This window comes from Propithecus coquereli, unplaced genomic scaffold (assembly GCF_000956105.1).
Source record: "Propithecus coquereli isolate 6110/MARCELLA unplaced genomic scaffold, Pcoq_1.0 Scaffold171, whole genome shotgun sequence".
Lineage (NCBI taxonomy): Eukaryota > Metazoa > Chordata > Mammalia > Primates > Indriidae > Propithecus > Propithecus coquereli.
The window spans coordinates 4,530,368-4,602,145 of NW_012141747.1; the positions used below are offsets into that span (position 1 = coordinate 4,530,368).

The window sequence follows — 71,778 nt, forward strand, 5'->3', positions numbered from 1 at the left end:
TGTAAAGTCAACGTGAGTATGGAGGCCGATGTCAGCTTTGCTACCTTGGGCAAGTTAATAAACTGCCTAATATACGTTCTCGTCTCCAAAAGGGGAATACTCAAAGTTCTTGGGGATTAAACGAGATAATTCAGGTAATATGCTGCGCGCTTGATGAGTCATGTGCAGCTGTTGTGGTTAACTGCAAATTCAAGCAGTGGAATGCTCTTGCACTTCTGTTTGCTACCTCAGTGGCAGCCCTAGGAGACAGTACCCAGGGTGATAATTGGTGACTCTTAACCAGCGCTCACCATTTTCACACTCCCTCTTGCTGCTTATATTTCCCTTCCCCACTGCTTCTCCCTGGAATGCTCTGGTGGCTGCCCCCTCTCCATCAGTGTCCTTCAGCAAAAGATACCTGGGGATCAGGAGGTCACTGACTGACTCTAACATAGTGGGGGTGTTTGAGGGGTGACCTTTTGGAACACCCGGGGCTTTGGATTGGGCCACCAGCCTAGAACCAGTATGATCATTCTGCTGTTTAACAGCATTGTCTGTTACTTTGACAGTGAACAGAGATAATGGAAGCAATGATGTTCTTTGAAGCCTAAAACAGTGGTAAAGGATTTGAAAAATATTATTTCTGTCCAACCCTCATTTTATATATAATGATAGCATGATCATGAGTCAAATTTGGTGAGGTTCCAATGAAGAATTTTTGGCAGAGCTGACATTTTTATAAAGCCAAATTGTACGAAAATTGAAAACCGAAGCTAGGGAAGGTTTTTTTTTCAGCTTTTAAGGAATTGGCTGGTAGGGAAGATGGACATTTTGGCATTGACATTAAAAAAGACCTAAATTGTAGAACCAACTCTGGCACAGACCCGCGACTCCTTTCCTCTGTTAAGGATTTTCTTTGTGTTTCTCCCGTCATTTCCTATTATGTGCTGTGTACAAGTGGTAAATACGAATTGGGTAATTAAATATTTGAGCCTTCATTTTTAAGTGCGAGGATCATAGTAACTACCAGTAAGAAATAGCTTTCTAAATAAATAGTGTGTTGGTCCACGTAGGTAGAGTGCACTGTTTAACAGTCAGCTGTAGAAGGCAGAGACATATTCAGCTCAATATTCTGTAGCTGGAATATTGACCAATAGTTATTTATTCGATTTCCATGAAGAGTCAGAGATTTTTTTATTTAGGAAGAAGCCAAATCCAAATGGTTGAAATGATAATAGCGTCTGAGATGATTTGCTTGGAAATAACCTAGTAGGAGTGGGGAAAAAGACGAAGCAAGATTAGCCATATGTTAAGTGCATTTCATGTTCTCTGCACTTTTGTATCTATTTGAAATTTTCATTAAGTTGAAAAAAGAAACTCAATGTAAATATATGATGGTGCAGCTATATATCAGAATATTATGTAGCCATTAAAACAACACTTAGGAAGAATTTTAATGATGTGGTATGAGTAAGAAAATCAGGAAGCCAAGCTGCCTAATACAATATACGTGTTCATGTACACAAAATATTTGCAAAGAAAAAATACTGGAAGGAGATGAAAACATGACCTGTGGTTAACCTGAGATGATGGGGTTATGAGTAGTTTTCATTTTCTGTATTTTCCACACTTTCTATAGTAAACAAGAGAAAAACGTAATTCCCCATAATTTGAGAAAAACTTTTTTTGAAAGAAGGGAACCTCATCTGCATGGTGTAAATTAGTGAAGCATTTGTTCCAGGGATCTGTTCTCCATTAAATTGCTCCAGTCAGTGATTAAATGACCGTGCGGTTACTAACTTGTGTCTGTGGATGTGTGTTTGGCCTGTACTGTCCTGTACTCTGCCCGGGACTCTTCACTGGGGTGTGTGCAAGATGAGGTCACGCCGAAAGCCGTTGTCACCACCACTTAACTCATTGGTAACTTCTGCTCAGCGTGTTTTTAAAACATGAATTTACATCTAATTTCAGTGAGCTGGACATGATTTCCACGAGGGTGATGGACATTAAGCTTCGGGAGGCCGCAGAAGGCCTTGGAGAGGACAGCACAGGTAAGGCCCTGACTCCCCTGGCTCTGGGAAGAGCCTGTGTTTGGTTGTGGGGTAGAGGGAGAAGGGCTGATGGAGCCAGGTCTTTGGGGTTCTCTGTGTGGAGCACGGGGGTTTGGGTCCCAGTGTGCTCAGAAACCCCCAGGGCCCTCACACTGCGACTGACAGCACATCCAAATTATTTAGGGCCACAGGAGGGCAGTGCTTCTTTGCTTCTCTGTCAATCATGGGGACTTTTAACCTCATTTTCCTCATTCCTGGAGGTAACTGTGTCCCCGTGTTTGGTTGACTTGAAAGCAAAGGGAGAAGGACTAAATGGATTCATTTATCATCTAAAAATACTAAACGTATCAGTAGGAGGTTGGGCAAAGTACAGGACGGCCTGATTATCCATAAAAATAATTACATCAAAAGCAAGACTTTGATCCCTCTGTTTTATGACTTTTATTCTCTTTCAGGAGACCTTTGTCATATTCTCTACTGAGCTAAATTTCAGGCCCATGAATCATCATCTCATAATACATTGCTAGAGTTATCCAATTATGTGATTGGTTTACTGTTACCTGAACATAGTGCTATTTACGTCTTGATAGAGTTGTAAAATTGACGTTAAAAAAATTGATCTTACCACAAGGTACTTTTGCCCTAGATTAGCCATTTATATTCCCCTTATTTTGGTAACAAAGGTCTTTAGCTCTCTTGTTTAAAGTCAAATGTCAGTAGTTATTTTCTTTGATATAATTCAGGAGGAACAGCTTCCAATAGTATTAAATCCTAGCTGCTAGCCACTATCTTCAGATACTAATTTCAGCAAAGACTCTATTTCATATATTATAGATAGATTTTTCTTATTATTCTATGTTAGAACCACTTTTCCTCTGTCATATTTCAATGCATACTAAATAAACCCAAATATAAGGTAAGGGTTTTTAGGTTAGCCCAGAGAAAAAATGTACTTTCAAATTTTCTCGTATTATGGGACACTGAATTATTACTTATTTTAAACAAGAAAATACTCTTTGAATAAATATTTCATTAGCCTGAAACAACTTCAATAAATGCTAGTTCTGAATATTTACAAAGGTCAACCTGAAGAATCAGTGTTAGAAAAGAGACACTAAGTATTCTTTTCTCAAATAGTGAGCTTAAGTTATTCAGACCAACCCTCTCCTACTTAAAATTTAAAATTCTAGATAAGAATATTCTTTAAAAGATTTTTAAAAGTAGAAATAATGAGGCCAAAATTGAAAGAAAAACGGTAACCCAGAGAGATAAGTTGAGCATAAAATCTACTTTTGCCCTTAAATCATTTACCAGTCTTGGAAATTCTGCATTTCATTCTTATGTCTTCAGAGGTGGAAAGTAAGAGAGAGGATCAGATATAAAAGTATAGGACCTGTACAGGTAGACTGTCTAATAGAAGATGCTCCCTATGATTAGGTGGGAGCCCAAGGAGCTGCAAAATCTGAGTAAGTGTGAACCAAGAGTAAACCAACCCTTGTGTAGATTTGTAGCTTGAATTTGCATCACTTGGGTAATTCAGAGAACCTCAACCCTTGAACTTGGTTAATAGTGCTATTAGACTGGAAGGAACCCCAGAAACAAGCAATGTTCTATAAAGGAAGGTGCCTTCTATATAGATTTCAAATTATTAGAGAAAATATTTTCAGTACTATGATAAGCGTATAGGCAGTGATAACCAGACATATAAAGCAGCAGGACACCATGAATGAGAACCAACATGCTGTGGGTTGAATTATGTCACCCCAAATTCATATGTTGAAGTCCGCAGCATCTCATGTGACTTTATTTGGAAATTGGATCATTGCAGATGTAATTTGTTAAGATGAGCTCATACTGGGTGGGCTCCTAATCCAATATGACTGGAATCCTTATAGGAAGGGGAAACTTGGACACAGACATGCATACAAGGAGAACACTAAACCACCAGAAGTTAGGGGATAGACACGGAACAGATTTCTCCATCACAGCCCTCAGAAGGAACCAACCATGCCGACAACACCTTAACTTCAGCCTCTTACCCTTGAACTGCGAGACAATACATTTCTGTTGTGTAAGCCACCCAGTGTGTGGTACTTTGTTACAGCAACACTAGTAAACTAATACGCAGCAGAAACCAGAGAAACAGACACACGAGGCATCATATATCAGAATTATCAAATACATGCTATAAAACAACTATGCATACTATGTTTGAAGATAATAAAAAAGTTTCAGAATTTGGAGCATTTCAGATTTGGGATGCTTGACCTGTATTAATAGCAGTCAAGATAAAATTTAAGGCAAAAAATATAACTAGAAAAGGGCCATTTCATAAAAGTTTCAATTCCCCAGCAAGATAATAATTTTACATTTCTATGCATTAACATAATGTCAAAAGTTGTAAAGTAGAAATGACAACTAAATTAAGATAAGTAAGCAAATCTATAGAGTGGGTTATTTTTAACATATCTCTGAGTAATTGGTAGAACAAACATATTAAAAAATCAGTAAAGATATAAAGTATTTGGGCAACACAATGAAGGTCTTATCCTAATTGTAATATATACAACACTGAAGAAAATGCATTATTTTCAGACATACCAGGAACAGTTACAAAAATTGTAATTCATTTGGTAAGCCATAAAGTAAGTCTCAACATTTGAATTGATCCAGATCAGAGTACATTATCTGACCACAATGCAATTAAGCTAGAAGTTAATAACAGGAAGATAGTTAGAGAATCCCCCAACTCCTTAGAAATGAAGACATTCTCTCCTAAATAACCCATAGGTCTAAGAAGGTATTATAATGGAAATCAGAAAATATTTTCAGCCGAACCGTAATGGAAATACTATATTTCACAACATGTAGATGCAGCTAAAACAGATTTAGAGGGAAATGTATTGCTTTAAATATACATATTATAAAAACAGAAAGTCTAAAAATTAATAGCTAAGTGTTCCTCACAAGAAGTTTTTTAAAAAATAGCAAAGTAAATCTGAGGAAAGTAGGAAGGAGGAAAGAATAAAGATAAGAACAGAAATTAAGACAATGTAAAGTAAACATTCAATAGAGAGAATTAACAAAGCCAAACTTTTTAAAGGCAAAGAAAAAAGAGGAGGCACAAATAATTAACATAAGGAATGAGAAAGGAGGTATCACTACAGATGTTACAAATGCTAGAACAATAAAAGGATATTATTAATAACTGCCAGTAAATTTGAAGATTTAGAAAAAGAAAAGTTTCTAGAAAAAATGTTCTGCAGTAAAATAGATTCAAGAAATAGAAAACTGACTACTCCCATAATCATTAAAGAAATTGAACTGCAAAGCCTCCCAGGAAAAGAAATGTAACAGGAACAATGGATGGCTGACTAACCCTTGCCAATGGAACAAACGGCACGATGATTATGCTCTGGGTCTTTGTAGCCACACTTTTACCCGCACAATTAATGCTGTAAGCGGCATCTTTGACTGTCAAGATACTGAGGCTGTATATTTATTCAGGCCTTCAGGGATGCGTGCCGATTTGTTTCCTGGGTAAAAGCCAGATGGTGTCCTGACCAAGTACAGAAAACTCTCAAGAGTCTTTGAAAATAGTAAATACCCCCATAATATCCTGAAATTTAAAAAAAAAGAAAATAAATAAATTTAAAAAAATAGTAAATACTCATTGAGAACCATCTGTTAACATAAACATTTTGTGATTATAAAAGGAAGAAAACTTCCACTAGAAGTTAAGAAATCTTTGCTGTAGAACTAATTTCCCTTTGGAGAGGGGTTCGTTCCACCTAAAATGATGTAGGAATTCCTACTAGAGTAATCCTAAGTAATTCTCCATATGAGGTCACCATCATGCAAACTTTGCAAGGGGGCATTAATGTAAACATAATAGAAAGATCTTATTTTTTCCTAAAGAAATTCAGTTTTTTACATTATTTACTTATCAAACTAATAATTAAAAATTTCTTTAACAAATTTTCAGGGTGTATTAGACAGCATCCTGAATCTAGGCTTCCTTTTACTGTCAGTTCTCATAAATATTCTGAAGGAAAGGAATGAAGTTTGCTGAACTGCTAATGTGAAATCAGGGGATCCTGGGTATGATAGAATTTGTGGGTAAAGATGACATCAGAGAAGCAACGACAAACTGTTAAAAAGTGTTGTAAATTCTAACGGTCAATCTACGAAGCATAGTAGAGTTAGGCTCAGCCTGGCCACACCCTCCCACCCCGGGGATGCCCACTGCTGGCTAACTTTTCTCAACAAGAGGTGTTAGCTTGTCATGCATTAGTGTCCCAGTGAGCCACCTCTTGCCCACGAGGACAATCCTCTGATGTCCGTGGTAGGTGAAGTATTTGAGAATTATTTTTTAAAATAATTTGGGTAGTCACACAGCCTTTGCCCCATCAGGACTTGTATTTTTCACTATGTATGTTTTAGACATTAAAACTTGATTTCACGTGAGAGGAAAGTTGCTTGTTTTGATTCTATGATCATGCTCCAAAGTGTTCAAGGCTCATATATTTAAATATCCTAGATAAACAGAAATCAAGATTTGTTTTCAAGCATGCAAAACTGGTATACCATGTACTTTTGTATAGAAAATGGAGTTTTCAGAAGCAAATGACTGATGCATGGGTAGAACTCTTGCATTCTTTCCTTTATGTGCACATTTCACACATGCACATAAACACGTGCTCTTGCTTATTTATGTGGTGTTTTTAAAAATCTGTACAGGAAAGAAAAAATCGAAATTCAAAACCTTTAAGAAGTTCTTTGGGAAGAAGAAGAGAAAGGAATCTCCTTCGTCCACAGGAAGTAGCACCTGGAAACAAAGTCAGGCGAGGACTGAGGTCATTGCCATCGAGTCAGGGCCGGTGGGCTATGACTCCGAGGATGAGCTGGAGTAAGTTGCCTTTTACATCCCTCGGGCTCGTGTGCTCCAACAGGAAGGGGGCGATGTCTGGGCACAGGAGAACCCGAATACTCCACTTCATTATCACGGTCACTTGCTGGCTTCTGAGCCTCCTTTCCTCCTGGGCAATTCTGTTAAAAGTCCTTCCATACAAGTTGTGTTTTCTGTCTTTTCAAACATAGGGATGTAGAAAGTTGGGGGGGAACATGAGTAGGTACCTGCTGTGTGCTGGGCGCTGTATGTATTTTAAGTCCACAATAATTGTGGGAGAGGAAGTACTATGTGCAAAATAAGCAAAATGAGCAAAATAAGCTTTAGAGAAAATTTGGAACTTGCCCAACTTCCTACAGCTGAAAGTGACAGGCAGGATTAGGATGTAGGCCCTGGTTTAATTTGACTTAAAACTCTTTTGAGGACCTGGATACTGTACTAGAAAAATACATTTCTCTAAACTTGAACGTTGAGCAATCTAATAAGATTTTCACTAGACAGAGAAAGAGGAGGCAAAAAAGGCTTCTTGCTCTTCAGTCTTAGAAAAATCACCCAAAAATATCATTAGGAAGAACAGACCCAATAGGTATGAAAATTTGGGGAGATCTAGTGAAGAAATCCTTATTTTTGTAACTTGCATGTCATCAAAATATAGTTACAATACATATGCTCCAGCTATTGCAGCAGTTATTTCTGTGCCGTTGCTATGCCAGCTTCTACGTTTTCTTTTAAACAACATTGGCCCTTTAATTTGAGGACAAAACTCTTCAGAAAGCATAATATCCTTCGGGTTTGGGGAGCAGACCGGGCTGAGATGGGGTCCCACGCCTTAGCTCCCAATAATGGTGTCCTGTCCCCTTCCCAGCCTGCTCGCCAGTTTTTAAAGGAGTAGCAATTATACTGGCCACTTGGTGGCACCAAATGACTGAAGAGGAGATTGGATTTTTTTTTTCCAGTTTTTTTGTTGCGTTTTGGGTTTTGTATGTGTGTGTGTGTGCGTGTGTGTGTGTGTGTGTGTGTGTGAGTGTGTGCGTGCGTGCGTGCGTGCATACGCATGTGCGTGCTAGCAGGGAGCCTGATAGACTCGCATTGTACCTTGTGAAGCGTGGAAGGGATGTAGACCATGCATGCATTTTCTAGGCAATGCACTCTGAACCCTTGGGGAGCGAGATGTTATTGTAATAATATTACTAATTATTAAATGCCATCACTTAATAAATGCCCCATGGAAGATATAGCACCCACCCCACCCACCCCGTCTCTTGACTACAGCACACAGTTCTGGTGTTGGGGAGACAGGCCTGGGAGTGGCCCCTCCAACCACGGGCAGGAGCCCAGCTGGAGGGACGAACCAGGGTTAAGTGACCTGTTCACTTCTCCATGTCTTCTCTTCATAGGAGCCCACAGAAACAGGGGGACAGTGTCCTGTTTATCTTTGCGTTCCTAGCACCTAGCAGGGAGCTGGCCCTCAGTGACTAGGAGCAGTCTGCTGGGATTGATGCTAGGCAGGCAAGATTGGGGGTGGGGTATGATGAGGCCTGGGAAGTGCAAAGACATTTTTAGAGGGTAGTCCAGAGGAAGAAGTGAGATGGTTAAGGGTACTCTTGGCCCCTGCATAAGTCTGTGGCAACTTCTCATCCATCAAAACAGCTCTAGTCGCTAAAGCGTGTTAGTGCTGCCAAACCACATGGGACCCTGTGTGTTGAAAAGGTGATGCTCATTTATCCTGTCTGTGTCCATGTGACTGTGCTTCTTAAGTCCCTTAAACTATAAGCTTCCCTCCAGCCTCCTCCCTTTGTTTCATGTCATTAATCTGATGGAGGAGCAGGGCTGGTTGCCCTGCAGAATGTCCCACATTCTGAATTTGCTTACTCTTGGTTTGCTAACCCTTTCCTGTATTCCCTCGAGTCCTCGTAAACCGTGAGATGGAGCTAGAGGTTGGATTAGGTGCAGGTTCAGGGTGGTGCTGGTGTTGTCACATCGCGTCACGCTTTCCAGCAGCGGGTTCAGGGTGTCATTGCTATCCCTGCCCCAACCTTCATCAACTGCTTGGTTACTCTGAGATGCAATCTGTGCAGGAAAGTCAGGGTAATGCTTGGTTCTCCTTTTATTGATCCACCCTCAGAGTAATGACCTGGTACCCTAGCAACTTCCGGTAGTGACCAATGAGTTTTGTTTTTTCTTTTCTTTTCCCCCCTTCAGGTATCATTGTGAATACACTGATTTTTATATATTTGATTTGCTTTAATCCATGATAGTCTATATTCACTTTAATGTTCAAATTTCACTTGACCGGCCTTTAAAAAAAATGTTCAAATTGTTCCATTTTAGGCTATTGAGAGTCATTTCAGATTAGCTCCTGGGTTCTTTTGATGTGACCCCATTCATCTTTGAGAGCTTCCTTGCTTTCTTGCACAATGGGAAATCTCAGGTTTATTTTGCACATTTCCTGCCCCAGACCTGGAATCAGCGCTTTCTTCACGGGGCCCTGGTTCCTTCCTTGTCGTGTGAAATGGTTTTTAGAGACCACAGTCTGGTTGCTAGGTGATGATTGCTAGTTGCCTGCCATTGGTCTATATCCTAGACCTTTCCAGAATATAGCTAGGAAATACGTTTTATTTCCCAAGAAAAAAACAAATCATTAATTCATTAATTCCCTGATATTTCAATTAAATTTTAATAAGGCAACACTTTTACTTCTTTGATTCTTTGTGTTTTCTTCTTTCTTACAGGGAAACCTTGGCCCCTTATGATGATAACAAAATTACTTATTTATCCTATCATATATTTATGATAATTTCACTATCCCCTTTCCTACACAGAAGTTATACACTATAAACATTGTTTTGCACTGTCTTTTAATCAGTGTTACTACTAAGGAGACTACACAGTGTAATTTGATATCTTTGCTATTTTTATCACTGTTACTACTAATGTTACGACTGGTACTACTGAGTGCAATTTGATATCTTTGGAGTTTTTGTTGTTGTTCTTAGAATTTATGCTATTCTGGAAGTAGAGTCAAAGTCACTTGAAATCATTCTTTGCTCTGTGTGATCATGCCTACAATCTCATATAGAATTAGGTTTGTTTGTTTCTGTTTTCTAGTTTTAGAGATTGCTTCATTTCCCATTGAGTTTGATTTTATCTTTTAATTATGTAAAACATTTACAGAGTTTCAAAGATAAAATTTTAAATGTAGGTACCTTTGCACCCTGTATCCATATCTAGTTTTTTCTGTCCCCCAAAGGAAACTAATTTTATTCATTTGTTATTTATCCTTCTATTTTTATTCTTAGAAATATAAGCAAACACACGTGTATATTCGTACTCCTTTTTCCCCACACAGAGCAAACACACCATGAACGTTGTTCTGCACCATTTGTTATTTTTTTCCTTAGTGTAATCTGGCAATGCCTGTGTACAGTGTATCTATATCTTCCTCACCCATTCGGTCAGCTGCAGAGTCCTGCATTATATGACATTCCATGTTTTATTCAGTTAGACACCAACTGTGGGACATTTGGGTTGGTTTCCATCTTTTGCTTTTATAAATGTTGCTGTATCGAATGGCCTTGTGCCTGTGGCATTTTGTATTCTTCCCAGTGTATTTTTCTGGAGGCCTCTTCGTGCTCTGCTCCTAGCGACACCCAGAATGAGGTGTGTAGGCAGTAGTTGTGTTTTCTAGAGGGTGTGGCCGAAAGTGTCCACTGTAGGAGGGGACTCCAGGTGCATGTGTGACCTTGGGGTTAAGAGCTACCCTTGGCAGGGAGGGCCTGGCTCTTTCACTTGGCTCGATTCCCTCCCAGAAATGCAAGGACACACCCTTCTGGGAGCCATGCCTTACTGTCGCAGCCTTGGAAGGAGTTTAGGGACGAGGGAGCATCATTAACCGACACAATTTGATCTGCAGTGGGGCAGGGCCACACCTCTGAAACCCAGTGCCCCACAGCGGACAGGATGCCTGGGGAAGGCCGGAGGACGGGGGTGGGGTTGGTGTGCACAAGATGCCGTCTGCGCAGAGGCAGGCTTTCCTTCCCTCGTCATCCAGGCCTCAATCATCTCCTTCCACCTATTGTTCAGGCAGCCACCGCTGCTAGGAAAATCTGATGGCTAATTCCCACATCCTCTCGGGACATTTTGTGAATGTCCTGTGGGTTCAGTTCCAAATCAGATCCTTGAGCTCAGAGCTGGGGAAGGGGCTGGGGTGGTGATGACAGAAGGGCCTGCCACCTCTGCTCCAGGACCTAGGCACAGAGGTAGGGTTGCACGGATGGTGCCGGGTAATAAACAGAGGCCATGGCTTTGCAGATCTGTAGCTCTCATTTCAAACCAGCCATGGATGTGTGTTTTGGACCGTCTTGTGAGGCAGGCAGGCCCTCAGCCTGCTGTGCAAACACAGCCTCCAGCCCACCGAGGAGCTGCGCGTTTGCCCACAAGGCATGGTCTCCCCCTCCCTGGGCATCCGCCACAGGCTTCCTCAGATCCGGGCTCTGCCAGCCCTCCCTCTCTGCAGGCCTGCTGTCTTGGACCTCACACCTTGCCAGACCTTGGTTTTTCCATTAATAAAAAGACCTAAAGAATTCACACAACCTTTAGGTCTCTTAGGAAAATTCCTACCTCTACAATGCTCCTGATATTTGACTGTGGCATTGGACAGTGTGGGGCTAAACTGAAGTCAGGGGCAACCAACAAGCAAACGCAGCAGAGGGTGTGTTGTATGATGTGCTGTTAACCCACCTCCCCCTTTCTCATTCCGAGTCCCCTCGGGGCCAGGAAGAGGCGGAGGTGGGCAGAATCTCACAGCAGCTCTTTCATCCTAGGGAGTCGAGGGGCACGCTGGGTAGCCGGGCCCTCTCACATGACAGTATTTTCATTCCTGAGTCCGGACAGGACCCTGCTCGGCCTGTGCGAGTGTTTTCCCAAGAAAATGTGTGTGATCGGATTAAAGCTCTGCAGGTAAACCTCTCCTCCGCTGTGTCACTTGGTATGTCTGTCAAATATCAATTGAGAAGTGTTTGAATGATTCCTGCTCAGTTTATTTGATATACTGTGAAGTAGAATCACACACACGCGATAACCCTCCCAAGACACACCAAATGAGTTACAACCGGGTCTTGACTCATTCTTCGATGAATGAGCAAGAGATGGCAGCCAGGGAGCTGGTGCGGGCGTGCGTTCAGTTCAGTTCTCTGTGCCATGCAAGGGTGTCCAAGACATTTCCTGAATGAATGAGTTGGATCAAGAGGATTTGTTGATAAATGATAAATGTCGTTGATAAAAATAGGAGCAAATGTTCTTTATTCCAATCTAGTTAAAAATACAGTGTAATGTGAAAATGGGGCCGCCGCCTCCTCCAGGGGTGCTTCCTGCCAAGCGGGGAGAAGATGCTGGCATGAGCTCTGAGGACGACGGGCTGCCCAGGAGCCCCCCGGAGATGTCCCTGCTGCACGACGTGGGTCCTGGCACGACCATAAAGGCAAGTGCAGCCTATCCCACTGCAGGTCACACCCGCCTCTGCCACGGAGGGCGCCAGAGCTCAGGGGACCCTTGTATGTCTCCCTGAGATCTCCATGGGTGGGTGAGGCCGTGCACCCTGTGGCAGGCCAGGTCACTGGCACCTATGGTCAACTCCTGTGCTGTATTTATTTTTCATTCTTGGGGCAGACATTCAGGTCTGGTTAGGAGATGTGGTTTTGGTAACATTTTTTGTGATGGTGACAGGTCTGATACAATCGACTCCATACCTAGTCTTTCCTGTCTGAGCAGATGGCCAGACCCACAGCCCATTTCACAGAAGGGAGAAGGGAAACACCTTTGTGTCTGTCTTCCGTTGTCATGACGATTGGCCGCAGGGAGAAGGGAGTAGCAGACATATAACACTTAATCTGGGCCCTCAAGTCTGAGTCTTATGACCGTGAGAACGAGGTGGTTTAGGGGTAGTAATGTGAGGTATGTTGCTGGCAAACAGGGCAGCAGGGAGGGGTTGACAAGCAGGAGAGGAGTTTATGACCTCAGCGGGGTGGGGTGGAGGAACATACCACCTTGGTAGAATCCAGAGGAGGAGGCTGAGGAATAGAGCTCTGTTTCACGCATTAACAACATAGCTCATGGTGCTGCCGACTTTTAAAATTTTATTTTATTGTGGCAAGAATACTTAGCACCCATACAAGGTAATGGTACATAAATGATAAAAATAGATTATTATTTTTCCCATGTGGACAAGTCTTGCTGTGGGGGTGGATAGAGTTGGAGTTATCTGAGTTATGCTGACACTTGAAAAACAAATAAAGGCCAGAGTTTATTTTTTATAGCCACATACCTGCCCCGTGCATCTTTGGAACACTGTCACCTCTGGCCCGGGCGAGGGGTGTTCGCAGTGAAGTGGGGGGTTCATTGTGAGCCACCGCCTTGCGGATCCTGTGCTGCCCTGAATTATATTCAACAGCCACTTCAACTGGGATGCCTAGAAGCCTCAGCAGATCTAACTTTTGTGCGTAGGTGTGCGTTCCAGAGAGTCACTGATGAACAGGCAGAAGGAGGACTGTGGTCTGGCTAACTTTAAGTAGGACCCAGGCTTGGGGGGCTCACACGAAGCTGGCTAGAGAATTATTCCCTCCAAAATTCTGTTGCAGGTTGAACCTGTCCTTCCTCACTGCAGGAGCCGGGTCTGAAGACAGTGGGCTACCCATGCCTGCTGTCCAGCCTCGAGGAGAAGGGAGGGAGATTGGGAAGGACAGTGTAGTCTGTTTCCTAAACTCCACCGAGCTGACCCTGTACCCCTTAACACCTTGAAATACTCAGGTGTGCCGTTTCAGCATCCCCTTCTTGGGAGCAGATGTGACTTCTGTATTTCTGGGCCACATGGTAGGGAGATGTCTGTTGGGAGCTGCCTTGTTACTCAATGTTGACTGACTCTGCCTCCTCCCATCCCACAGATCCCTGCTTCTCACAGCATCCTGTTCTCTGCCTTTAGCCAGAACAGGCAGGAAGAAGAACAGATAGTTTCTAAACCTGTTCATCGTTAAAGAGCAAGCCCAGCTCCCAACCCGCACAGCACCGGGATGCACAAATTCCGCTCACGTTGGGCCAGGGCTGACCTTGTCTTTCGTGGCTTCCCTCCTGTGGTTACTTTATTTTTTAAAAAATGTTCTGAGATTTTATCAATTATTGGATAATGTGAAAAATCCACTAGCTTCATAGGAAACCAAACTGTGGGTCTTTGAGACTTAAAAAAAAAGGTAATCTTTATCATTGTGGTTTTGAAGAAACAGTGATCACATTTTGAAGCCTCAAAGTTTTTTGTGCACAGTTGGCTGTTTGAGAGGGAAAAACAATAGACCCTTTAAGATGTGCTTATATAACACATGGCATTTGATATAAGGGCAACTTAAATCCCAAAAGGTTGGGATTATGGGCTGTTTAATTTTTTTTTATGTGACGCCTTACACAGGCCTACATACTTGACAGAGAAACTTCAGGTTATTGTGAAAAAAAGTCTTTAGTAGCAAGTATTTGATGATACAGCCAAGGTGACATTTCCTGGCAAAATAAGGTTTTCAGGAAATATGTGGAATTTTTTTTCAAACTTCATTACCACATGAGATAACTACTGACGAAACTTTACCTGGTGATTTTCAAGGTAAAATTACATCTCTCCAGTCATATTCTAGGTTTCCTGCTTAATAGGAAATACTGGGTAGAAGGTGATAAACAAGTCTGTCTTGCTCCTGGGATGAGGGTAGGGAAGGTGGTAGAGAGACCCAGCTCTGGTGACAAAGGGACAAATACACACCCCACCACTATGGAGCAAGGCCCTGGGCAGGTTTGTCACCTCTTGGAATCTGTGTCCTCAGAGGGTTTGGGGGAGGATAAATGAGATCAGGTAGATCAGTCCCTGCCCTTCCAGCAGGGCCAGTGGGCTTCTCAGCACTACCCACGAAAGCTCTGCCCCTGCTTCTTGTCTGATGGCCCTGCCTATCTGTGCCTCCCTCGGCTCCTCCTTGGTGACCAAGCCCCTCTTTTTGAGGACAAACACTGTAAAGCAGCTGTCAACCAGAATCACCCCAGAAACAGCTTCTGAACCCCAGGCCATTTCCTTAGGTCCATTGAGCCACATTCCCCCAACAAAAAGCCACACATTAGACCTAAATCCTCTGCTTCTAGAATCATCCAGAAGCACAGATTGCAGGAAAAATTGGGTGACTAGGAGCAAGCGAAGCAGCTGTGAATGCTCTCTGAATGCTGCCAGCCGGCTCATGAAGACATAAGCCAGCTTCCCGGCCCTGCCCTCCTCCCCAGACCCCACCCCACCCCACGTAATCACATCACTGAGCAAAGACAGAACTGGTGATTCTCTTTGGTCTTGAAGGCATGAGCCCTTCTAGGCCCCCAGAGCTCTCAGAGGAACAGTAGAGACCGAGGTGAGGGTTCTGAGGACAGAGGAGCTGAGTTCCCTTGGGGCGGGGATTGGGAGGTGATCAGCCAAGACAGCTAGCACAGGGTTTGCACATGGGACAGAGGTCACAGAAGTTAAGCTCCATGCCCAGGGCCCCCAGCCTAGGAGCCAGAGTGGGCCTGAGCCCAAGACCCTATGCCCAGGCAGTACAAACGTGGGCGACCCACGCAGAGGAGGAGCAGGGGCTGTTTTTCCTTTGTTGCCTTCAGGGTACTGGATTTATAAAGGGGACCGAAAGCCCACGTTGTCACAAATGATGTAATCATTCTCATCTGTAAAGTCACTGCATTTGTGAAGTGCCTCATCTTGTCTGTTCTCGCAGGTCCTAGGCAGTGAGAAAAAAATTTTTCCAAGTGTTTTGACATTGTTCCCCTAGACTAGGGCAACTGCGTGATTTTTGAAATATACACATTCTGTTTGTGACCTTTAAGGAAGATTGTCTGGGAAAGGTATTGATCTCCCAATCTAAAGCGACTTCCTGCGTCATCAGCTGTAACAGTGGAAGTCAAAGCCACAGGCATAGACGTAGTTGCGGCCAGGAGTCGTGTGGTTTATTTTTAACATAATTTTTCTTGCTTTATTCCTGTAAGTATCTGAGTAGCTAGAAGAGAGCTAAAATAGATTATGTCTACTTCTTACTCATTCTCCCTCTTTTTAGTGATTGTATCCTATCAGTTTAGGGATAAACATATACTTTCATTAGAAAATATGAGGGACCTTTATGTGAACAGGGAAAATAAGTTCTTCTCTGAGGTTGTTCGTTTGCAGGGACAGTACAGTCGCTGTGTTGGAACTCGACTCTCCACTAGTGTCATCTTTCTGGCTCCCCGTCCAGTTTAGCAGAGGCTACTGGGCACCTGTGTGTGAGGTTCCCGGCTGGTAGAAAAGAAACAGCTGTCGGGGACAGCACGTGTGAGGAGACTGTTTTCACGAGGGCTTACTGAACCAGCAGGTGATAAACAAAATTATGTTCTTCAATTGAAATCTAAACTTAATGCTAATATTGAGTGCCAGGCGCAAATAGAAAGCTTTGTTTGTTGTTTGTGTGTTCAGAGATCGCAGAGTTGTACCAAAAGCCCAGCACCTCTCGGTTCTCCCTCTGCACCTTGGCCCTCATCTGGGCTGAACGTGCTCATGGGGGCTGCAGGCTCTATCCTGATGTGTGTCTTTGTAGGAGAGCCCACTTAGACCTCACTCGCTGAAGCTCGCCAAGTTCGGTGGGCAGGTATCTTAGGGTGTGGCCCTCATTCTTCCATGTGACTGCCAGCATCACCTTTCTCCCTTCCCCCCCGGCGACATGATTGCTCTTTGCTGATGGTCACTTCTTCCCTGCTGGGGTATAAACTAGTAAAATAACTATAACTTAACAGATGGTAACTTAAAGCCAGAGTTCTCCAAGAGGTCACATGAGGATACAAAGACCTTCAGCAAGGGACCAGCGCAGCTCCAGAGATGGAATGTGGGGTGGTGGGCTTGGTACATCCTGGGCCCCAGCCCCTAAAATGACACCTCCGGGCCTCCCTCTGTGCTTCCAGAGGCATGACCAGGTGACTCTGCCCTTGGACAGGTCAGATTGGTCTGTTTCATCAGAGAAGGTTCTTCTGGCTGAAGCGCCTGTGCTGGCTGCTGCAGGAGGACGAAGGCAGAGCCATCCTGCCGTGGGAGCCTGAGATGCAGGTTCTCTGCATGGCCTTGGAAAGGAGTGGCAGGCGCCCAGGGCTTGGCCCAGCACTTAAAACTCCCAGCCATTTACCCTCCTCAAGGAGTGTCCTACGTGGACCCCGGTGAGAGGCAAATTGGAAGTGTTTCCGCACACGTAAAGCCCAGGGACAGCGAGGAAAGACAGAGCATGGTGAAAGGAGAGAGCAGTTATGTTGGCTGTACCTGTTTCACATCGTGAAGTTAATGCCTGGTGTGTTCGTTTCTTGTCCCATGAAGGTCTCTTTAGTGTCCTCATCCCGGCCACTGTCTCCAGACCACGCAAGCGACTCCACTGCATCCCTGCGGAACTCAGATGGCAGCCTGGCGCCTGTGGCTGACTTCAGTCATCCTGCGGGATCCTCCTCCTGCCTGGACAACTCCGCAGCGAAGCACAAGCTCCTGGTGAAGCCCCGCAACCAGCGGTCGAGTAAACTGAGGCGGCTGTCGTCGGTAATTGAGTTTTGTTCTCCATGCAGAGGCGGGCCGGGCAGGCTCAGCACCCCCCACCCCTATCCTCCTCTGTCCCCCACAGGGTCTCATGACCCCTCTGAGTACCCCCAGTTGAGGGGACCACGCTGCTGGAGTTGGAGTTGCTCATCTTTTTCAACATGAATCAGATGTATCTCTCCTTTGCAGAAACACTCCATTTATTCATTTATTCCTTCCTTCCTTCCTCACGCACTTTCCAAGAACCTACTATGCATTGTATGCCCGTGACCTTCCCATTGCACTCGGCGTACAGTCCGCACCCCAGGCCTGGCACAGTCAGGCCCTGTCTACCTCTTGGACTTCTCTTACCCTCTTTCTTAATCAGCACTTTGGCCTCCTTTCTGCTTCTGGAGCTCCCCAGGCTGTGTCTGGCCTTGGGCCTTGGGACTGCTGTATCCCTTGCCCCGATGCTCTTCTCCTGGCTGGCTGCTTCTCTGCCTTGGGGTCTCAGCCCAGAGTTCCTCTCCCCAGAGGGGCTCAGCCTGACCACTCGCTTCCTTCAGAGCACTTGCCACACACCGAAGTGACCTTTGTAAACGTATGTGCCCACCGGTTGTTGTCAGTCTCCTTTGAGACTGGCCCAGTTATACTTCCAGCCCCTAGAACAATGCTAGTCACAGAGTTGTTGAATGGATGAATGAACGAACGAATGAGTGAATTAATGAATGAGTGAATGACAGAAGAAGAAGCTGAACCACTGGAGTGAACACCTGCCTTGAGCAAGGACCTACTTAGTAGCATGGGGATCCTGCCTCTGTAAGGACAAACGCCTCTTTGGGTACACTGCCTGGGGACATCACCACCTCACAGTCCTGGAAGCTGAGAAACTGGCTCATGGAAAATTTGGCTTTGTGGTACCAGTGGTTTCAGGGTCCACATAGGGTTGTTACCGTCTCCCCTGCCTGGCCGAGCCCACGGCACCTCAGCCCAGGAGACAGCGAGGAGCAGGTTATGGGGCCAGCCTGGCCAAGGTGAAAAAGATGTTCACAGGCTAATGTCCTCTGTCCTTCCCTCATGACACAAATTGTGGGGTGTTAATGAAGTAGCCAGGACAAAATAGGTGCTTCAGCTGGAGGCAGTGGGCTGGTGGAGGCTGGTGGAGGCAGTGGGCTGCCTCTCAGGATTTCAGGGGCTCCCTGGCCCCCTCTTAGGAACCAAGGTGCTTTCAGATGTTCCCTAACTGCCCCAAGGGTGGGAAAGAGTGGCCATGCTGCACCCTCTGCTGCCTTCTGTGGGTTCTGTGACTGACAGTTTTAAGACATGACCCACATCCTAAAAATGTTTCCACATCAACAGTTTCCTGTAGCAGCAAACGATCAGTGACACGCAATGTTAAGAACCCACAGCTTTTGAAAATTCTTCTGCTGTAGATTTGCACATCTTCCTCTTTTTAAATCCAAAAGAATAAGGTTGTGCTTTTTGGCAATAGTTAGCTTAGGTATTCTCACAAACATCCCAGTCATCTTGTGCTCTCTTAGCAAGCAGATACCAGCTGAAAAATGTTAAAATAACAACAAACAACAACAAAAAACCCTATTGCAAATACACCCCTGAGTGTCACACTTTCTACTTTAGAAAAAGGGAAGGAGAGAGGAACAGCCGGGGTGACTCTTGGGGTCTAATGACATGAAACAAAAATCAACTTCGACACCCTCAACCTTTTGGTCATTTTCACATATTACTTTTGACTGGTTCGTGACTACCTTGATTTCCTTCCCTTCCTGAGAGAGCAGGAACTGACTTTGTGACAAGAAGGAGGAAGCTGGACTAGAATCTGAATTCTAGGATCTTTCAGAAGAAAAATGCCACAAGGTAGTGTATGGTTGTCAAGCCAGTGGGGCTTTAGGAGGCCAGACAAGGGAGACGGTGGCTGCAGGGGGCAGGCGAGACTTCCTATATAGCAGGCAGAGTTTGAAACAGGCCTTGGTGCTGGTGGAGCACCCCAGAGGTGTTGGGGAGAACCCAACAATCACTCAGACCAAACATCTGGCACAGCGTTGGGGCCTTGATTTGACCTGAGTAGGTAGTGGAAAGAACAACTGAAGACCAGAGAGTATAGGACTTTAAATTTAGCTGAAATTTTGGGGTTTTATCGTATAAGCCGTGGTTAGCTATTGACTGTGTTTGACATGATCAGAATCATCTTTTAGGAAGACCAATCTGGCTTTGCTATGAGAGCACATCCCTGAAGAGTGTTGATTGGGGAGACTGGCTCGGAGGAACTCGGGGTCATAGGGCAAGTGTCAGTTGTTTAGCTGGGCCACCTACCTGTTGGCTCAACCTTGACCAAGGTATCAACCTCTCTGAGCTGCTGGTTTGCAGGTGCAAAAATGGAATGACAAACCCTTCCTCACTGGGATGAACCAAGAATTAAATGAAATAAGTGCAGAGCACAAAGTGTGGCAGACACCCAGCTGCCTTCAGTCCCCTTCCCTTTGCTTCGCTTTCTAGTCTGCTGGTTTTGAGGCTCCGCCAGATGGGCTGTAGGCCACATTTATTTTGAGGGCATAGCTGCCACTGTTCTGCTGAACTTGGGAGCCAGGATTCCAAGTAGACCAGTAGGGAAGGATTGAGAAGAATAACCTGCATGGGTATGTCTACTTAAGTGCAGCTTTCTAAACCATATTAAACCTTGAAGAAGACAGAGAGGTCATAGCTTCCTCATATTTGCTGTAGTGACAATTTCTTCTATCTTTATTGCTCTCAGCGTGCACAGTCTGAATGCCTGAGTGATCTGACGTGGACCCTAGAGGAGGAAGAATTCGAGGAGAAGCCATTATCCCAAGCCCTCAAGAAAGAAAGTCCCAGCTCTGTGCAGCAGGACGTGGTGCTGGACAGAGGCCCTAGGCCTGGGCCACGGGCCACCTTGCTGCAGCCTGGAGGGGCCCGAGCCAGACGCACCCGCCTGCAGCACTCCCCGGCACTCAGTGCCAGCATGGAGGAGGGGAGCTCCCCTAGGCATGAGCCCTCCAGCCGCCCGGCCACCACAGAGGTCACTGAGCCCATGTCAGTCCCCACCTCCAGTGTGGAGTCCCCTTCTCTGCCAGAAGGCTCACTGTACCCTGGTCCTGACAGCGAAAACGAGAAGGAGGTGCCGTCCACCACAGGCCCAAGCCCCCAGGCTGCATACACAGCTGAGGAGGGAGTTTGTGCTTCTGAAGGTGCCACAAGCCCATTATCTACTGGTGTCCCTGAGGAGGACATGACACCTCCTAAGACTATCACCACAGTCACCTTGGAAATGCCAGCTGGTCCAGATGGGCCAGACCAAGATGTCCCAAACCAGGATGTCTCAAACCAAGATGTCCCAGACCAAGATGTCTCAAACCAAGATGTCCCAGACCAAGATGTCCCAGACCAAGATGTCCTAAACCAAGATGTCCTAAACCAAGATGTCCCAGACCAAGATGTCCCAGACCAAGATGGCCTAAACCAAGATGTCCTAAACCAAGATGTCTCAGACCAAGATGTCCCAGACCAAGATGTCTCAGACCAAGATGTCCCAGACCAAAATGTCCCAGATCAAGATGTCTCAAACCAAGATGTCCCAGACCAAGATGTCCCAGACCAAGATGTCTCAAACCAAGATGTCCCAGACCAAGATGTCCCAGACCAAGACCAGACCAAGATGTCCCAGACCAAGATGTCCCAAAAGAAGTGGAGCTGACGCTGGAGGTGCCAGAGCCCCAGGGAGCAGGGAAAGAGCCCCCAGCGGCCCCCAGCCCGAGCCCACCACCACCCAAGAGCTGCCTGAAGCGCAGGGCATCAGCCGCCAGCACAGGCCTCAGCGGGTCACCTGTGGGGTCACCTCTGAGGGAGCAGGGACCCTGTGCCCTGGACAGAGAGGCTGCCCCGCCAGAGCGCCCCAAGGCTGAGCAGGTCGAGTCCCCACAGGGAGACAGGGCAGCGCCAGAGCGGAAAACCGAGAGAGGGGGTGGCGAGGTGCGGGGCGCGAAGAAGTTCTCGGTGCCCTCGTGCCGGGGGCGGCCGCGCCCGGGCAGCTCCCGCCTGCAGGAGCATCCCGGCGCGTCCAGCGGCCGCCTGCCCCTGGGGAGGAGCGGCCCGGCCTGGAGGAGCGAGGCGGCTCTCGATGACCTCCAGGGGTCTCCTGAGCCCCAGAGCGAGAAACCAGACCCTCAGAAGCCAGCGGAGTGTGACTCTCAGGACTCAGGGGACAGAGTGGCTGGCCGGACCACGGCAGGCGCGAGAGAGCCCTGCCGGGCTGCCCAGGAGCCGTGCCTGGGTGAGGACAGAAACCCCTTCCCCGTCAAGCTCCGGTCCACCTCCCTCTCTTTCAAATACCGAGACAGCTCCGCCCAGGAGGCAAGGGGGATAAAGAGATACAGCGCTGAGGTCAGGTCAGAAAGAGGAGGAGTGACTTTGCTTCCGAAAGATGAGAAATGTCACCTCGGGACAGCCCCTGCCCTTCGAGGCACCAGGTCCCCTAGCGACCAAGGAAAGGGGAAAGCCCGGTCACCTGAGCAGCTCAGCTCCAAACCACCCCTGCCCAGGAAGCCGCTCCTGCAGAGCCTCACCTTGCCGCACTCTGCTGCGCCCCCCGACGCCAGCCCCAGAGAGCCGGAGCTCAGGAAGGAGAAGAAGTCGCTGCGCAAGGGAGCTGGTAAGAGCCCGCTGAGGGTATCAGGGAAGGGCAGAGCAGTGGGGAAATACACATTAGTTGACATGCATTGCTTGACATCCACTCCGGGTAACAAAGTTTGTTGCAGGGGAATTGAAAGGAGTCAAAATTCCTCTTAGTACCACTGGCATCATGTTTGATTAAGAGTGGGGAATAGAGAGAAGGGAAAACGATATCAGGATTTTATGTAAGTACAGAGAAACGAGGCATGCAGACATCAGGTAACAGGGGAAATGTAAACGCTGATGTTGCAGCATATTCCCTGGGAGAAGATGGGACCCTCGGTGAATCACTCAAATTCTCCTCCTGCTTTTCTCCCGAGAAACTCAGCAAAGTCCCAAATCCCAAGACGTATGTACTCATTTTGATGCAAGTTCTTCCAGGGCCTGAGCTAATACACTTCTTGGCTATAAATGAAGCATCTCCCCCTGCTATCCCTTATCGTCCTTGTGACCTTTTTCACCCAAGGAAGAAATTCCCCCCATTTCATAATAAGGTTCACATGGCCCAGCCTCACGTGGAAAGCATCCCATATGTTGGAGTTACAAGTCTTGGTAAAAGGTAAGCCCCTCAAGAGGATGGGCATTTACTTCCTGTCCCCAAAGGGAGTTGGTGTTAGGATTGGTGCAGAATGTAAGGATCTTTGAAAGCAACTGTCTTTTAACATGAGCAGAGAGAAAAATGACCTTTCTCTGTCTTTGACGTTTGTCACTTCTTATTTATAGCGTTTCAGATGCAATGAGAGATCTGTTGGAAATGGGTATTTGCAGAAGAGCTGAAGAATCTTTCATTGCTGGTTTCTTTTATTAATGGAAATCTGTGTGCCAGAAAATGAAACTGCAAAAATGAGTTGTGTGTGTGTGCGATGAGAGCCCTTGGGAGAAGTTTTTTTGTGGCAAATTTTATTTTTAAAAAAATTTTTAAAATAATGGCTTTTAAATGGCTACTAGAAATCCAGGACTCTGCTTAAGCACTGCATTGTGGACCCGAGAGGAAACAGAACCTGATGGCTCTCAGGGAGTCCTGGACCCTAAAAGAAAGATGCACACACAGGAGGAAAAATTAGCTCATACAAAACAACATAAAAACAGATCCAAGGATCTACTAATCTTTTCTGACTCCCTCCTAGAAAGTTAGTAAAAGTACAGTATATAAAGTGCTTTAAATTTCTGTGGTGACATCCAAGGATTCAGGTATTTCCTAAGAGCCCACACGTGTGGCCTTCCTGACCTGACGGCCTCTTGGCTCAGCCATGATTTTTTGTTGCTGCCACTGCATTAGGATAATCAGTGAGGGAGTTCTGGAGGAGGTTCAAGCTGTAGCTGATGATCCACTCCGCAAGTTTCCCACGAAGTTATTGAAGCCCCTGTAGAGTGATTCAAAAGTCCGTTGTAAAAGCAAGGGAGGAAGGAGTTGCTCTGTGTGCATGAAACCCTGGCATCAGCACCGTCCACCTTCATGGCCTGGAATTGAAAATGTCTCTCTAGGGCTTGCTGAATGGATGGAACTTAAGAACAGTATACTCAGGTTCATAGTCAGATCTGGAAAAGAAGCCTCACAGGGCGATGTTTGGCCCCTTAATTATGTATAACTTCTGTCTAAGTGAGGCTTTCTTTGCTATCAAACACCTGGGATGGTCTGTAGTTAAAGACTTTGTGCATTTTTCTTTGGTTTATAAAATGTAATATAGTTTTTACTTAACAGCTTTGCTTAAACAGTAGAAGAGAATTGTCTTGTCCATCTATGTTTAATAACATTCTTTAAGCCACACAAGTAATAGAATTAGATGAATCTGGAAGTGAAAGAAGAACTACTTTACAGGCATGGATAATGATTTTCATTTGAATACAAAGAGAGGAGGGGAGGAATTACCCACATTCAACAGGGAATCAACCCTCCCAGGGGGTGGTACTAGAAGGACAGGGCAAGGTGAGTGCCTGGTCCCAACTGGACCTTGAGGGGCCGCCTCCGGCACAGCAGAGCAGACTCGAGGGATCTGTGCTGTCAGGCCCCAACAGTGAAGCTGCCCCTAGACCTTCCCTAGACACTGAATCTGTTTGTAGTGTAATTCATTATTATTACTTTTACCGTCATCCTTATTGCTCCCAAATTATATTAGCTAGAGGCAATTCAATTCATATAAAACATACAGATAATAAAAGTTTTAATAACATTATTACTGTATTTTCCAGAAAGACCTAATTATTGCTGTTTATTATCTTATGGGTGGCAAGTACCTTGCCTGGAGCTCCCAGAGGGTCTGCTCTCTCCCCAGTTCCCCCTCCAGGGCACACACCATAAAGCCAGATTGTCGAAGCTCTCAGATGGGTGCATGATGGTTCTGCCTCGGGGACTCAGCCTGCTTTGTCCCCAGAACTCATACCTATTCCTCCTCCCCTTTTTCACGCCCTGTGTCCCCTTCTTTGAAGCAATGGAGAAACTCTTCAGCAGAGGGAAATGCAATGGTGGTTGTCATAAACAGTGGAGCCCAGCTTGCTTCAGGGGCCGAGCCTTGCAGGGACCATTTTGGAGTGGTCACTGCAAAGCCCAGTACCATATCTGTGCTCCTCCACACAGAAGAGACCTGTTTGTAGACCTGGTCCACAATTTGCTGGTCTGTCCTAGGTCCTAGGAGGTAAATGGCCCAGGGTTATCAGCTTTGTCCATTTGTGCAGGACACTGTGCATCCTCCTGCTGGGCCAGTCCCTCCCAGAGTCCAAATTCCAAGTGAGAAAGCAGCTTTCTGAACACAGGGTTAGATTGAGGACAAAGAAGTTAGAGGGTCTTGTGGAAAAATTGTACGATACATGAAGTATATAGAAAAAATAATCACTCCTAAGACCATTTTCTAGATGTTACCCTGTTGACCTTTCCCTCTAGTCTGTCTTGTTTCTGGGTGCGTGGATGTGAGATTTATTCTTTACAAAGTTGTGGTCACGTTGGTGTTGTGAGCAAACTGCCATTCTCCCCTGGGGACCTCATTTGATAACCAGCATTGGCCTCCAATCCAAGCTCGATTCCTCTAGACAGGGCTGGTGACAAAGTGACACACCCCAGTCTCTGACCCTCTTTTTCTAGACTCTGGTACTCATTCATGCATTTATTCTTTCAACAAATATTTAATGTACTCCTGCCATTGGCAAACACTGTGCTGGCCCCAAAAGATAGGAAAGGCATGAGGAACTCACCCTCAGGAGCTTACTAGACAGAGGAGGCAGTAGCTGGATGCCGGGAGGGGAGGGGGCGGGGGGTGTAGATAGACGCCCACCTTGTATTTGGATTTCGGAGGCATTTTCTGGAGGAAAGGAGCTGAAAGAGACTGTCACCCTTCTCTAATGACACAGTTAGTTCAGATATAGTCAAGTTCATTTGGGTAGAATACAAGTTGTGGGGGGGGTTGTTTTGTTTTTGGGGTTTTTTTTTTGGTATCAGACTAAAAATACATTAATATCTCTTGCATTTTTTAAAATTTTATTTTATTGTGGTAAGAACCCATAACATGAGATCTACCTCTTAACAAATTTTTAAATGTACAATCCAGTATTGTTGTCTGTAAGTACAGTGCTGTACAGCAGATCTCTAAAACTTACTTACCTTACATAACTGATTAGTTAACGCCCCATTTCCCCAATCCCCCCAGCTTCTAGCAACCGCCATTACACCCTTTGATTCTATGAATTCGACTATTTTAGATTCCACATATAAGTGTAATCACCTTAGTATTTGTCCTTCTGTGACTGGCTTATTTCACTTAGCACAATGTCCTCAAGGTTCATCCATGTTGCTGCATAGTGCAGAATTACCTTCCTTTCCAAGGCTGGGTAATATCTTATTTTGTGTATGCACCACATTTTCCTCATCCATTCATCCATCACGGCCATTTAGGTTGTTTCCACATCTTGGCTACTGTTGAATAGTGCCGCAGTGAACATGGAGCGCTAATATTTCTGAGACCCTGATTTCAATTCTTTTGGATAAATACCCACATATATCTTGAATTTTTAAAGAAAACCAACCTTGTTTACATCTGCCTTTCTTTTTAGCCTTATCCTTCCTTTCACAGTCCCTTCCTGAGTGAGTGTCATCAACAGTGTGGCCTCTGTTTCCCCGCCTTTCCTGTGCTCTTCGACCGACCGTGTGCGTCTTCTTATCCTTGCGAGCCTCCCGGTGCCGTGACCTCTGCTCAGCTCCCCTCACACGAGGCATGTCGCCGATTCCACCTGTTTCCTCAGGTCCTTTCTTCCCTGACTGCCTCGGCCACAGCACCAGCCCCCTTGACCATCGTGAGCAGCCCTGTGAGCAACCTCAGCATTCATAATTCCATTCACCAATGCCTCCCCCACCCCATTCTCTTTCCTTCTCAGTACACTGTCTATGCAGCTACTCAAACCAGAAACCTCAGAATCATTAAAAATATTTTATATGAACAATTCCGAAAGGCCTAAAAATGATAGGAAAATCCCACTGCTTAAAAATTGCATAAAAAATGACTTGCAGTTCTGACCAAGCTGCAGTAAACACACACCACCCCATCTCTTCCACTGATATTAATACAACTTAAGAGCCTGTGCGGCACGCATCAAGTAAATATCAGAGGACTCTGAAAGGTGGATAAGAGCTGGTGTGCTGGGCAGGTACGGCAGGACCCTCGCGATGACTTGGCAGCAAGTGTGAGCAGTGAAGCAGCACCTGCTCGCCCTGCTTTTGGTGGTACCAACAATGCCTGCAGGCCAGAGCTCCTATGACTTTCCCAGCCAGGCTCCTACTGCCCACTCCCCCCCCCATCCCCTGCAGGACAGGGCTTGTTTGACAGTCCTGGTCCTACTCCAGGTGAATTCCAGCAACAAAGCAGCAAACCCCTCTTGGCGGCAGCATCCCTACAGGATGAAGTTCTTTGGATTCTTTCATTCCTATGCCAGACAAATGCCAACAACAAGCTGGAATTGCTTGCCCCGATGCACTGGCAATAATGTCCCTTGTGGAGCAGAACTCTTGACTCTCAGCCCTACTCAAGATGAGGGCCAATAACAAAGTGGCCCGCCCCTCACCCTTCTGAAAGTGGTAGCAGTACCCCCTGCAGAGCAGAGCTCCTTTAACCCTTTCAGCCCTACTCCAAGTGAGCGCCAGCAAAGAGGCACCTGCCTCTCCCAACGGCAGCACCTATGGGTCAGAGCCCTTTTGACTTTCCAGACACTATCCCTGGAGAAACCCAATGATGAAGGTATACTCCCTCATCAGCACAGACAGCAGTGACAGGTGTGGTGGTTGGTGACCCTGTAGGCTGCTTTCTCTTGCCACTCTGCCCCACCGCGGTCCCAGTCACAGGAGTGTGCCACAGTGCAGAGAGGCTAAATGCTGGCTTCCTAGCCAGGGAACCTTGGTGGTGGGAATTACAGAAAGAAGAAACCTGAATCAGGGATCCTTTAAATCTGTGTATGAAGTCCTGGGCTCATCCCTGAGCTGCTGGTGCATGAAATTGACTGGAATCAGCCAAAACCTTTGAGGATTTTAATAGGTCTCAGCGTAATATTCAAAAGGTCTAGGATATGAACCAAAATTATCCTATATACAAAGAACCAGGAAAACCTAAAAAATTCTCAGGGAAAAAGGCAATCAATGAACACCGACCCTGAGAGGATCCAAATGTTAAAATTATTTTAGACAAAGACTTTAAAGCAGCTATTATACCACGTTCCAAGAAGTGAGAGTGAGCACTCTTGAAATGAATGGGAAGATAGGAATTGTCTGTTAAAAAATAGAATTTTAGAACTAGAAAAGCTGGAGCGGCTATATTAATATCACACAAAGAAGACTTCAAGAAAGGGACAATTATAAGGATAAAATGGAAAATTATGTGATGATAATTTTAGTAATATTGGTGAACTGACAATGGTCAATTTGCCAAGAATACATAACCATCCTACATGTGCATGCTCCTAAGAACAGAGCTTCAAAATACATGAAGCAAAAACCGATAGAACTGAAAGGAAAAGTAGGCAAATCCATAGTAGCACATAGAAACTTTGATACTCCTCCTTTAGTAGTCAAGAAAGTAGCAGACAAAAAATCAAGAAGGATATAGATGTCTCGAGCAGCATCATCCACCAGCTTGACCTAACTGGTATTTATAGAATGCTCCACCAACCACAGCAAGATACATGTTCTTTTCAAGTACACACAGAACATTCATGAAGATAGACCATATTCTAAGTCACTAAACAGCCCTTATTAAATTTAAAAGAATTGAAATTATTCAAAGCTTGTTCTCTGCCCTTAAGAAATTAAACAACAATTCGATAACATATCTGAACGATATCTGGAAAGATATTTGAAAAATCATCAAGTACTTGAAATTGAACACTACACCACTAAATAATACATGGGTCCAAGAGGAAGTCTCAAGGGAAATTAGAACACTGAATTAAAATGAAAATACAACATATTAAAATTTCAGGAATGCAGATGAAGTGGTACTTAGGGAAATTTATAGATTTAATCATATTAGAAAGAAAAAAGGCTTCAAAGCAACAATTTAAGCTTCTACTTTAAGAAACTAGAAAAAGAAGAGTGAACGAAACCCAAAGCAAGAAGGAAAGAAATAGTAAAGTTATGAGCAAACATAAATGAAAATGAAAATATAAAAATAATAGAACAAATAATGAAACCAAAAGACAGTTTTTTAAAACACCCAATAAAATAGTAAATCTCAGGTCAGACTGACCAAAAAACACAAATTACTAACATTGGGGAGTACCACTACTGACCCCACAGACATTAAAATGATAATAAGGTAAAACTATGAACAATTCTATGCACATAAATTTGACAAATGAGGAGAAAAGGGCCAATTCCTTGAAAGACACAAGCTATCAAACTTACAGAGAATTGATAGCCTGAAAAATCCTTTATCTGTTAAAGAAATAAAATCTATAGTTTACAACCTTGCAGAAAAGAAAACTCAAGGCCCATATGGTTTCCCTGGTATTTTCTACTAAACATTTAAGAAAGAAAAAAACACCAATTACACAGTCTCATGCAAAAATAGAAGAAGGAACATTTCCTAACTCATTTTATGAGGGCAGCATGGCTAAAATGCCAGAATTAAAAACAACACAGAAAATTATAGACCAATATCTGTCATTAATTTAGATGCAAAATCCTTAACAAAATATTATCAAATGTACATCACAGCTGAATGATTCTGAAACATAGGAACAAAAGTATGAGCGTTGACCTAAGTCTCATACCATATTCAAAAATTAACTCAAGGGGTCACAGACTTAAATGTAAAATGAAAACTATAAAACTTTTAGGAAAAAAACAGCAGAAAATATTTGGGACATTGGGCTAGGCAAAGAGTTCTTAGACTAGATATCAAAGCATGATCTATAAAAGGAAAATTTGATAAATTAGACTGTATTAAAACTAAAAACATTTACTTTGCAAAAGACCTTGTTAAGAGGGTGAAAAGACAAACTGCAAGAAAATATATGCAAACCACATATCCAATAAAGGACTAGTATTTATATAGAATTTATTCTCAAAAATCAACAGTAAAACAAACCAATTAGAAAATGGGCAAAAGATATGAACAGACAGTTCACCAAAGAGGGTATACAGATGGCCAATAAGCACATGAAAACATCACTAGCCATTAGGGAAACTCAAGTTAAAACCCTGATGAGATACCGTCATACCACTAACAGGTTCATCCCAAGCCTTTCTCATGCATGCTGTAGTCACAACCATGTCAGTATGGACATACAGCACAGGCACATGAATCCTTTCTCTTAATCGGAAAAATGCTATGCATCTTGGCTTGCAATTTGATATTTTCACTCCACAATAAAGCCTGGGCATCTTTTTTGATCAGACAAGTTGCCCTTTTTTTTAAGGGCTACACAGTGCGTGTACCACATTTTATTTAACGTTCCCATCCTGAAGGGCATTCTGCTCGTTTTGAGGTTTTTTTCCTCTTGCTAACAGTGCTGCAGTGACCATTCTTGTCCATTTTACCCCTGTGTATTCGCACTGCTGTTTCTCTAGGATACAGTCCTAAAAGTGGATTTCCTGGCTCTAGGGCATGTGCAGTTTTAATTGAATAGAGAACTTCCAGTTACTCTCCGTAAAGGTTATCCGGTTTACACTTCTTCCAGCGGGATAGAGACTGTTTCTCCACCTCCTCTCAGTACTAGGTGTTGTCAGTCTTTTTTTTTTTCCCTCCAGTGTGATGGATGAAAAATGTCAGTAGTGTTGAACATGTTGTTCAGCAAGTTGTGGTCACCCTAATGTGCAGTGACCTCATCCTGCCTGTCCCCACAGCAGCCTCCCCGTTACCCTGACGCCTCCAGCACCTCCTCCCTCCAGCTATCTTCTCACCCTCTCTTCCCAAGTCGTGGGTGTGACCGTGCAGCTTTCCTCTAAAAACTCTCGATGCCTTCCCATCACATAGAAAATAAAGCTTGAACTCCTAGGTAAGGCTTTTTAGATTCTGGCCCAAATTGACATTTCTGCCTCTCTAAGTTCGTCAGCCATCCCTCCGCTCCCTCTGATGTCTCCTCCAGCCCCACCCCTGCTGCCGGCTTCCTGGCACTCTGCACACACCTCTGCCTGCGTTGAGCTCACTTCACCTCAGCCCTGAACTATTAATAGATCCTGAGCTCCTGAGCACATCCAGGGTTTTTCTTCCTCTGTTGAGCACTTGTACCTGTGCCCAGGAGCTCCTGGCCTGCAGTGGGGGGTCCTTGGGCCAGCCCGTGTTTGCATGACCAGGACAGGGACAAGGGAAGGAAGCAAGCCAGGCAGGGGCCTGGGGAGTGAGATGGAAGAGCATGGATTTGGAGGTTTTACTCCGAAGAGCACTGTCAGGGTCTGTGGGATTCTGAGCAAGTTGAGTTTCTTAATCTCTGAGTCATAATTTTTTCCTGTGTAAAATGAGGTTATTAGTAATAATGGTACACAGGGCAGCAAAAGCATTTTAACTGCAAAATGTGCTACAGTTCGTAGAGTACAGTCACGCTCTCCTAAGCATATACCAAAATATCCTCATCTCAGCTGCACAGCACGCTATGTGAGAATGGGGTTCTCCTTGTCCTGGTTTTGAATGAGGCACCAATGCGTAGATGGAAGACACCAGAGAGCGCGTGCGTGCAGAATCTGCCGAGAGTCACCAGCCACTCACCACCCCACCTGGGGATGTACACCGAGGGGGGAGGAATAAAGGAGATTTGGAGAGCGCAGCTGCAGTTCTGGGAGCCCCCAGCTCAGCGGGGATGGACCAGGGGAAGTTCCCTCACCCAGAGTCTACCAGGGGGCTCCCATGGGACTATTTCAGAAGCGGGACATGCGTGCCCTGCAGTTGAGAGACATGGAGGATGGTGCTAGACTCAGGTTACCTGCGGCCACAGGGCAGACAGGGCTGCCTGATGATCCACCTGTGCTCCCAGAGCCCTGCCTGATGGGCCAGCCAAAAGGACAAGGGAACACCATGGAGCAGAGTCACAGCGGAGAAGCCCAGTGGTGGACAGGAATCCCCTAACATCAGTTTCAGGTGTCTGCCAGGCCCAGATGGGAAAAGCCACTAAGACAGTGGCAGGAGCCAGTTGAAGGAGAGCCCTGATGATCCTCCCCACCTCTCCTCCTTCCTGAACCCCCAGCCCTTGGGAAAGGAGTCCCCAACCCAGCCCAGACACCCTGCATTCAGATGGACCTAACCTGACCCAGTCCAGAGGTTACAAGTTCTCATTACTGAATTCAAACTAATCGTAACCAAAGTGACCATGGTGACTGCTAAGAAAGACAAGGAAGATACTGGGAGTCTTCCAGTCTCCATTTGGGGCAGTGGGACTGTGGGAGGGCAGGATTGAGCAGTGCTCTGCTCTGTCCAGAATGTGTGCGGGCAGCACACCTCCTGGGGGAAGATAAGCAGTGCCATCCATGCTCTGTCAGCTACACTGGTGCCACTTCAGAGGGACGGCTTCAGTGTTTTCTCCAGGGCCACCATTAACCCTGTTCAAGGGGCTGAAGCCCCTGGTGTGCCTCCCCACCCCCCCAAGGCTCAGGAGAGAAGTAGGTTTGAAGAAGAGGAGGCAGTGTCTTCATGACGAAGGGGCAAGTACTCCAGGCCCATCTGAGCAGGGCAGAGGACAGAGGTTCCTGAAAGCCAGAGGACATGGCAGGAGGTGAGGCCTGGGGCAGGGACTGCGTGGGCACACAGCGCGGGCAGGCCTGGGGATGGGTGTCTTGGGGGCCAGGGGCTCTGCTGGTTAAAGGAGGGCCCCCCAGGCCTGGAGGGGGGTCCAGGGAGTCGGCCCAGTTCTCAGGAACGGGGCCATCTGGTCAGCTGGGCATTTTGTATTAGCCAGAAAGGGGACACCCTCTCTTCAAGGTTCCCTTGGGCAGAAGCTCAGAGAAGCATTGAGATCAGCAGTTGGCAACGCTGGCTGCACACGGGGGTCACCTGGGAGTCTACCCTGACAGAGTCTGGTGGAGCGGCCCGGGGGAGTCCCAGGCAATGAGGGGTTTAAAGGCCCCCACATGATTCTGTGTGGCCAGCGCTGAGAGCCCCTGCTGTCGGGCAACTGTGACTCTGACTGAGATGGTGACGGCACTGCTGGTCCACAGCCAGCACTCGGAGTAGCGAGGATCCAGGTCTGCGCTATCCGACATGGAACCGCTGGCCGCATGTGGCTGTTTAAATGTAACTTTACATGCGTTGAAATTAAACTAAAAATTCAGTTCCTCAGTCACACAAGCCACATTTCAAGGGCTCAACAGCCACATATGACTAGTTGACAGCACAGAGAACATTTCCATCATCACAGAAAGTTCTACCGACAGCGCTGAAGTAGATAATGTGCCGTTTCAGGGCTGTCATTAGCAAATGGCATCTTTCTGAGACCCTGTAAAGGCTTCGCTCTTCCCCAAAATGTCTCTGGTGTCAAGGCACCATAATACTTTCCCTTTCTGTCTGTATGTCTGTCTCCCTCCCACGTCAGCTTCCTGAAGTCAGGGTCTGCGGTGGATTTACCCACTTAGTAAATGGATAAATGATTTCAACAATAGCTAATTGTTGTGTATTAGACACTTCCTAAGTGCCAAGTATCATGTTAAATGCTTTACATATTAACTTTCAACAGCAGTCCTATTTAATAAATAGGAAAGCTGAAACTTAGATCAAAGCGTTGCCTAAAGGCACAGAGTAGTAAACTGGGGGAGAGTTTGGGGCCACTCAGAGTAACTCTGTAGCCGCCGATCCTCACTTTTATGCTCTACTGCAGTGGTCCTCAACTGGGGGCAATTCTGTCCCCCAGAAGACGCTGGCAGTGTCTGGAGACATGTCTGTGATAAGTGTGGGGAGGGTGAGGGGAGGGAGATACTGCAGGCATCTGGCAGGTAGAGATGCTGAACATCCTACAACACACAGGACAGCCTCCACCACACAGAATCGTCCCGCCCAGCACGTCAGCAGTGCCCGGGTCGAGTAATTCTGTTGTTTGCCACTCAGTGAGTAAGTTATAATGGGGAGGGAGTGGTTGTATTGGACAGTTATGGGGTCATAGCCCTTAATATGAGATGGTACATGATATAGTGAATGAAGGTAAGAGATCAAAATGTCTGTGTTCAAATCCCAGCTTTGTTACTTATTGGCTGAGTGACCCTGGATGGGTCACCTTACTCCAGGAGACTCTGTGGTTCCGTACTTAAAATGGGGATTGGAAATGTCCTTACATTACGAGGAGGGTTGTGAGGGTCATTATAAAATACGATACTGCTCTAAAAATCAAGACTGAATAATGTTTAGCTGCAAGGGCCATCGCTGAAATTGATTACTGTTCTCTGTTGGCCACTTGAGACGGTTGTTATAGAATTCCAGGTGTTCCTGGAGATCAGCAGGGTAGAAGGGCAAGGAACCCAAGGGAAGGCGTTGTGTACATTTCACACTGTAAGGTGCCATGTGATACAAGAATTTTCCTACTTTTTCTCATTCATCTGTTCTAGCTCAAAGTTATTTTCAAATAACAGTGCCTTTCCATCCCACATCCATGTAAGTTCCCAATATATCTCCTGGTTGGTAATGGAGACCAGTGGTCTCTGTGCTCAGAGATGGACTTCTGTCGTTGCCTTCTGCTGAGCAGCTGGCTTTAATTGCACAGACAGTGGCAGTTGAGCAAATGTGCTTTCAACCCAGCTCCTCCACCAACAACTCTGTGCCGGTGAGCTCAGCCCTGACTCCCCGGGGGGTCTCCGCTGTGAGATGTGGGGGCCTCCCTGGGATGTCTGCCAGCCTTGATGTGCCAAGTGCTGGGCAGCTGCACCGGAAGTCAGGAAAATAGCCGGGCAAAGCATCTGCCCCTTGGGGCACCACCAATAAACATGGCTGCACATGGGTACAAGATTCCTGGCCTTGTTCCATATATCCAAATCCAGATGTGATTCACCCATGATTTTTCTGTGTGAATGGCTTCTCCCAAGTGCTACCTATACACAATAGAGCCCTAAAACAGGTATAGCTGGGGCTATAACAACAAACAAAGCAGACCCGCAGGCCTCCATATGGGAAACCTGAGCAAACCCCTGCCCTGAGACAAGGACTGACCACCTACCCCCCACGATGAATACGCTGAGTCACGAGGCCCTTGTACACACAGCCATTGGGAAGCTTTCTGACTCCATCGGCCTTTTCACCTGGACTGGATTAGTTATAAAACTGCGATGTGCTGCTAATTCTTGCCATTGTTTAACTGAGTGTGCGCTCTGTGGATGAGTGAGTGTGAGATGCGCGTGGAGACTGTCCATGACATGAGGAAGAAGACCCCTCGCTGGCCCTCGCTGGCCCTTACCTCCTGTGACATACACATGCCCCCAGGGCCATTTGAAGCAATGGTGGCTTTTTCCCCTGCCATGTAGATTTGAAGATTGTGCAAGAAGAGATATGTGGGTCAGGGAAAGGCAGGTTTCTGAGTACCTGCTGGGCAACTGAAACCATAGACAGCCTGGCCTGGGGAAGCAGGGAGCTGGCTGAGGAGCCCCAGTGGCACCTTCTAACCTGGAGCGGGGGAGGGAGTGGGGACAGTTGGGTTCTGGCAGCCCATGCTGGTGGCTGGGAAAGAGGCTCCCAGACATATAGCAGTTGTCCCTCCTGAGATCTCCATTTCACCACGAGGCTGTAAAATGAGTCTATGTGTAGAGAGACCATCCCCTGCCCTGCCTGAGTTGTAGAGTCCCATTTAGGAGAGGAAGTGGAGGCAGCAGGAGGGAAGCCTCTGGAGGAGGGAGGGAAGGGGCAGGGTGGAGGGGCAGCAGTGAAGGCAGGTGGGGCCAGGCCCCCAGAGTGTGTTTGACACACACAGGGGAAGTCACCAGAATGAGAAGGGTCTGCTGGCGAGGGCAAATGCGTTCTCGGGGCGTCCTTGGGTACCTTGCCTAATCGCAGTGGAAACAGCTCCGTGGTGCGCACTTACCTCATTTCTCTATGTGGATAGGGGCTAGACTCTTCTTCCTGGTTACTGTCAAGCACTTGGTGAGTCCTACCTTAGAGGGTTTTTTGGTGTTTGCGTGTGTTTACTTTTTACTAAAGAATAATGTACATGCAGAGACGTGCACAGATCATTTGTACACAGCTCAGTGAATTTGCATACACTCAGCACAGCAGCCCAAGAGATAGAATGAGACCAGCACCCCAGAGTTCCCTCCTTGCCCCCTTTCAGTGGGCTCTTACACTCCTGATTGTGGATGGTGTGTTGGCTGTCGAAGGACCCTGTAGTCCTGATGGCTCTTGCAGGAGAGCCTGTGTGCACGCACTGGAGAGAGAGATTCAAAAAATCCTTTCTGTTTGTAGACTCAGCATCTCCCATGGGGCCTGGCGCCTGGTGGGCACTCACCAGGTATAGTCCATTCTCACTGTCTGAGGAAGTTAAGTTCTGGAAAGTTGCTGCAAACACTGACTTAGCAAGTACTGAGCCATAGCTCCTGGGGGAAACACAAGGTTAGGGTCCTTTGAGTCTCTGGTCACAACATCAATAGATTAACATATAACCTTATTTTATGAGTGCTTCTGTTTAAAGACACCTTATTTAATATGTATGGTTGATTCGTTGACATTGATCATGACCAACAGCACTATAGGTCACGATGAATGAAGCATATCTGAGGCACACATTGCCTCCATAAGGCAAACCCCGCCTCCTTGAGCTTAGGAACACTAGACAGCACTCGAGCACTACACTTGGGGGCCATTTTAAACAGCAAAATCACCAAGAAAAGCCCCAAAATGTGGCACTAAGTAGACAGCAAAAAGGATACTTGTACACAGTGTAAGAGCTGAAAGAAGAAGGCAGAGCGTTGCCCTGTTTGACCTCAGCTGGGAACGTGTACAATACATCAGGCAACTCAAATTTTTTGCTGCCCTGTGCATGTCTATAAATGACCATGAAAACACCACGAGTATTGATTCGGGGGTTCTAAATGCATTTTAGCAAATAGGCAGATTCTCATATACGGAATTGGCAAACAGTGAGGATTGACTGTATTTGTTGAATGAGGAAGGAGGGAGTGACGATAAGTTTAATCTGGAAGCAGATCTGAGACACAGCCCCATCCTGTGTCGTTAACAATGGGAGCTTGCTCTGCGAAAAGCCCTCGCTCACTCTCAAAATGCTCAGCACAGCTCTGTGGGAAAGCCTGGGGCGGGTGTTAGAAGCCCAAGTTCTATGGTAAGATCGCACAGCCTGGCTCACGGGCAGACAGAGCAACTGTAGCTTTGCCAGCATGTACATATTCACCAGGAACAGGCTGTGTAAGTCAAGACTGACAATAGATCAATAAATGCTTTCAGAAAAACCAAAACAAAAAAATGCTTCCTCTTCTTGTAGGAAGCCTGGCATAAATCCTGCAGCGTGGGTGAGGCCCCGTGTCCCCGTGGCCCAGCTCTGGCCCAGACATCCTCTTAGCATCTGTCTGCATGCCCCATTCCCACCACGTGAGCCAGGGCTGTGGCAGAGGACCTGGAGGACAGGCAGAAACAGGACTGTCGCTCTGTTTATTGAAGCACTGAGGCACAGTCGACCGTTCTGGCTTCCACTAGTTATAAGGAATGGCGACGATGTATGCACTTAAATTAGAAGTCTTAGCAAACTCAGGCCTCTCCTTCCGCAGAGAATGTTTGAAGACCTGGGGATGAGCTGTTGACGTGTATTTATAAGATGACAGCACAGCAGAGGAAGATGGGAAGTAGTCTGCTAAAGTGTTCGCACAGCTCCCTTGGGTTGTTGATTTATAGAAAACTTTTTTCTCCTTGTTTATAATTTTATCTACTTTCTAAATCTGTACAATTTGCATTTGTACTTTTATAAACAAGAAAGGAATTTCATGAAAGGAAAAAGGTTTTAAAAGTTGCTGCTTCACAAAGGGCAGCATATACCAAATAAGAGGCCTGGGAATCCTGCCGACCTGCCGTAGGCAGGATTACTGTAGGCAGAGCGTCTGCTTCATTTTCTCAGGCAAAGGACAGGAGCCCCGCGAGTCTGCATTGCGTGGCCCATCGCCTCTCACTCAGCCTCCAGACTCACAGCTGCGTCCCGCGTGTCATATGGGGTGTGGTCCCCCATCAGAGTCCCACCCTGTCCCCCTGAGCTAGTCATTACAGTAGTCTTTCTGAATGAAAGAAACAGTCCTTTAAGGCTGAATTTTAATGGGCACCAAAAAAAAAAAAAAAAAAAGGAAAAGGAAAAAGAAATAACCATCACCAATCAGTAAGTCAGAATGAAGTGATGACAGCATCTGTCCCATGTAGGGGTGGTTGAACATCTCTAGAAATGGTTTAAAGTTGAGGATTTTCCCAATGATTCATTTTAGGTCTTTCTGAACACAAATAGACATAATGCCAAACCTGGGTCTGGAAATTTTGCCTTTCTCTTCCCCAGGGAGTTCTGTGTGGGAGGGTATTTTTAAAGTGATATATGGGTGTGGCTCCAGGGAATATAGATGAAAACTGGGCTACCGTCTTGGGCAGTGAGCTCCCCGTCAGAGCCAGCCGGGCTGTCGGTAACAGGCGCCATGCGTACAGAGGAGCAGAGTGCCGTTCTAACGAGCAGGGCTCCAGTGCACACTGGTGTGACTCGGGCCAGGCTCCTCCAAGATGCAGCAGGCCTGGAGCGCAGCATGGGCAGGGCAGCCTCATTCAGACCCTGCTGGCTCACATTCGCTGCCCAGCCCGTGCTGGGTACAGCAGGTGCAGAGGTGACCAAGACGAAGCGCCTGCCCTTACGGGGCTTACAAAGGCTGACAGGCACACACAGCACTAAGGTGTGGTCTGCTAGAACCCTTATGGACACTATCCTCAGGGATCCAAGAATCAGCCTGGCTGCCTGGCCCGGCAAGACGCTGGGGTACAGCCCAGCTCCTGCTCTGGTTTTCATGCCACAATGGCAGATGAGGGCTCATTTTCATGGCAGAATGACTCATGATCTCCATCAGGTCCAGGGTAAGATTTGACTAAAGTCTACATCCCTGTTCAAGCAGGAACAATATCAACAGCACCAGCAACAACAAAATAACAACAGCAGTTGTGGCAGCAGCTAACACTCTTGAGCACACTCTTAAGCACACACAAGTGCCAGGTACTGTGCTAACTGCTTTCCCTGGATTAGCTCATGGAATCCTCACAACCACACTGGGATGTGCAGATAGTGGATTAGCTCAAGGAGTCTTCAGAACCACACTGGGAGGTGTCCATAGTGGGCTATCTCATAGAATCTTCATAGTCACACTGAGAGGTGTAGACAGCGGATTATCTCTGAATCTTCACAACCACACTAGAAGGTGTGCATACTGCTATTTTCCTCATTTTACACTGAAATTGAGTCTCAGAGAATTTCTGGAATTTTCCCAAGATCATGTCGCCAGCCTAAGGCCCTAAAGTTGGCTCTGCAGGCCCCAGGGCCACATCATTAGCGCTCAGCTCCCTGTCCCCAGGGAGGAAGCAGTCCTCATTACCACAGCCCACTGAACCCAGCCCAAGAACAGGATCTCTTGGAAATTAGTGCTTGAACAATATACTTTTCAAAATAAGTCCTTGCAGGAGGGGAGCATGTTATGGAGAAGGAAGGAATCTGGAGAAGAACAAACCTTCCAACTGCTCCTTTGAAGGGATCCTATTGTTATATAACAAAAAACATTATCTTCTCTGATCAAAAGTTGTTTTCATATGAAATTAAATTAGGATGAGCTTTGCAGCTGTCACAGCTTCCTGCACCACAGCGTGTGCCTTCCGGAAGTGTCACACTGCACTTACTCTTCAACAGACCAGATTCGCTGCCTTTCCTTCCAGGGTCTTCCAGACTCTCAGCAGAGGGGGTCACGCAGGTACAACACTGCAGTGCTGGTCTCTGCTCTGTGTGACTCGCTCATGGGCTGTTTGGTGCAAACCCAGGCACACTTGACAGCTTAAACCCATTGTTATCTGGGGCGGAGAAATTGAGATGTCAGAGCCTTTAGCCAAATCCCTGAGAGATTAAGGTTGTCTGAGTGTTGAGGCAGGACAGGGTAAACAAAGGAGTGTTTTCAACTGATTTTATCTGAACTGATGCCACATCTACATTATCCTGGGATTAATGACATTTTGAACATGTTTAATCTCAGAAGGTATTTCATGGTGCAGCTTGACCCTGAATGTTCATGCTTTAGCACTGTCACATTGTAAGGTCTGTGGCCTCTGGAGCCTGCCTCCGCCTGCATGTTGCTTGTGTCTTCATTCCCTTCTCCCGCCCTCCCCAGGTGGAGTATGGCACAGACCCCAGAGCCCCTGCCCCCAGTGTAGGTGCCAAGTGTAGGAGGTGGGGGTATAGATCAGAGAGACCACCTAGGCATCCTGCCACAGAACAGAATGGCTTGTCACCCAGCTATTCTGACTGCGTTCACCTGGGACAAAGATGCAACCTGTCTGCAGATCAGCACTGTGGTTACGGTGTTCCGTCCATCACCCCTTTCTCAGCTTACCTGCCGAGAGGCTCCAGGTGGAATCTCAGGCCTCTCTGAGCCACATTAGAGAACTAGAGTGGTTTTTCTCCCTCCTTCCTGGTGTCTAGACCCCCGTTCACCACTCCTCCACCTCTATTCATGAGGCTGGCCCTGGGTGGTCCCTGTGGAAGGGTCTGGAGGGTATCAGGGCCTCTGGCTCATTTGCATTCCTGACCAGGAGGAAGGTGGGAAAGAAGAGAGTGCTAATTATAAGGAAAGACCAGTACTTGGGGGAAAGAGGTAGGAACAAAAAGGAGAGAAGTGACTGGTGAAAGATCTTGGCCATATGCTTGGCCCAGTGCTTGATGACCCTGCCGTTGTAGGCTGCCTTATCCCACGCTGGCACAGCCTGGCACAGCTAGGGCACTCGCTCACTCCTCTGGGTCCGCGTATGAACACAGACACGCGTGCACACACAGCACAACTGGAAACATTGCTACCCCACAGATAGACAGCATGACAGGCGGCCCTTCTGTGCTTGGGAGGGGATTCTGCCAGCACACTCTCACATAAGGGAAGGAAAAATTACCTCTTGCCAAGCTCAACCTGGTTGCATTGTTTACGACATTGCAGTTCCCATGAACAGACTGGAAGGCAGAATATGCTTTGCCTCGGGTCCCCTGAGATGTCAGCCATGGGCCTGGTCCACGGGGGCCCCCATCTTTGCCCACCTTTGGGGTCCCTGGCGTGTCTCTAGGACCTCCTCTCACTGTGGCCCCCAGGAATGCTGCATATGCCGTTCCATAGAACTTTCTCTGCTGATTTGTAAAATATTTCTTTTGGTTCAAATAGAGTAATCCAAGTGTACAGCATAAGGAATTTACCAGAACCACGTGAGAAAAATGGGAAGTAGTCTGCTACCCTCCTGGTAGGAAGGGACCCTAGTGGTAGGTGCCCTACACTGAGCTACGAGGGGGCTGGGGAGTCAGCCCGAGCGCTCCAGACGTGCTGGGGCTACCTCGGCATTTAACAGCTGCGGTTCTGCCTCTAATTTAAAACTCAAGGTAGAAATTTTCCTTTCCCGCGCACTTAGTCTTGACAGAATTATCCAGAGTATGGTGCTGACGGAGGCAATACGTTTAGGCCATGGTGAAATCCCTCTCTCCAGTCAGCTGGTGCAGGTGGGCAGAGGGCACCTGGCCAGCACATACCGGGGGGGACTGAGGGGGACAGGACCCAGATGCCTCAGGCCAGCAGGGAGCAGAGGCCACAGTGGTCACTGAGTGTGGAGAAAAGATCACAGGAGAGAAGAAAGGAGGCTTTTAAGAAAAAAGTAAAACTCCAGAAAGAGGCTATCAGGACTCTGTGGAGCTCTTGTTGAGAATGAGGGATGAGAAATACAGACTTTATATAAACATGCAGCCACCTAGCACCGTCCATGTGCCTGGCAATTGCTGGGTTCTCTGGACAAGGAATAAAACATGAAATGACGTTGTAAACGAGCTGGTATTAGAGCTATACTTGGTCCACAGTCTGTGGCATGTTTTTGTTCAACAGATGAGTGCTTATGACCAAAGGCGTACGCCAGTGGGGCAAATGGCCAGCTGGCTAGCAAATGTGCCTAGTGCCAGACACGGTGGGGTAAGTGTCTCAAGAGAGTTACAAAAGAATTAGGAGAGAGGGTGACAAGGAGGTGGCACCCAGGCGGGGTCCCGGTGGACAAACCCTCGTCACCTTGCCTTGGACTGTGGCCACAGCCTCCCCCCAGCGTCCCAGCCTCTCACCCCTCCCAGGTCAGACTCCACACAACCTCCAGACCGTGGCCATGGTTTAAAGCTCCCGGGGCTTCTTATTATAGACAGAAAGGAAAAGGCAGAGGAGAGTCCGCACACACCTCCTCATGCCGCCTCCTCTGCTGGTGAGGCCTTGCCTGTGCCCGCCCCACCCCCAGCCTGGAAGATTTGTTTTCCTTCTCCAGGTCCCAGCCCCTGACGGCACCCCAGCCCCCTCCCACTAGCATTAGACCCTGTGTCCACAGAGCACTTCGTATAATGAATTTTAGCATTTTCCAATTTCCACCACAGTTATTTGTGTCTAGTCTTCCCCACTAGACTTTGAGCTGTTTAAAGGAACAATTTGTTTATTTTTCCACCCCAGAGTTTAACGTAATCCTTGCCCATAGCAAACACTCACTGACTGACCGAATGAATGAATGGACTGAAGAAAGAAAGGCGGAGCTGGGGAGTAGGAATGTCGGGCTCCAGCTAAGAATAGAAAATAGGGCTGGACTGTACATTTAAAAGTAGTTAGTCTGAGCAGACCTGAGTGTTGGAATCAGGAGCGGCAGAGAACATTTGGGGAGGAAGAGATGAAGGCTGAGGGGCAGGAACAAGGAGGAATTCCCAGGTTTGGAAGCAAAAGTCAGACAAAGACCTGGAGAAGGGTGTAGGAGGCTGGAGGGAAGGCCCCGGGAGGGCAGGCCCCCCCAGGAGAGGATGTGTGGCCACGTCAGAGCTGCAGGGTGTGAAGCGGGTTGAGGACAGGACAGGATCTTGGGGCTTGTGGTTCAGTTGTCAGGAGGATGGAGAGAGCAGTGTTCATCTCCTGGCTGGGTCAGGAACCAGCTGATGAGACACAGGCAGAGATCATTCGAGTTGAGGGTACAGAAGAAGGAGAATTGAGGCTTTGAGGGGACAGCGAGGTCAGTGGAGACTTACTTTCTTTCAAGCTGTGAGAGCTCCAGACATTTCACAAAGCAGCAGGGAAGAAGTCGGTGGCCAGGGAGAGACTGAAGAGGCAGGAAGGGGACAGGGATGAGTGAAAGAGATGGAGCAGCGTTCCCAGGGGACAGCAGGGAGCATCCTCAGGGCTGCAGGAGCCAGGAGAAGAGTGGGCCCCATCCCCAGCCTGTCGGGCTTGTGGGGAGGTCTGTGGGGAGGTCTGTAGGGGAGGCCAAAGGCCCTTCTCAACCTCATCTTGAAAAGCAGTGACACCTGCCCCTTGCCCCTCCTTGGTGACCAAGGGACTGAGAGAAAAGAACTCCAGGTTGAACCGGAGGCACAAACAAAAGCAACACAGTTAAGGTCCTCTACACACTGAGGAAACAGTGGGTATGTCAGGCCACAAACAACAATGACATTACGCATGCTGGACGTCCACACTGTCGCTGTGAAACGGCCCTGGCCTCACCGCTGACTCAGGAGCACTGTGTGGAAGGGAAACGAGAAAAGGCGCCAGGTGTGCGGGGGCAGAGAAACTTCTGCCTTGGATTTGTCTGGGGGCAGGCGAACGTTCAGAGGCTTGTGGGGGACCCTTTGGATTCTATCCTTTTGATGTACCTGTAAGAAGCCACTTATTTCATCCATAGGTTTCCTTTTTCTGCTGAGGAAGGTCATAAATTCTCATGACGGAAACTATGAAAACACAGAAGCGTTGAAAAGTAGGGAAGGGGGATGGCCCACAGTTTTGTCACCCAAGGATAAGCACTGTTAAAGTGGAAGAAAATTTCACAAGCACATGGTTTAAAGACACTATTTCTCTTCTCTCTAGAACATTGAGGAAAACAACTGTGGCTAGTGTTTGGTGTCTGTCACTCTGTCCACAAAGGGAAGGTTATGTTTACAGTTTTTAAAAGACAAGACAACAATAGCGTGTCTACAACATTCAAGCAAATCGGGAAATCAGGTAGTAAGTACTGGTCCAAAATGATAGGATTATATTAAAGAAATCTTATCTATTTATGTACTTGTTTTTATCTCTTTCCAGAAAGAGTTCCCTGAGAGGAAATTAGCTTTAAAATACACATTGACCTTATAGAAGCAGTTGCATTTAATTTTTTGTGGCTCTGTCTAGAGGAGCATAACCTCTTTGATGCATCTTTAAAAAGAAAACAAAGTTCCCTAAAGAAAAGCAACAGTCGCACCAGAGGGGCTTCCAGACCTACTTCTCCCCATCCCCACCTCCACTCCGCGCCAAAGCCGTGCAGCATTCTCTGTGTGCAGAAGCAAAGGGTGCGCCTGAAGAGGAAATAGGACTGTCTCGCGTAACCTTATTCCTTTACCCACAGAAAAGGGTCTGCCTCCTGCAGCGACAGGGCCTGGAGCTAACGGGCAGCCCTCCCCGCCCTGGATCACCATTGCTCGGCAGAAGCGACGAGGGGCCTCGGAACAGCCACCCAACCAGGAGGACAAGCCTGGGGCGCGGACCCCGAAACCTGAACTGGGAAAGCAAGCCAAGCCGCCCGAGAGAGCCCAGGTGCTTAGAGCAAACACTTTCTGTTTCTGTGGGTGCAGGGCTGGGGCTGGGACCCCAGTGAGGACCACACATCCTGCATGGGCATCACAAAACCCGTCACCTGTGATGACTGCTGATGTGTGCTTGAGGCCAGTGAAGCAAAATCAATGATGCCAAATTACAACCTCCGTGGTGGAGCAGTCTGCCCACCCTTCGCCTGTGCTGGGCTATTAGGGACGCAGAGAAAGTATGTGAGTCACTCAGGCAGTAGAGGCAGCTCTCTGCTCCCTGCCTCCTAGGCAACGCACATCGGCATCTAGAAAAATGGAAGGATGTTAAAATAACTTCTGGGTTAGACACACGGTGAGGATGTCAACAGCTCCGTCTGTGCTCGTTGGTAGGTGAGGAGCAAGCCCCGCTCTTGCTGCCGTGCTGGCTGCCTGCTGGGGCTCCTTATTCGCCACCTGGGGCTGCAGGGCTGCAATCCGGGGTTCCGTTTTGCACTCTGGACTGAAAACAGCTTTCGCCAACCCAAACTGCTATGCTTAGAAGCAGGCCTGAGACTCATGGCTTTTGTGTTCCCCCAGTAGCGCCACAGTAAATCCGGAAGTCTGCTTCCGCCGTAGTGGGAGGGGGCCTGAGCCTGCAGCCTTCATTTTAACTAAAACTTCAGCTGTACCCGGACTTGAAGATGCTCATGCAGGCCTAGGGGATTTATAAAAGAAATATTAACCAGTTTGGGGCATCAGTGATTGTACCAACTTTCATAAAAATCACAAAACTTATTTCCAAACATAATTCATTTTGATTTTCAAATGGAATCCCTTCCGTCCAGCCTCTGGGACTGAGGCCAGGTGTGGGGACAGGGAAGAAACCGTGAAGCACATGTGGGCCCAGGTTAAGGCTGTGTGCTAGTCTGAGCCCCAGCACTCTGCGCCCAATGTCAGTGAGTTGACATTCCAGAGCTCTCCCAAGAAGGTGCCAGCGGCACAGTTCGTCCTGGGGGAGGAGCCCAGTGGCTCGTTCACTTGGGCTGTGTTTGGCCCCATCTGAATCAGAAATGGCTGGACAGTGTCTTTCTTGTGTCCCAGCAGGAGCCCGTGAAGCACATGGACTTCGTCCGCAGCAAGTCTTTCCTGATCACCCCTGTGAAGCCCCCACTGGAGCGGAGGCGGGGGGTGGAGCTCAGCCTGCAGGAGGGGCTGCAGAGAGGAATCTCGCTGTCCCACCAGAACCTGGGTATGCAGTCTGCAGCCAGTACCAAACTCCTGGAGTCATTTCCCGGTTGTCCCTACAGTTTTGCGTTTTGGGCTTTTGTTCTGTTTTTCTGAATTATTTGCCGCACTGAGGTTTTACACAGCTTTTATTGAGATTAATACAATTTACATGTCATAAAATGCACCCATTTTAAATGTACAGTTCACTAAGTATATGGTTGACCCATGAACAACATGGGTTTGAGCTGGGCAGGTCCACTTAGGATATTTTTATAAATATTAAAATATATTTATATATTAAAATATTATAATTTTTTCTGTCAAAATTCAGATTGAAAATATTGTATTCTCAGGCTATGAAACCTGAGTATACGAAGGGCTGACCTTTCGTATATGTGGGTTCTGCAGGACCAATAGTGGAACTTGAGCATACTTGGATTTTGGTATGTGCAGGTGAGGGAGGTCCTGGAACCAATTCCCCACATATACTGAGGGACAACGGTATATTTACAATGAGTATGCATTTGCAGAGTTGGACAGCCATCATGACATCTAAGTTTAGAACATCTTCACACTAAAAAGAAACCTCATGTCCATTAACAATCATTCCCCACTCTCACCCCTAGCTCTAGGCAACCATTAATCTACTTTCTATCTCTATAGATTTGCCTTTTTTGGACATTTCTTATAAGTGGAATCATAAAACATGTGCCCTTTTACATCTGGCCTCTTTCACTGAGCGTAGTGTTTTTCAGGTCTATCACGGTTGTTGCGTGTATCAGTATTATTTAAATTTTATATATTTGTAATTGTGGTAAAAGGCATATAACATAAATGTGCCATCTTAACCATTTGTAAGTGTACAGTTCAGTAGTTTTAAGTATAGTGACACTGCTGTGCAGCCCATCTCCTGAGTTCCTGCAGTGTTATTCCACAAGTCTCTCCTCACTGCATTCCCAGAGCTGTTTGAGCCTACCCTTAAGCTCTTTTTTTTTTTTTTTTTGAGACAGAGTCTCACTCTGTTGCCTGAAGTAGAGTGCCGTGGCATCAGCCTAGCTCACAAGCAACCTCAAACTCCTGGGCTCAAGCGATCCTTCTGCCTCAGCCTCCCGAGTAGCTGGGACTACAGGCATGCGCCACCATGCCCAGCTAATTTTTTTCTATATATTTTTAGTTGTCCAGTTAATTTCTTTCTAATTTTAGTAGAGACGGGGTCTCTCTTTTGCTCAGTCCGGTCTCGAACTACTGACCTTGAGCGATCCGCCCGCCTCGGCCTCCCAGAGTGCTAGGATTACAGGCGTGAGCCCCCGCGCCCAGCCCCTTAAGCTCTTTTATCACATATATTATGTATTCATTCCCCAAGTCTTTTTTACATGTTTACATATTAATTTTATGTTTGAGAACACAGTTAAGACAGCGATGTATATTTCAAGAAATGCAAGAGGCTTAAGTGAAAACCCAAACTCGTTTCTCATGTTTCTGTTTGCTCTGTCTCCTCTCCAGCAGCTCAGTCTGCGGGGATGATGGAGAAGGAATTGCATCAGCTGAAGAGAGCCAGTTATGCCAGTGCAGATCAGCCCTCCTGGATGGAACTTGCCAGAAAGAAATCTCAAGCTTGGAGTGACATGCCCCAAATTATAAAATAGGTTGGCAGTGTGCTGATAAAGCATGTCCACTACCTTGAAGGGCCACTTAGTTAAAAACTGCCAGTAAATCATGGCAAACAAACTGTGAAACCGAAGATTGATTTTATCATCGAGTTATGATGAGCTCGGGGAAGAGGAAGGAACCAGGCAAAACAGAGAGGATAAACACACAGCCATAACCCTGGGCCAGACGGGCCCAGAAACAAGAACAACATTGAAAAAATCCAGGAACCAGTTCCTGTGCCCAAAGGTATGAATGTGAGTCTTTTAGAATTCCCTTGATAAAGAGGCCTCAGACAAGGAAGAAACCAGAAATGAAATTGGATGCCTAGATAGGATGCCCTGCAAGACCGGAAGAGCAGCCGTTCCAGGAGAAGAGTGTCTGCACTTGAACTTGAGATCAGCCCCTGCCTCTGGCCGCTATCTTGCCTGTGGATTCTGTCTTCTCCTTTCATGTTTACTACTAGGCATGACATTCATGGTAAAACAGAGATGCCGTTTCCAAGAGCAGCTATAAAACAATCTGTTTCCCTAAAGATAGACACTCTGAGAAGGAAAGGAGGGAACGTAGCAGGGTTCATCAATTCATAGACTGTTTCCAGCAATTTAAAAATTGTTTAACCGATTTTTAAACTTTTCCACTAGGCATCTGTGTCCTTAACCATTTGCACAATGCATTGCCTGTTTAATAAAAGGTTTCAAACATGCGTCTGTTATTTGTGTAAATGTTGTTTCTACTCATATTTAGAAAACATCCTCCAACACTGAGTTCAGTGCAGTGAATGGGGTTTCACTTCATATATACCTCATTTCAAATCTCAGCTAGGTTGATTTTAGAATTTGGGTTTTTTGAGGTTTTTTTTTTTTTTCTGATAAAAATTTTACTGTTCATTTTTGGAAGGCAGAAGGTAATGTGGATTTTTTTGGTCTGTTTCATCTATTTGGTACAACATATTAATATATAAAATGTGTTAAGAAGTTATCATTCTTTAGCATCTAATTAATCTAACCTGCATATTTCTATTGAAAACTGGTTGTCAGTGCATTAGCCAGTATGACCCATGAATCCAGAATGTGGAGAAGCCAAAAAGAAGGAAAATACGTATTCGAAATCTCAGAATTGTTCACCTGGGCATGATGTGGCTCATGCCTGTATTCCCAGCACTTTGGGAGGCTGAGATGGGAGGATCACTTGAGCCCAGGAGTTTGAGACCAGCCTGGGCAACATAGTGAGACACCATCTCTGCAAAAAAAAAATTTTTTTAAATAAAAAGAATTGTGTCTCAGTTATATAATTCCTCTGTATTTAAAAAAACAGTTTCAATTTGTTCCTTTGAACAAGCTAATCTCCTTGGGCCTATGTATAGCAGGGGGCATTTAGCCAGTAGAATCATTACAACTTCATGATATATTGTAATATAATTTTATGTACCCTAGGGTCTTGCTACTTTTATGGTATTTTCCATCTTCATGAATATTATTTTTCTAGCTGTTAGTACTACACAAGTTGATCAAGTCTACCTATATTGAAAAAATCCTGGGACAATTTTTTCCCCAACAAAATTTATTTATTATTAATAATTGCATTTTCTTAGAGAACGTCAATACTGAATTCCATGGCTCGTATGTTCTAAATAAGAACTCCATCCATCTAGCCTTGCTCCAAAAGCTTAGACATGAATGGTTTTTTTTGTTTTTTTAATTTGTTTTTAATTTCTTTATTTCAGGATATTGTGGGGGTACAAACATTTTGGATACTTGTTATGACTTTGCCACACCCAAACCATGATTTGGGGTGTGCCTTTTCCCCCCTACAATGCTCACCGTGTCCATTAGTTGTGAGTTTACCCATCCCCAACCCCCAATCCCTGGAGAATGTTACTATTGTGTGAGCACCATAGTGTTGATCAGTTAGTGCCAATTTGATGGTGAGTACATGTGGAGCCTATTCTTCCATTCTTGTGATACCTCACTATGGAGGATGGGCTCAAGCTCTATCCAGGAAAATATAAGAGGTGCTAGCTCACCATTGTTTCTTATAATTGAGTAATGTTCCATTGTATACATATACCAAATTTTAATAATCCACTCATGAATTGACGGGCACTTGGATTGTTTCCACATCCTTGCAATAGTGAATTGTGCTGTCATAAACATTCGGGTGCAGATAGACATGAATAGTTTAACTGGAAAATCATGTTGGCTGTTATTCTCCCAAACCATTATTTCTCCTGTTAGCAGAACACTTCAGATTAAACATTTTGAGGCAGTAGATTTCAGTGTAAGATCAAAAGTATTTGGTTCAGTTTTATTCAAATAGATATTGATATTCTGTGTGTTTCAGGACTTGGTTTAATTTTCTCTGGCACCTGGTGAGTGAGAAAAGTGCAGGTTTTTAGGACAAGGGGAGAATTCACTAGGGGGTGGTCCTTCTGTTGTGACCCTCATGCTGTAACAAGAGAAGCTGAGACAGTGGCCGAAACTTGGGAATGATTGGGAAGTTGGAGTGACACGGAGATGGTAAAAGCCTGCAGGGAATTACCTTGGTGTTTCTAAGAAGAAAGACAGCAGTGCTCTCCACTGCTCTGAGCGTTGCCTGTGTGTCATTTACAATCCTCTTCACAGTGCTTTGGTGCTCAGTACTTACCTCACTTTGCAGGGGAGGAAACCGAGGCATTGAGAGAAAGATCCCACAGCAGGTGCCGAGACGAATCTGTGTCCTCAAAGACAACACAGACATGGCAGTGCTGAACTTGACCTTGAGGACTCCTATGTCATGGAGACACCCTCATCCTTCAAGTCCTTAGAACTGGAGAAAGTGTGAGGGGATTTTTTTTGTAATTTTTAATCATGAGCACCTGCCTGAACTATGTGGCGTTTCCATTCATTCCTTCATTCAGGTGACACTTCCATGCGGGCACTCTGCGAGGGCCTGTGGGCACCTGATGGGCAAACAAGTAGCAGCCTAATTTTATGGCACACTGGTTTTTTTTTTTTTGGAGTGGGGACGCAATAAATAAATATGAAACATGAAACATAAGACAAAAATAGCAGCATGTGCAGTGAAGAACCTAAAACAGAGAGACTTGGCAGAAGGGCTACTTGAGGTTGGTGGTTAGTGAAGGGTTGGCTGAGGAGGTGACCTAATTATAAAAACCATCATGGAGGCCTGGTCTAAGGTAATGGTGGAGGTGGAGAGGAGCAGATTGATTCAAAACACATTTTAAAGGCAATGTCAAATCCAACAAATCCAAAGGTGGGTTTGATGTGGTGTGAGAAGGAAAGTGTAGAGATAGAGATGACACTTAGTTTGGCAAGAGCTCCGGGGTGAGTAGAGATATCACTTACAGAAATGGGAGTGGAGGGCAAAATCCACAGAAAGGAGTTCAGTTTTGGACATCTTAATTTTTTTTTTTTTTTTTTTTTTTTTGAGACAAGAGTCTTACTCTGTTGCCCAGACTACAGTGCAATGGTGTCATCATAGCCCACTGCAACCTCAAACTCCTGGACTCAAGCGATCCTCCTGCCTTGGTCTCCCAAGTAGCTGGGACTGCAAGGCCATGCCACCATGACCAGCTAATTTTTCTTATTTTTTGTAGAGATGGGGGTCTCACTATGTTGCCCAGGCTGGTTTCAAGCTCCTGGTCTCCAGGGATCTTCCCAAAGTGCTGGGATTACAGCTATGAACCATCACACCAGCCTGGACATCTTAAATTTGAGATTCCCTTTAAGCATCCAAGTGGAAATATTAAATAAGCAGATCAAGTTATACATTGAAAGTTGTCAGCATTTACATGGGATAGGAATTCAGAAGTCTGAAAGAGGAGGAGAGTGTCAGGATTGATCCCAGGACACTCCAATACTAGGGATCTGAGAAAGGGAAAGTAGGAAGGGTCTGTGAAGGAAGGGGAAAGCAGACAGGAGCCAGGCAAGAGAAAAGTGTTGGAAGGAAGAGGGAAGAATCAGCTGCATCGACTGGAACCACTAGAGACCCCACCAGATGAGAACAAGAGTGGCCATCGGCTCTGGGAACACAGAAGTCATAGGTGACCCAACAAGAGCCCTTTCAGTGGAAAGTTGGGGGCAAGAAGCACAGGTAGGGTAGGTCAAAGCCAGCCAATCTATTGCTACATCAGCTATAACCAACTTACAAGAAATTTTATGTGAATGGGAGCAGAAGAAATGGCGGTAGCTTGAGGTGGGAGTGGCCAACAGAGGGTTTTTTGTTTTTTCGTTTGTTAGAAGAGTCATACAAGAGTGAGTTTAGGGCCAGAAACAGTGGCTGACGACTATAATACCAGCTACTCAGAAGCCTGAGGCTTGAGCCCAGGATATTGAGACCAGCCTGGGGGCAATATAGTGAGATACCACCCTCGCCCTTCTCAATAAAAATAAGGTTTTTTAAAAAGTGGGTTTATGTGTGGATGGGAACAAACTTGTAGGGGAGGAGGGAACATTGCTGAGGCAGGACTTTCTGAAGCATACCTCACTGCCCAGACATTCAGACAAGGATGAAATGCTCATACCTGTAGGTTGTTCTTGTTGTTCCTGGAAATAGGAGCCCCATGTTTTGGTACAGCTGATAAGGGAGGGCCCGCTGTGACGACAACATGGTCATGTCCTTCCCCTGCTTGCCCTGGCTAAATTGTGGACACTGACAAATTTTTCTCACCTTGCTTTGCATGTTAGTGCCAAGCTTTCATATTCGGGGAGAGTAGTGTAGGGTGTTATTCTGGTGTACAGTGCTGTGATAGCCCAGGACTCATTAACAGCATATATGGCTTATACCCCAGAGGTCTCCTTTCTCCTCAAAGAGCTTGGTAAAATCAACTTAGATGCCGGCAGATTCTGTGTTTGGGGAAATGCAAAGCTTTCCCCTTGATTCCGGGGTCTTGTATTCCCACAGCCCCGTTTGCATTCAGGACCGTGCATTCGTGATGGTTGTTGCTGTCTTTCTCCAGAACTTGGCCCCTTCAGCAGTCTGCAGAAGCACTCCATGCACACCTGGCATTCTTTGCCTTGGTCAAGCCTATTAAATATCTGGGGGTAAGGTCATAAGGAGGGGACACATCCAGAGGACATAGGCCTCCCTAGCTTCCTAGTCACACAGCTCCACCCACTCCCAGCAGGACATATAGCCCTTGGCTGTCTCAAGGACATGAGGCCTGCCTTGGGCTCACACTCACACACCGCTCCAAGCAGCTTAACAGAGAATTTCTTCAGAACAAAAGGAGTCTTCTCATTGAAGGGAATTGTGATGAATAAAATTTTCTCCACCTGATTCAAGCCTGTCCTGTGATTGATGCTTAAAACCACCAGCAACAGGACCCATCTTGAGTGGTCACATTTCTCAGAATGACTGAGCCCTGAAGATACTCTTCTTCCCTACTCCACCCAGGTTTGAATAAGCCGCGCCGTATGATGACAGTCGCCATTTCTAACACGGGCAAGGCTGCCAACTGGAGGATAACCAAGTCTGAGCAGGGCACACTCAGCTATCTGGCAAATGAGAAGAAGAAAAAGCAGGGAGCAAATATACATGCCCCAGAAAATTTAAGAAAAATGCAATTGGGGAGGTGGACTCTAGATTTGTATCAGTTTTAAATGGAAAACTGAGGAAGAAAAAAATTCGAAGACAGCACTCTTTCTATTATTTTAGCTCCCAGGAGAAAACAATAGGGACGTATTTTTATGGTGGTGGTTTGAAATTTAAATTAAGTATTTTAGGAAGTGATTTTGAAATATGCCCAGAAACTCTTTGACAATCCTCTCTTCAACACGTGGAGCCTAAGTCCCCCTCCCTTGCGTGCGGAGCAGACAGAGGGCTCACTTCCTGCTGTAGAATGCAGCAGACGTGACGACGTGTGTGTCTGTAGCGAGGTCACGAAAGACATCCCTGCTTTGCCTGGCACATCTTGGACTGTTCACTCTAAGGGAAGTTAGTCACCACATCCTGAGGACACTCGAGCAGCCTGTGGAGAGGCCCCATGCGGCTTACTCATGTGGCTGACAAGTTGGTGCTGGTGGCTGAGACCCCCACGCCCCGCCGCCAGCCATGTGAAGGAGCCATCTTGGAACCGACTCCTCCCGCCCCAGCCCTGCCTTCAGGTGTCTGCAGCCCAGCAGGTGTACTCACTGCAGCCTCGTGAGAGATGTCAGGCGAGACTGCCAGCTAGGCTGCTCCCAAATCCTGACCCACTGAAACTTTGCTTATTATTAAGTCAGTAAGTTTTGCTTGTTAATTTGTTACTAGTACAGCGGTTTTCATATTTTTCTGGGCCCTAAAGTGAAAACTCCTTACTTGTATTAAAGCTAATTTTTTTAGTTGGGCTAAGAATATAAGCATAAGCACAGTATGAGAGAATTATATTTGACACCTCCCAAACTGCAGTCTGTCTCAGGCTGCGTGGCAGAGAGAGCGAGAGGGGACCAGCAAGGACCTGTGGTCGCCTTGCACAGGGTGGAGTTGTTGCTGGAAGCAGATGCCCAGCTGGGGGCTACATCTCCAGCCTCCCACCCAACACACACCTCACACCCTGCAAGCGAGCTCCAGCTAACGGAGTGTGGGCAGAAGTGATGTGTACCCCACACAAAAATCCCTAACTTTCTAAAGAGGGTTCAGGGGAGGACAACCAGGACAGCAAGCGAGAAATTCTCTTGCGGGTGTCACTTTACAGAAGGGAGATGTTTAGCTCAGGGAGACGAAGGGGAGGCAAGAGAGGTGTCTTCATCAGATGTTTGAAGGAGGAAGAAAGAATTGACTTTGTTCTGTGTAATTTCACAGGGAACAAACCAGGACAGTTAATGAAAGTTCAGGAGAAGGACAAAGGAAGAAATGTTTTAACTATGAGAGCTGTTCAGGATGGGACAGGATGCCTGGTGAGGAGTGAGCTCCCTGACACCCAAAGTGCACAAGTGAGGGAGGAGGATACTATACAGATTCTCACCCTTGCAAGAAGTTTGGACCGAATGGCTGCCCCAGCCTGGAGCTACTCTGTATCTATAACTACAACATGTAGTATTCGCGGAAGTAATTATCCAGAAAGTAATCCAAATAGGCTTTTATACAGAATGTAGTTGGTAGTTTGTAGGGGCTGGGCCTAGAAGAAAGGATGGGTGGATGGAAAGAACGTGAGCAAGGTGAATCAAGGGTCAGGCGAAAACGCCTGCTCGAAGCTGCTTGTTTGCTGAGTGCAAAGGTCAGCTGAAAACAGCTGACCTGTATGGAAGTTGTTAAAGAAATTAGCAAGTGGCCCTGACCCTTTACACGTGTCCTTGGAAATAAATATGGGGAGGAGCTTAGCTGAGGAGGCCATTTTCTCCTTCAGATTTTGGTCTCTCTTCTTCTCTCTAAATGCTATGTGTTTCGAGTAATTATCCATTCCTTCACTACCAAGCTCAGGAGCGAAAAAGCAAACACAATAGTAGTTGTCTTTGTTTTTTTTTTGTTTTTTGAGACAGGGTCTCACTGTGTTGCCCGGGCTAGAGTACAGGGGCATCATCATAGCTCACTGCAACCTCCAACTCCTGGGCTCAAGCGATCCTCCTGCCTCAGCCTCCTGAGTAGCTGGGACTACAGGCATGAACCACCACACCTGGATAATTTTTCTATTTTTTAGTAGAGACAGGGTCTTGCTCTTACTCAGGCTGGTCTTGAACTCCTGAGCTCAAGTGATCCTCCCACCTCAGCCTCCCAGAGTGCTAGGATTACAGGTGTGAGCCACTGCACCCAGCTTAGAATGTAGTTGTCTAGAGTGCTTTGAAAGCTTTTTATTACCAGAAGGAATCCACGCAGAACCAGCTAGTCAGAAGTTGGAGCCTTCCAGGCTCCTCTCTACAGATGTACTTGGTGGAAAAGGGGCACCGATCTGTTCCCTGCAAGCCCACTGCTGAACCTTCCACAGTTCTATTTAACTCCTATGTGGAGGGAAATATTTATTCCTTAGTAGATGAAAATAATCTCTAGCGAACAGGCTTTTTAGGATCAAAAAGCAGAAATAATGCAAGGTGAATGCGTGTGTTTTGGGTAATAGCACAGGTGTTCAGGCAGTGGTTGACATTTGCTTTTTATGTGTTGTCTAGCTTCCTTCCTGCCTTCTCCATTGGGACATTGTCTTCATTAGCATGGAAATAAAGGAGAGATGTGTTTGTGATGCCCAGAAGATTTTTACCAACGAGAGAAGTGAGGCTGGTTGCTGGGGGGCCCTAGGAGTTTGCTCGTCGACCTCTCTAGAGCTTACCTTGGAGTATTTGCAGGCAGGCCAGAGGCCTCATAACCTGAGCAGGCCTCCCTGCCAAGCACCTAGTTTGACAGTTGCTATTACATTTGCAAAACAACAGAAATTCAACATTTAGCCCACTATCCAATGAAGAACAAGTTGCCCCTGAAAGATTCCCCATGGGGATAAGAATGCTGGTATCAAACAGGAAAATGCAAACCGCTGCAGAGGCAAAGGAAACAGAAGCAAATCACTAGGGAGTCCTTTAGACAAAATAAACCCAATCTTTCAGAAGCAGAAGACTTTAAATTTAGATTCTCCATCTTTCTTCCCAAGGAGCAGGCGGAAGGAAATTATCAAGTTGTTTTCATTATCGCCCACAACCACCGCCCCAGCTACCATCTCATCTGTGAGGATCAGATGCTTCCTCCGGGGGGCAGCCCAGGCTCCCACGAGGCCAGAGCAGGAGGCAGAGCTGGACACCCACCACGATGCTGAGTGGGGGGCAGCTCTCGGGAGCCTCTGCCTTGGATTGCCCTGCCCTCTCGGAGCACTGCCCACAGGTGATGCTGAAACAATCGGAGCTCATGAGGAGTTTATAAAAGATGCAGGGCTGGGCACTCAATTCAAAGTGGCCAAGTTCGGAGCCAGCTTTCCTGGCACTAGCTGGAGCCAGGTATAGCCTTGGTCCTCCAGGCACCCTGGATGTAACTGCAAGGGTCATGGGTCCCAGCAGCTCCTGCCTGTGCAGGCTGCAATTCTGTGCATTTGCTGGACACCTCTGTACTCACCATAGCAGCTTTTCAGGGCTCTCTTCTCTTTATGATATCTTCCCACAGGATGCTGGGCTTCAAAGCCATCATGTAGGCCGAATGTGTCCCTCAAAATACATATGTGAATGTCCTAACCCTAGTACTTCAGAATGTGACTGTATTTGGAGATCAGGTCTTTAAAGATGTAATCAAGGTAAAATGAGGTCACCAGGGAGGGCCCCTAATGCAATATGACTGGTGTTCGAGTAAGGAGAGGAATTTAGGACACAGACCCACACACACAGGGAAGACCATGTGAAGATACAGAGAGAAGACGGCATCTACAAGCCCAGGAGTGAGGCCTCAGGAGAACACAACTCTGCCAACACCTTAACTTCTGACTTCTATCCTTCGTAATTATGAGAAAATAAACTTCTGTTGTTTAAACTGCCCAGTCTCGGCACGTTGTTGTGGCAGCCATAAGAAACTAATATACAAATCTAATGTGGTCTATCTACATTTAGGATTGGGGTTGCCTCTTTTGTCTGGGAGAGAGAAGAGACTTCCTGGCCCCCAGTGACTCCGAGCCTTTGTGGAGAGCCACAAGCAAGGCCAGCTTATTTGCTTGAGCAAAAGCTTTGATATTTCTGACAGATGGTTGTTTATTAAGAAAAAGAGAACAATCTTCAGTTTTAAATTTTCTTTTGTCTCCTTAATTTCCAATAACTTCAGTCTCTCTATCCCTCACTAGTTCTCAGGACATTGCTTTGGTTGAGTCTGTGAAAGGCTGCAGGCTCCATTTGCAAGGCTCCCCCCTGCCTGGCAGTGCTGTCTTTTATTGTGTGCCCCATCAGTAGCCTGCACAGTGGGGTACCTAGTACAGAGTACCTAGTACAGAGTAGATGTTCAGCTAATGTCTCTAGAATGGATGAATTAGCAACGTATTTAGCTACATGCATTTTTCTATGCAGGGTCAGTCTATAAGAAAATATCATTCCAGTCACACACACCCCATCCTCATTCCTTCCGTGTTTGTCAGAATTCAGTCCAAAGTTTCTTAGTGGGAGTGGAGGGGCAGCAGAGATGGAAAGGAGGAGGTAGGGAAAAGAATCAGAAATAATTGAGGACCTTTTCCCAAACTGTCCAAGCCTGCTCTTCTCTAGTGCATGTCAAACTAAAACTACCTGGTATATGGAATACTGCCTTTCCATCAGCATTGTGTGACATGGAATATGACGAATGTTCTTGGTGAATGTTTCATGTGCACATGGGAAGTTCTGTTGTTGGGTGGAATGTTCTATAAATGTCGATTAGACCAAATTAGTTGATAAAGTTGTTTGGGTCATTTATACCTTTACTGATTTTCTGCCAATGTGTTCTATCACTTACTGAAAGAGAAGTGTTGAATTCTCCAACTATAATTGTGGAGTTGTCTATTTCTCCTTTTAAATCTATCAATTTTTGCCTTGTGTATTTTGAAACTTCAGTGGTTAGGTGCAAACACATAGAGGACTATTATGTCTTCTTGGAGAATTGACCCATTTATCACCATGTAATGTCTCTTTTTATCCCTGATAATCTTTCTTATTCTAAAGTTTAATTTAGAAATAAATAGCTACTCAGGATTTCTTTTGGTTAGTGTTTATATGGTATATCTCTCTCCATCCTTTTACTTTTAAGCTATGCATGTCTTTGTATTTGAAGTGGGTTTATTGTAGACAACATATAGTTGAGGCATGCTTTTTTACTCAATCTCAGTCTTTTAATTGGTGTGTTTAGACCATTCATATTTTAAATGATTATGATATGGTTGGATTAAAATATACCATTTTACTAGCTGTTTTCTATTTGTTCTTTGTTCTTTTTAGGAACTTAAGGGTTTAAGTATTCTTTTATGATTTAATTTTATCTCCTTTATTGACTTATTATTTATCCCTCTTTAAAAATCATTTTTAGTGATTGCTCTAGGGTTTACAATACACATTGTAAAATAATCTGAGTATGGCTTAAAATAATGTTACACTATTTCACAGGTATTGTAAGGACTTTATAACAGTATATTCCCAATTCTTCCCTTCCATCTCTTATGCCATGATTGCCATACATTTCACTTTTCCATATGCTATAAACACATCTTCCATTGTACTGTTTGCTTTTAACAGTTAGTACCTTTTAGAGAAAATAAAAATAGAGAAAAAATATTTTACTTTGCCTTTATTCACTTACTTTGCATTTCTGATGCTCTTCTCATATTCCTTCTGCCCAAAGATGTTCCTTTAATATTTATGGTAGAGTAGGTTTGTTGGCAGTGAATTCCCTCAATTATTTTGTCTGCCAGAGAAAGTTTTAATTCTTGTATCTTTCACCTTTTAAGGATATTCTAACTAGGTATAAAATTTTGGATTGGCAGATTGTTTTTTCATTCAGCACTTTAAATATATTAATCCACTGTCTTCTGGCTTGCATGGTTTCTGAGGGAAGCCTGTTGTAATTCTTATCCTTGTTCCTCCATACATGGTATGTCTATTTTCTCTGACTGCCTTGAAGATTTTCCCATTGTCATTGATTTATAGTAGTGTGAATATGATATGTCTAAATGTGTTTGTTTCTTTGTTTTGGGGGTATTCTGCTGGTATTCTCTGATATTCTTAGATCTGTAATTTTGTGTCTGTCACTAATTTTGGAAAATTTTCAGCCATTGTTTTTCTCAAATATTTCTTCTGCCCAATTTTCTCTTTCTTCTCCTTCTGGAATTACAATTAAGCTTATCTTTGTCTGATATTTCTGATGTTGTCCTAAAGTTCTTGAATAATCTGTACTGTTTGGGGGATTTTTTTACTTTTTTCTCTTTGCATTTTATTCTGGATAATTTCTATTGGCCTCTCTTCAAATTTCCTAATTCTTTACTAAGCTCTGTCAGTTATACTGATGAGCCCATCAGAAGCATATTTCATCTCTGTTACTGTGTTTTGTTTTGTTTCTAGCATTTCCATTTGATTCTTTATAATGATTTTCATTTCTCTACTGAAATTACCTATCTGGTCTTGCATGCTATCTACCTTTTCCTTAAGATCCTTTAACATATTAATCATAGTTAATGTCTGATAATTCCAACATCTGTGTCATATGTGAGTCTGGTTCCAGTGATTTCTTCATCTCTTTAGACTATGTTTTTCTTGACCTTCTGTGTGCCACACAATTTTTTGTTCTTGTTGAGAGCTGGAAAAATTGAATAGAACAATATTAAGATAAATAGGGTTTTTCAATGTTTAGAGATGAACCTGCCTTTCCTTCTCCTAGATCTTTAGTGTGGGGAGTTATAGTAATCTAGTCAGGAGTTGGGCTGATTTGAAGTTTCTTGTTGGTATAGCTACCTTCAGTGCACCAGAGTCTTCAAGTTCCTCTAGTTATCTTGCATTTATGGTGTGGGCTAATTTGCTAGAGGGCTTTTCTGAATATGTGCTCTTGTTTTGACTTTGGGTATTCCCAGTGCTCCCCAGAGAGAATCTGTCTCTTGTAGCTCTACTGGCTATATGTCACCATTATTTTTACCGAGTGTTCACTAGCACATGTGGAGAAAGGTGGTAGGTGGGGCATTCTCTGATGTTTTGATTAAGCCTCAGTCATGGGCAGGTACTGTGAACATGGATCACAGAGGTGTGATTTTCACAAATATCCTGCTCCTCCCCAGAGGTAGAGCTTTTTGTTATCTGTTCCCTTCCCCAACTGCAGCAGACTTCCATCATAACCTCAAGCTATAATTTTTGTCACCCTTCCATCTGCAGATGAAGGCTTTTGTTCCACAGGGATGGTAGGGGATGTGGGTCTGGCCAATTTTGGCAGTGTCTACTGTTCCCCTCTCCCAGTCATACCCTGGGAAGGCTTTCTTGGGATTCTTTTCCAATCATGGCTGTAAGTGCCTGGTGGAACTCCTGGGGGAAAATCCTATAGAGGGGACTTCACACTTTTTTGTTAGCCCACATTCAGCTGTTAGCAATTTGTTAAAAATTTCTAACTGAATCATCTTATCAACTTATACAGCATTCAGTAGCTTCTGTCCTATACAAGCAAATGCTGAGGTCCTGTTTTGTCTTGCAACCTCACTTCTCTGATGGGTGCAACATTAATTTGTCTTGCTACTTTCTTATTGTAAGGGTGGCAGCAACTCTCTTTCAAGCTCTCTACATCTCCAAGCTGAAAGTGGAAGTCTACATTGGCATTTTAAATAACACAATCCCCTAGGTAAAAAAAAATATATATAAATAAACCAGTGTCTGATTTCCAGTATTTCCTGTTGCATGTGTCAAAATCCAGAAACTGGAAAAATGTTTCAGTAAGAGAAAAGGCACTTCATCATAGTTAGTGCCCCAAGACTATAGCTTTTACCTTTACATCTTCATTATCACTTGAAATCTCAATGAAATGAGTTTTCTCAGAGCAAATAAGTGTCAGTCAATAAGTCATTGACACTGTGGGCTCCATTCAGCCACACTTGGAAACTTTTCTGTCCTTACCTCCTTAATCTGCTGCATTCTAACGTAAGTCATTATTTGGTTGTTAGGCAATAGCATCTTATTTACAAACCCTATTTCCTTGTTTTCCTTATTTGCACTTCCTTTGATTTAAAAAAAATTTTTACAAGATTGTCATGAGGAATAAAACAAAAACTGACTTTCTAAAGACCTTCTGGAAAACTGGGCTCTTTATTGGGGGAAGAATTAAGCAGAGGGCAAACCAACTTCCTCTCTGTTTCAGCATCTTCTCCTGGCTTCCATGATGAATAATCCATTTCCAGGATCAAATGCATATGATTAGTGACAACTTTAAGAATGAAAAGAAGTTATATAGAGGTTTTGATAACCTAGAGTTCAAGTCTACAGTGGTTTGGAAATAGGCTTTGAAAAGTGGGAAGTTTAGACTTTTCCCCAACTTCAGTTTACTTTTTTCAAAATCAAGATAAAGCATAAACATGTTTTCAAAAAGTCGTAGTCTACAGCAGAAGTCAGCAAACTTTTTCTGTAAAAGGCCAGATGGTAAATATTTTAGGCTTGTGGGCCAGGCAGTCTCTGTTACAACCACTCAACTCTGCTATTGTTAGCACACAATCAGCCATACATGATACAAATGAATAGACTGTGTCCCAATAAAACTTTATTTACAAAAACAGGCAGCCAGCCTGTGGGCCACAGTTTACTGACTCCTGAGCTATAGAATAATATTAAATGAACAAAGCTTTGCTCTCCAAGAGGCAGTCCCACTCTCTAGAGTAACCATATTTAATTGTTTTCTGTATTCTTTTGGTAATTGCACCCATAATTCTGCATAATATGCTTGTAACTCTATGTCTTGACTTATTAATTTTACACAATATCTACTGAGTCCCCTCTCCCCACCATGAAACATGAGAAAATGGCCTGACTTACATTACTTCTTTGTTCCGCAGTAAGCAGGTACATGCACACCTACTCCCAAAGGCCAAGGGAGCTGAGAGGCTGAAGAAAGAGGCTGACAAATCCAGTTTCTCAGAATGAAACATTTAATAGGGACTTACAAACAAAAGTAATGTCTCTGGTGGCTGAGAGATGGTTGATCCCTGCACTTGCCCTCCTGAAAGTATTCTTTACATAATAAGAGTTTTTTTTTTTTTTTTTGGTGAAACATGTGGCAACTGGTCATGTCTCAGACCCTCTTGCAAAACTCATAACTGCTGGAGAAGTTAGAGTAGCATCTTTACGAGGGGTTATCTATGCTACAGACATTGTTTCTTGATCTAGCTGCAGGAATGCCTTGGTAAGCAGGAGTCAAACATCAGTCATTATGGCAGTGTCATGTCAAGATGGCGTTACTCTTGCCATGCAACAGGCTGTTTTCCTACACTCTTCCCTCCACAACTCCCCAAGACTTGTCTTTTATAAACATATTTATTAATAGTTTGTTTGTTTGTTTACCTCTATAACGTTCCTGTTTCTTTTTCCATTAACAAGATCTTTCCTCTTGATGCTTTCCCAGGGGCGGGGGGTGAGAATCTTCTTATTCCTTGATTACGCTACACTCCTCCCCATCCTTGTCTGACTACTGTTAGCTCCATTATTACTTTTACAACACCCATGTTATAGTGTTTGCATTCTGTTTTGTAAATTAACTGGGTCTTTGGTGCTCTGCCAGAAGTTGATTCTAAAAATTGCAAACCAAGAAACAGCATTTACAATATTTTAATTATGTAAATATTAGTCACTGCAGAACTAAGTAGTGTGATTGGAGAAACAAATATAATCCACTGGTACTAAATCTAACTCTCCACAGAGAATGCTCCAAGCTTCAAAGCCACATAGATGGTTTTTTTTCTTGTTCTTCAGGAAACACTCAAAATCATGTCACATTTCCATTCTCAGTCTTATCCTGGTGATCCTATCGATAATCTTCCAGAACTCTGTTCTCTGCTCCTTTTTCAGGTCAACCTACTGTTGTTTCTTTGAAGCAATGCCCCCACACCGTGCTCGTATATATCCACTTCTGGAATCCTCACTCCTTTCCCTGAGAACTGTCCTTGGGCTGCTTGTCTTGGTCCTTCTCTTTAAAGGTTTTTGTTTTCCTCCAGGCTATCTCAAGGAAAGTTTCAATTCTTCATATTCTAGGGATATTTATTCAAAAGAAGATGAGTAACCCAGTAGGCAGACCTGTTTTCTCCTCTCTCCCTGGATATTGATATTATTGCAGCCTGGAAAGCTGAAAGTGATGTTGACAGCCTCAGCCGCACAAAATGAGGAGTGAGGTGAATCACTCCTGCCGAGTTTTGAGCTCAAACACACACCGGCTCTCGTGATGCCCCGGCTTGGTGCTCCCAGAAAAGGCCCTGGGAGTTCTCTTTAAGCCTCAGTCAACATTTGGTGACCGAGTGGGTGTTTTCCGAGCCAGGCCTGTCAGCTTGAAGGGTTCTCCTTTGGGGTAAAGGTTCTTTTAGCACCTCAATCCAGGTGATGAGTCCCTTTTAAAGGGTTGAAGGGGTTAATCCCTTGACCTTCCAAGATGGAGAAAGCTGGGTTCAGGGGGCTGGGCACACGCAGAAGTAAAAGCTGTGACTCACTGGTTCCAGGAACTTAATATTCTCGATGAAGGTCCATCCAGAGCAGCAAGCCCAGCGCCAATGGAAGCATCTTTAAATTAATTGAATCTCTTTATAAATCCAAAGGATAAATTAAATAAATGAATTGTCTGAGGTCAGCTGATTTGTAGTTCACCTTCCCTCTGGAAAGATTTGACTACAGATTTATCGCTGCAGTTTTGAAGCCACATGATTTAGTGCTGAGGCCTTTTTGGGCCTTTGATAACTGCCATGATTATTAAGGCCTTGGAAGATATAAAATGTGTTTTCCACAATATTTACGTATGTCCTCTGTACAAAATGCATAATCATGTTGCCACAAATGTTACTAAGAGTAGGAAAGAAAGGGCATTTTGTTCTTTCTTTATTTCCTCTCTAAGGCATCACTTAAATATCATCTGCAAATTGTAAGTGCTCAGCTTAAGTTTTTATGACAGGGGTGGACCTGGGGAATGAAAAACAGCTGCTGGTGCTGACACAGGGACACACCAGGCTGGGCACTTTGTTTTCAGAATGGCAAGTGTTCATTGGTTTATTGTGCAATGGGCATTGTCTAACCTTTATTTCTGCTACTTTGAGGGAAAAAACTACCATGACCGCTTATGATAGTTAATTTTATGTGTCACCTTGACTGGGCCAGAAGATGCCCAGACAGCTGGTTAAACATTATTCCTGGATGTGTCTGTGAGGATGTTTCCAGAAGATATTAGCGTTTGGAGAAGATTGCCCTCACCAATCCAGTGAGGACCTGAATAGAACAAAAACTGTGGAGGAAGGGCGGACTTGCCTCTTCTCTGCCTGACTGCTTGAGCTGGGATGTCGATCTTCTCCTGCCCTCAGTGCGCCCAGCCTGCAGGCTCAGACTGGAACCTACACCACTGACCCTCCAGCTCTCAGGCCTCTGAGCTACACCACCAGCCTTCCTGGGTCTCCAGCTTGCAGACAGCAGATCGTGGGACTCAACCTCCATAATCATGTGAATGAATACCATATAGTAAATCTCCTCATATAAGCCATGCATAGCTTAACGGCAGGGATACCTCGAGCGAAATGCATTTTGTCATCGTGCAAACATCATAGAGTGGTATTTACACAAACCTAGATGGTACAGCCGACTACATGCCTAGGCTGTGTGGTGTGGCCTATTGCTCCCAGGATACAAACTTTACAGCATATGACTGTACTGAATACTGTAGGCAATTATAACACCATGGTAAGGATGTGTGTATCTTGTGTATCTAAACACAGAAAGGTTAGAGTAAAAATACAGCATTATAATCTTATGGGGCCACCGTTGCATATGCAGTTGGTCAAGGACTGAAATGTTGTCATGCAGTACATGACTCTGTGTGTCTGTGCGTGTATGATATATATGAATATATATGTGTGTGTGTGTGTGTGATGTATATGAATATATATATAGATATATCTCCTATTGGAGAACCCAGACTAATACGCCACCTGTCTGATTTCTAATGTTGCATTTCAAGGACAATAACTATCTCGTCTGTCCTCACACATTTGGTTTTGGAATGACACTGTGTGTTGTCCAGACAGAATTTGCCAGCTGTAAGTTCCCCCTGCTTCAGAAGCAGGGTGGTGAAGCATGATTGGCAAAGAGGTGTGGCCACTGAGAGGCAAAGTCACTCGCTGTTTAGATATGGGAGTGTGGCTGTGGGCACAGGAAGGTGTCCGGGGGAATGTTACGATGATATCTCCTTTAAAAACAGAGGCAGCCACAAGGCCGTGTGTTTAATTGACTTGGGAATTGCCTCTGTGGTTCTCAGCTGGCTCTGAGAAAGGTAAGAACCCACCCATGCCTGTTTTGAGGTTGGCTCCAGCCCAGGAGGAGCAAGGCTGTGAGGTGAGGGAGGGGATCAGGAACCTCCAACACACACACACACACACACACACACACACACACACACACACACACACACACACACGCACGCACACACGCACGCGCGCAGCTGACTGTCATTCTCTGGGTATTTCAAGGCCTCTGAAGGCGCCCAAGTCTATAAAACGCAGGTGGTCCTGGGCCTACTCATGACAAGCTATTAGGGCCTTCTACCTTCATCACAACAAGCCCTGCAGGGTTGCTGGAAGAGCTGCCCCATGGGGGGGCGTGTCCCTGATGGTTTCCTCTGTTGCCAGAGGGCAGCCTGTAGGGCACTCCTGAGTGTGGCCTGGGGTGGCGGGAGGACAGGCCAGATACCTGGAGCTCTCTCAGGCTCCCAAGGCCATTCTCATCCCCAGGATACTCTGCAGGCACCTTGATGCTGAGCAAGGAATGCATCTTAACAAAGAACAGGTACAGACGTTTCCTGTGTGATTTCAATAGTTAATACCCGATTCCAGGAACTCGGCATAGTCTGCTCTGCTTGGCACCTAGCATAGCCTCCGATGGTAAATCTGGAGTGAAGGGACGTTCTTCCCTGTCACCACCATCGTAACTCCCATGAGGGATCCTGGAGTTGCTCCAGGAGGCCTCCTGCCAACTGCTAAATCCCAAAGTCCTGTCCTCGCCTTTCCCCAGAGCAGTTCACAATCCAAGAGCCACAACACTTCCGTGACGAGGCAGAGTACACTTTGCGCGTAGCCAAGCCATAAATGAGGGCACAATAGAAAAATATTAATAAATTAGAGCTCAATGAAGGCGAGGTGGTGGCTGTGTGTTTACTCAAGGTGGGTCTGGGGAAAGTTTCACGGAGCGGTCAGGCTTTCAAGACCTGTTTGAAACGTGGCAGGAAAAGGTGAGGCTGACACGGAAGGGAAGAATGGGCACGTGTCCCAGGCATCCTCTGAAAGTCCTCGTGCCTCCCCGAGAACGCCGCGCACAGCGGCCAGGGAAATGGCCAGGATCAGTGGCCAGGCGCTGGCATTCTCTGGGGCCAGCTCACAGGCCTCGGGAAGCTTGTATCATAACTTCTTCTTCCGACACAACATTCGTTCAACACCCGCCCCTAGATAGGCGCCGGGTATGCGCTGGGCAAGCGCAGGGGAGAGAAACGAGGAAGTCCCTGCCCCCCGCTGGCTCTTGGCTCTCCGGGCAGAGGAGTCAGTCAGGCTGTGGCAGAGACAGCGTGGCCGTCCCATGCAGTGGCACAGGGTAACAACGGCTGTGAGAGACGAGAGAGGATTCTGCCGCGGCAGGCAGGAGGGGCACTGCTGTGGCCTGAATGTGTGTGTCCCCCAAATTCATATGTGGACACCTAACCCCCAAAAGGATGGTATGAGGAGGTGTGGCCTTGGGGAGGTGATTAGGACGTGAGGCTGGAGCCCCTATGATGGGATTAATGCCCATGTAGGAAGAGGCCGCAGAGAGCTCTCTCTCCCCTTCTGCCACGTGAGGACACAGCTAGAAGGCACCATCCACAAACCAGACACTGATAGGTTGGCACCTTGATCTTGGATTCCCCGGCCTTCAGGACTGTAAGAAATCAGTTTCTGTTGTTTCTAAGCCACCTACCTTGGCTATTCTGGCATAGCAGCCAGACACACGAAGGCAGGCCTGCTCCGTCTTGCAGGAGGTGGAGGAAGGGATGCTGGCTTTCAGATCCAAACCAAGAGCAAGAATGGGCTGGGGTGGGGGCACTGTGGGAGAAAGCATTTAGGAGTTTAGAATTTATTCTAAAATCCATGAAAAATCACTGAAAAGTTTTGTTTTAATCTATGCGACATTACTATCACCTACATGCTCGTAACTCCCAACTTGACTTCTTCTTCCCAGACTTCTGTCCTAAACACCACTCGCTTCCTTCCACCTCCTGTCCAGCAGACAGTGTAATATCATAAGAAATACATAGTTCTTCTCCGACCCTGGTTCCCGGCACAAGAACTCTTCAAATTCCTGATAGAGGTGAGAGGAACATCTTTGTCATCTGTAATGACCCCTCTCCACCATACCTGATTTAAGGCAGGCCCCTAGGTAGCCTTGGCATGGGGCTGGTTGCCAGAGGAACCGACCACTGATTACAGGGTTGGAACTTTCAGCCCCACCCTCTGCCCTCCAAGGAGGTTGAGGACTGGAGATTGAGCTAAACACCTATGGCCAGGGATTTAATCTATCACACCTAAGTGATGTAACCTCCACAAAAGCCCTAAATGGCAGGGTTGGTGAACACGTGGATGTGTCAGAGGGCGGTGTGTCCAGAGGGGCCATGGAAGCTCCAGCCCCATCCCAATACTTGCCCTCTGCATCCCGTTCGTCTGGCTGTTCCTGAGTTATATCCTTTGTAATAAACAGTAAATGTAAGTAAAACGTTTTTCTGAGTTCTCTGAGCTGTTACAGCAAATTGTCAAACGTGAGGAGGGTGTTGTGGGAACCACCGATTTATAGCCTGTTGGGAGTATGGGAGGCTCAGGACTCGTGACTGGCCTCAGCATGGGGTGGTCTTGTGGGACCGAGCCCTTAACCTGGGGGATCTGACGCTTACTCCCGATGGATAGTGTCAAAATGGATTTGACGTGTAGGACACCCAGCTGGTGTCTAGAGTGTTGGCGAATTGGTGGTATGAGGAACAAACCCACACGTCTGGTTTCCTAGGTGTTGTGAGTAGAAATGGTTCAAATTCCCTCTTTCAATGAATGGTTCGTCTCCACCTTGGTGCCTCCACCAGACACCTGTGAACCATCCCCCAGCCCCAACAGCCAGTGTGTGCCGCCTCTGTCACGCCACCTCCATCTTCATCTCCATCTTCACTGTCGCCAACCTGGTCCAAACCTGGTCTCCCTGGGCCACTTCAGTAGTCCTCCTGAAGGCTTGTAAACAGTATGGAAAACTTGCGTTTTAGAAAGGTGGGTTTCTGGACAAATGTGGAGAAGGGACTGGGGGCCAGTGAGAATGGGGACGAAAGGTCATTGCGGTGACCCTTCCCTTCCCTGGCTCATGAATGCCACAGCACGCGGCGGCTCCTGCTGTGGGCAGAAGCTGGCAGAGACTGGGCTGCAGGCAGAGAGAGCAGAGGGTCACCCACAGAGAGAAGATGAGGGGGCAGGAGCGGGAGGGCAGAGAGAGAAGGGGCTGAGATGGACAGAGGAGAGGAGTCGAGGGAGGAGAGGAGTTGAGGAAGGAGTGTGAGCAACAGGACAACCAGAGTGGGAGGAGGAAGTCCAGGCTCCGTGGGGCCGTGGAAGCCCAGGGAGGAGGTGGTCACGGAGTCTGATGCCCCTGGACATCCAGGAGGGTAAGAGGGAAGTCAGCAACAGGAGGCGAGAGAGGTTTCCTCAGTGGTGGGGCAGAAGCCAGGCGGTGGTGGCTGGAGAACCGCATGGGGGCTGAAAAGTGGGCAGTGAGGACGACCACAGACGGGAGAGCCCATTGTTCACTTTGCAGGAATTTCTGAGCCAGGTGTCAAACATGGCCGGTATTAAAAATGAAATGATGGGAAATTGCAGTTAAATAGATTATATTAAAAAACAAAGCAATAAATACTGAAAACTCATCCCTTCTTATTTTACTACATTTTATAAAAAATTATTCTCTCGAGTTTATTTCTATCCACTGTGTGTATAGGGCGGATACTACGTAATGACGCACTTCTGAACAACTCTTCCAATTCTGCATTTACTGGTATCTCCTTGGTGGCTTGAAGTTGGCTGGTGGGAGTATTTCCACCATGAAAATGAGCAAACTCCATAAATCAGAGCTTTTTATTCCTGGAGAGCCAGTTGTTAAACATTTACCAGCACACCACTGGAGGAGGGCAATCGGAGCGCTTACAGAGAGAAACTAATGTCATTTTAGCAAACAAAAGGGAGAAAAAGATAGCAGCAAACACAAATAGGTTTGTGGGCTTCATGGCAGGGAAGTGAGGAAGTTTTTCTGATGACTTCCATTTCTTTCTGTTACCCTGGGGTGAGGTCAGCTGCTCTGTGTGCAGGAGCCAGAGAGGAAAGCAGCTCAGAACCGAGGGTCCAAACCAGGAAGGCCAGTAGACGATCAGAGCTTCTAGACAGAGGACAGGGCCATGAGGGGACCCAAGACCCTCAGGAGGCAAGAAACAGGAGTAGTGGGAGAAAATTAGTACCCAAACTGCATGGGGGGGCAGAGAGGAGTGTTTGAATGTAAGATTTCAGAGAAGCTCATTTGTAAGCATTCGAGAGCTTCCGATATGCGGCGCTGACCTGAAGCCAGCAGGCACGGAGGTGGGCAGCAGAGACACCGTCCTCATCTCCCTGCATTCCGACTAAGGAGGCAGGCAATAAGTGAAGAAAACTAACAATGACCAAATGATGGTGAGCACTATGAAGGAAATAAATAAAAGGACACTATGATACCCAGTAAGGATGGGAGGTTCTAAGGCAGGTGGCTGTAAACAGAACTGACGATTGAAAAAGAGAAAGCTGTTAAAATGGTTTGTTTGTTTAAAGGTGACTAAGAGTATATGATAAAAAGTAACTCTCCCATAACCAACACCAGCCTCCAAAACTTCTCTCCTCAGAGGCAGCCATGGTTTACTATATCCATTTCCAGAGGTAGTCTAGGAACAAGCTGTTTGAAGAGCCAGGGTAAAGATGGGCACGTGCAAAGGCCCTGAGGTGGAAAGAGCCTGTGTGTCCTGATCTGCAGCGGTGCTCCCCAACTTTCATTTGTACACGAATCACCTGGCAATCATGTTGAAATCCTGACTCTAATGCAGCAGGTCCGGGGTGGCGCTTGACATTTCTAAGCACTTCCAGGTAACGCTGACTCCGCTGGTCCTGATCTCACTGAGTGGTAGATAAATTCCTAGGGGACCGTTAGAGGCCAGTCTGGCCAGAATGCCCTAAGAGAGGGAAGAATGGGTTGAGGCAGGTGGGGCATCCTCAGTCAGGGGCTTGGGGTGCAATAAGAAGACTGGGTGGTTTTCTAAGTGCAATAGGAACTCACTGGGGTTTTGTGCAGACTGGGGGTGGGAGTGGTATTACATGATCTACTTTTTCTTACTTTTCTTCTTCTTCTTCTTCTTTTTTTTATTTTGAGACAGCAGTCTTACTCTGTTGCCCAGGCTAGAGTGCAGTGGTGTCATCATAGCTCACTGCAACCTCAAACTCCTGGGCTCAAGCGATCCTCCTGCCTCAGCCTCCTGAATAGCCAGGACCACAGGTGCTCACCACCACACCCAGCTAATTTTTCTATTTTTTGTAGAGACAGGGTCTCGCTCTTGCTCAGGCTGGTCTCAAACACCTGGTCTCAAGAGATCCTCCCGCCTCAGCCTTCCAGAGTGCTAGGATTATAGGTATGAGCCACTGTGCCCAGCCTACTTTTTCTTTCTAAATCACTCTAGCTGCTGGTTGTGTAGGCAAAATGACAGTGGGGAGACCCACTGGGAGGCTATTGCACAAATCTCAGCCAGAGGTGATGGTGATGGTGGCTGGCCTAGGGTGGTGACTGGGAAGTGTGCAGATCCCAGCACATTTTGAAGGTAGAACTGCAGGAACTTTCAGGTGGATTGGATACGGGAGTGAGGGAAAGGAGGCATCATGCATGCCCCTTGGGGTTATGTCTTGAGCAAGTGAGTGGCTTGTGTCGCCATTTGCTGCTACAGAATGAGCAATGGAGGGGGCTGTCGAGACTGAGAGGCTGAGAGTCACCAAAGAGGCATCACGGAGACAGTGGGATGTGTGAGGCTGGAACTCAGAGGTGGGTCTTGGCATGGGGTATCCACTGGGAGCTGTCAGCACGAGCATTCTTTAAGGCTATGAAAATGGGGTATAGATAGAGGAGAAGAGAAGATCTAGAACGAGGCCCGAGGGACGGGACACTTAGGGACTGGGCAGAAAGAACGAGGGGTGGGGGGAGAGGTAGGGACTGCAGGCATCCATTGTCAGCCATAGGGAAGTTTGGCAGGACTAAGGACTCGAAGGATTTGCATTTTACCTTTCCTCTTCTGGTATTCATGAAATCACTTTAAAAGGAAGAGAAGCAGAGGAGGGTGGGTCAGGAACACAGGTCTGGTGAGACCACCCCAGCAGCTGTCAAATCATCACTGCTCGGCCAGGCCTGCTGGAAGGACGAAGGGAAGAGGCGCTGGCACCAAGTCACACATCAACACCAACGACGGACAAAGCGGGAGGCAGAGTTCAGCCGCTTCCCCTTCCTGTCCTGCGCGCATTCTTCGTGTTAACCTATTATTCTAATAATTTATTCATTGTCTACCAAGTGATCGATTTCTTATCATTTGTTTATTACTATTTTTACTTTCATTATCACATTAGATTTTCACGCATGGGAGCCTCTAGGGGACATCTTTGCTTATTAGTTTATAACATAAAATGAATATTTTATACAGGAACATTTTAAACAGAGGCAGAAAAACTCTTAACCCAGTTTCATCTTATGCTAAAATTTCATTATCACTAATTCTTGGGCCTCCAAGCACCGTGCAAACAATCCTTGAGGAATGGAAGTTATCAATTATTAATAACTGTTAAATTAGCA

The 71,778-nt window shown here is 45.9% G+C and overlaps 1 protein-coding gene across 1 annotated transcript; it reads left to right on the plus strand.

Annotated features, from left to right (window-relative positions):
* Positions 1-1,960: 1,960 nt before the first annotated feature.
* On the plus strand, positions 1,961-47,280 carry KIAA1211L (KIAA1211-like ortholog). The gene is made up of 10 exons (XM_012641873.1): positions 1,961-2,030; positions 6,771-6,939; positions 11,763-11,898; positions 12,254-12,418; positions 17,336-17,548; positions 20,295-20,874; positions 21,141-22,208; positions 44,251-44,438; positions 45,512-45,656; positions 47,141-47,280. The coding sequence occupies exons 1-10, from the start codon at positions 1,961-1,963 to the stop codon at positions 47,278-47,280; spliced, it is 2,874 nt and encodes a 957-aa protein (XP_012497327.1).
* The last annotated feature ends 24,498 nt before the right edge of the window (positions 47,281-71,778 follow it).

What these genes read in the sequence shown, in the direction of transcription:
- KIAA1211L (XM_012641873.1), top strand. Translation starts at nt 1,961, where the DNA reads ATGATTTCCACGAGGGTGATGGACATTAAGCTTCGGGAGGCCGCAGAA. An exon ending in AACTGAGGCGGCTGTCGTCG is followed by an intron (nt 17,549 to 20,294) that starts GTAATTGAGTTT and finishes TATTGCTCTCAG; the next exon opens with CGTGCACAGTCTGAATGCCT. An exon ending in GCTGTCCCACCAGAACCTGG is followed by an intron (nt 45,657 to 47,140) that starts GTATGCAGTCTG and finishes CCTCTCCAGCAG; the next exon opens with CTCAGTCTGCGGGGATGATG.